We start from the raw sequence: 72,089 nt of genomic DNA on the forward strand, positions 1-72,089 counted from the left end.
TCGATTATCCGAAGGACGTTCGTGACAAACAAGCCCATGTAAGGACGTTTGACGGATGATCTTGACGGTGAAACAAGGGCATTCAAGGGGGTAGGATAGATTGGATGCATTAATCTTTCATATCTTGATGAGGTTGAGAAGTAATGAATTTCTATGTTGATTTTTCGAGGGGCGCATGTGACAGGCAAACCCGTGTAAGGACAACATAGGAATCATTCCAAATTGATTACAAAAGGGTATAGATATCAGTCCTAGGTCGTTTGTCTATTGCAAGAGAGAACCGACAATTTTTTACAAATTATGGACAATTGAGGAATACGATTTGGTAGATCACTTACATTGAATAACATTACAAAGAAATCGAAACTCCTAGAACATCCTTTATCATAGCCCTTATTCTTGTTTCTATTCTTTTGTCTCTATTCTTTACTTTTCATAGTTGTGTTAGTTTTCATAAATCAATTGATTAGTTGTTTAGCTAATTCGTGTTGAGATATCTTTAGTGCTTATACCAGTCCCTGTGGATGCGATATCTTTCTTTATTACTGACGACGTATCCGTATACTTACGAATCATTAACACCAATGACCTGGAAGCCAATCCTTGAAATAGATATTTAATCAACTTTTGTAATATGGTTTAACTTCTGAAGAATAGATGAGTTGAACTTGGATTAATAATGTTAAGTTTCGTTTGCAATCCAAGTTTAACTTCTAAAGATCACATGGGATAAACTTGGATTAATAATGTTAAGTTTCATTTGCAATCCATGTTTAACTTATGAAAAGCACATGGGTTGCTAGGAAAAGTTCTGTGTTTGTACAAATTTTTGTACAGGAGAAACAGAACGGAATTCCGAGTAGCACCCAACACACAGGTAGTTTGTTATACCTAACTGCAAGCCGACCTGACATACTATTTACAATTAGTATGTGTGCTAGATATCAAACATGTGCTAAGGAGTCCCATCTCAAATTTGTTAAATAGATTTTCAGATATCTAAAGGGTACACAAAACATAGGAATGTTGTACCCTAGGACAACTAATTTTGACCTTTTAGGATATTCTGACTTAGACTATGCTAGCTCTAAATTAGATTAAAAAAGTATAAGTGGTGGATGTCAATTACTTGGACCATCACTTGTCATCTGGTTTAGTAGAAAATAACATTGTATTGCTTTATCTATAACTGAGGCATAATATATAGCTATGGGTGAATGTGTAGCACAATTATTATGGATGATCACACATTTCAAGACTTTAATTTAAATTATAAAAATACAAAAATACTTATTGATAACATAAGTTCAATAAACTTAACTAAAAATCTGGTGCATCATTCAAGAACCAAACATATAAAGGTTAAACATCATTTTGTAAGAGATCATGTAGTCAAAGGTGATATTGAACTCAACTATGTTGAGTCAAAATCGAATTTGGCTGACATATTTACTAAACCATTATCAGAACTCGAATTTAGCAATTTACAATAAAAATTAGAAATGTGTACGATAGATTAGGACTGTTATTTTCAAAATAATTTTCAAATGATTTGCAAATTCTATGAAAAATTCTTTACTTATATTTTCTAAAAATTCCCATTTTCTTAGTATTTCAAAATTAATTTTAGCCTTAGACCAGATCAAATCCTGAGAAAGCATGTTCATATAGATCTAGGTATCGAGCATCTATAAACACACTAGGTCTACCTTGATTGTGTATTCAAGAACTAAGGATGATGTGAGATGCATAGGCCTATTGTCTAGACTTCAGATGCTTATATCAGTGCATCAACACAAATCTGAATAAAAAAAATACTAAAATTATAGTGATCAAGTTAAGCAATCCATTTTAGTCAAACACTAACTGAATACATTCACTTAACTTCACAAACCAAATAAACATTATTATCTTCTAATAGTTAGCTAGTAATTAATGGTCATAAAGCTACTCACAAGCTATCCACAGCCTACACAACTAGAACATACACAACCACGTAATTCTATATATAGCCCATACGGCTGGAATAAAAAGAACATAACCACGCAGTTGTATAATAAACAATCCACACGACTATACTAAAAATACAGTGGAAGATAAAAACCAAACATAAAAACAACACAACATAATAAACTGATTGTATGTCATCATGACTTATACCATAATAAAACCTAAACAGAATAAAAGTTGTTACAAGGCTCAAAACCATAAACAAGACTACATAACACGATACTAAATCCAAATACAAAGTACCAATAGCGTAATACAAAATAGCATGGAAAGCTGATCTAAGATGTGACGTGGGACTGTCAACTAGGATCCTCCAAGTAACTCCTCCATCATCTACCTGTTACTTGGAGAAAGAAAAATCAGTACAAGGGTGGTGAGTGCGGATCACTAAGCTGGTAATAAGAACATGGTAGTGAATGGACAAAAGTGTAAGGCGATCAAAGATATACAGTCTCAGTAGGAAAATAAGAACATGATCATATATGACATGATAAACATACATACTCGTACCGGTCTAGCACATAGGGTATAATGATCAGTAAATCACTAGGGATCAGCAATAGATCTACTCGTAACACCTATCCAATATATGTGATAGTATAATCATGTATAAAAAATTAGTAATAAATCATCAAATGTGAGAGCATCACTCCACCTCAAGAATACGTCATATGTGGGAGCAACCCTCCACCACAAGCAATCCATTGTATGTGGGGGCAACGCTCCATGACCAACAATACACAGTATGTGAGAGCAACACTCCATCACAAACAATCCATAGTATGTGGGAGCAACGCTCTACCACAAAAAATACGTAATATATGAGAGAAACACTCCACCACAAATAATCCATAATATGTGGGAGCAACACTCCATCTCAAACAATCTACAAGTGACCAAGACATCTAGTTGTCTAGCTAGGGACAGCGCAAGATCACTTTACCATAAATCATTGTGAGTAGTCCGGAATGTCAAGGTCCCTATTTGTACGAGATCATTTTACCACAAATCACTGTGGGCAGATAGGAATAAGTTCTCTAGCTACGGGTTGTGCAAGATAACTCTACCATAGATCATTATGGGCAGCCCAAGATATAATAGCCCAAGGATAAAACCACAAGCAAACTATCATATATGAGAGCTTTACTCCACCACTAGAAATACAAGAAACCAAGATATCTAGCTATCTAGCTAAGGACTACGTGAGATCACTCTACCACAGATCATTGTGGGCAGTTCAAAATGTTAAGGTCCCTATCTGGTGAGATCACTCTGCCACAGATCACTGTGGGCAGATAGGAAGTAGCTATCTAGCTATGGGCTGCGTGAGGTCACTCTACTATAGATCACTATGGCCAGGATACAACACTCACTGTTGACTAGCTCTAACCTCAATCTATAATGAGAGGGAGCCTTGGTCAATAGGAGACATGCAGATCCAAATGTATAACAATCACTGTCAACTGACTCTGACTATAAGAGAGTAATGATCGTCAAACTAGCTCATACCACATGGGAGCAATGGTCGTCAAACTAACTCATACCATAACGGAGCAACGATCATCAAACTAGCTCATTCTGTAAGGGAGCAATAGTCGTCAAACTAGCTCATACCACATGGGAGTGTTGGTTAGTCCTAGGAAAATTGTACCGATTTCACTATACAAAAATTTTGTACAAGTGTCGAACCTTTCCTTAAATAACCTATTGTGTTCTTTAGAAGTTAAATTAGGAATCACAAACGGAACTTAACATCATTGATTCCAAATTTAACTTATATCTGTTCTTGATGGTTTAGATTTGAATCGCAAGCGGAACTTAACACTATTGATTCAAATCCACCTATGTTATTAATTCCATTAAATATTAATTTCCAAAATTGGCTTCCAGGACTACATGGCGAGGCACATGGCCTTCTTGGATATGGGAGCAACTACCACCGCCTAGACAAAGCCTTTTAAGGAAAGCTAATATTTAATTTCCTTAAATAACTCTAGGTTTAACCAAAAAGAACAATCGAATCACAAATTCTAAAAATAAAATAAAAGAAACAGAACTTCGAAACAAATCTAAAAACTCTAGAATCTAATGCCTCTTGTGTTTAGAATTCATACAAAAGAAATACAACTAGTATGATGCGGAAATTAATTACTAATTATACCTTCCTTTGTATGCAACGACCTCTTGATCTTCTACCGTATTCCTCTTCTTATCCCGGACGTTGTGTGGGAAACGATCTACCGAGATGAGAACCACTAAAACTCCTTCTTCTTTCTTCTAGGTTTCGACCACCAAGAGCTCCTCCAAAGATGAAGAGGTTCGGCCACCACCAATGCTCCAAGGGATGCTAGAAACAAGGCTTCCTTTCTCTCCTTCTTCTCCTTGCTTGATCCAGCCACCAAAGAAACTCCACCAATGAATAGGTTTCGGCCACAAGAAGGAGAAGAGAGAAAGAGGAGGGGCCGGCCACACCCAAGGAGAAAAAGAGAGGAGAAAATAGAATAGAGGTTATTAGCCATGAAGGCACCTCTACTCCCTCTTTTATATTCCTTAGTCTTGGAAAATAAGGAAATTTTAATAAAAACTTCCTTAATTCCTTTTCCATGAAAAAGAAATTTTAATTGATTAAAAACAATTTTCTTTTCTTAATTATAATGGTCGGCCACTTTTAATCCCCAATCAAGGAAAGTTTAATTCACACAAGAATTAAAACTTCCTAATTTATTTCCGGAAATTTATAAAAAAATTCTATAATAATTTTTCCTTTCATGGTGGTTTGTAAAAAGGAAATTTTATAAATTAAAATCTTTCTTTTAAACATGTGGAAGATTTCCAAAAAGGAAAGTTATCTCTAAAAATTAAAATCTCCTTTCAATCTACAAATAAGGAAAGATATCAAATCTTTTCTTAATCTTTTGTAGAAACTAATAAAAGAGAATATTTAATTTTTAAACTCTCTTTTAAATCATGAACATGGTTAAAAAAGGAAAGTTTTCTCAAAATTAAAATCTACCTTTCAATCTACAAATAAGGAAAGATTTCAAATCTTTTCTTAATCTTTTGTAGAAAGCTATAAAAGAAGAGATTTAAATTTTAAACTCTCTTTTAAAACCATGGAATCCACATAAGAAAAATTTTAAAAATTAAAATTCCTTTTTATTTTAATAGGGTCGGCCACCTAAGCTTGGGTTCAAGCTAGGGCCGACCACCTCATGAACCCATGAACCATGCCTTTTGCCAGCCCTAGCTTGGACTCCAAGCTAGCTTGACCTGTAACACCCACGAAATCTAGTAGTTATATATATGTGAGTATCCTTTTTTTTGTAGAATAAAAAGGGAGATAGAACCAAAAAGATATAAAAAGAAAAGAGGTGAGGTCAAGGATTGAACCTTGAACCTTTTAATTAAATGGCAAACTTTAGGAGTTATGGAATGACCAATAGGCCATCATGAATTATTGTTGAAAGAGGGATGGAAATTTTAGATAAAGTAAGAGTATGGTTAAGAGAAGGAAACAAGAAAATATCAAGTAGCTTTCTTCTTCCTTCTCTTGATTAAGAAAAGAACAAGCAAAAGACAAATTGTCTTTCCCTTCTTTCTTCCTTTCATTTTCGTGAGGATGAAGGAGGAGATGGGATTAGAAGAATTAAGGGGATGAATGGGACATGTTTCTCATTAGGGAAAAATATAAATGAGTTAAGGAGAAAGGGAAGGCAAAGTTCATCTTTGCTTCTTCCTCCCACTTAGCATAAGGAGGAAAGAAAGAAAGGGATTTCATTTTTCTTCTTTCTTTTCCTCTTCCTCACCATTGCCGAAACCTAAAGCTCTCCCTCCCCTAATTCCAAAATCCACCTAAGGTTTTTCTTCCTAAGAATACTAATCCACAAGAAGGAGCCTTCAAGATCTACCCCTTCCAAGCAAGAGAAGAAAAAGGGAGTGCTAGAAGGAGAAGCACTCTTCTTCCTCCTCACAAGGGTACCATTTTCTTTTGGAACCACAAGCGAAAGGATGTGAGTATTTTCTCACCTGTGGTACAAGTAGCTCATGGTTTTCCATAAATTTAAATGGCTTAAAAACTTAGGAAGGTTCTTGCAACTTTCGGCCATGCCAAGTTTAAAAGCCTAGGAAAGTTTAAACTCAAATCTAACATGTTTATGATCTTTCTTATGACATGATATGAATATTTCCTTGGTGTTTCATGCTTGTATGTTACTTAGAATTAGATGAACCCCACCTTAGGGTTTCGGCCATGAGGAGACTAAATGCCTAGGAAAGCTTAAACTCAAATCTAACATGTTTATGATCTTGCTTATGACATGATATGAATATTTCCTTGGTGTTTCATGCTTGTATGTTACTTAGAATTAGATGAACCCCACCTTAGGGTTTTGGCCATGAGGAGACTAAATGCCTAGGAAAGCTTAAAACTCAAATCTAATATGTTTATGATCTTTCTTATGACATGATATGAATATTTCCTTGGTGTTTCATGCTTGTATGTTACTTAGAATTAGATGAACCTCACCTTAGGGTTTCGGCCATGAGGAGACTAAATGCCTAGGAAAGCTTAAACTCAAATCTAACATGTTTATGATCTTTCTTATGACATGATATGAACATTTCCTTGGTGTTTCATGCTTGTATGTTACTTAGAATTAGATGAACCCCACCTTAGGGTTTCGGCCATGAGGAGACTAAATGCCTAGGAAAACTTAAACACAAATCCAACTTACTTATGATCTTCCTCATGATATGGTATGAAGATAACTTGATGTACTTATGATTTCATGTTGGTTAGAACTAGGTACTAATGCTTTGAACTTTCAGCCAAGATAGGATTAAAAAGGGCTACGCAAGCTTAAACTCAACCTTAACATGCTCATGTTTTTCCCTATGATATGATATGAAGTTAACATGATATTCTTATGCTTGTCTTTGGTTTAGAACTTAGTTTCACACTTCATGACTTTCGGCCATATCATGATTTGTAGGCCTAGGAAGCTTAGAACCTAAACTAAATATGCTCATGATATTTCTTATGATAAATGATATGAAATTGGTTTAGGGTTCACATGTTTATATGCTATTTGTAACCTAGGTTTAGGCTTTGCATGTTTCAGCCACAACATGATTTGTAGACCTAGGAAGCTTAGAACCTAAACTAAATATGCTCATGATGTTCCTTATGATAAATGATATGAAATTGGTTTAGGGTTCACATGTTTATATGCTATTTGTAACCTAGGTTTAGGTTTTGCATGTTTCGGCTACAACATGATTTGTAGACCTAGGAAGCTTAGAACCTAAACTAAATATGCTCATAATGTTCCTTATGATAAATGTCATGAAATTGGTTTAGGGTTCATATGCTTGTATGTTACTTTCAACCTAGGCGATCCCTTGCATGTTTCGGCCACCTAAGATAGGTTGATGATTGAGACCCAATTTTGACTCTTTATGTGCTTCACATGCCATGATATAAATTAGGAGATGTTAACTTATGTTCCATGCATGATTATGTTCCCATGATATGATATATGCTCATTTATGTATGCTTATGAATCATGCATTTAAAATGTCTCCTATGATGTGCTATATGCTCAAGTATGTATGCTTATGAAATGACAAGTAAAGGTCTAAGAGTTGCTTCCCTATTTGTTGGGACTAAGAGCACTCTTTATGATATGCTAAGTGAAAGGCCTAAGAGTTGCTTCCCTATTTGTTGGGACTAAGAGCACTCTTTATGATATGCTAAGTGAAAGGCCTAAGAGTTGTTTCCCTATTAAGTGGGACTAAGAGCACTCTTCATGCTAAGTTAAGTTATGAATGACATGAACATGATGAATTATGAATGACATGAACATTATATGCTATGAATGACATGAACATGATATACTATGATTATACGACATGTTATTTTACTTTGTATGGCTTGTACCAAGGGTGGGCTCTATAAGCGCCCCTAGGCTGACGGACTATGAACGGGTCTAGTAAAAAGGGATTGGCTCCTTAGTATGCCCCTAGGTCGACGGTCGTAGTACGGACCTAGTTCCCTAGTAGATTCGGGGCTAGCTATCCTGTCCTAGGGATTGTATGTTAGAGTGTATACTGAAAGCCTAAGCTTTTGTAAACATTTATTTTGAATAAAGAATCACATTTGGTCAAAATGTCTACATTTAGTTGTAGTTTTTCAATTAATTTATATTGTAGATAACATAGTATGTGGTACCACATACAGAAGATGATGTTATCAGTACCTTATAAATTATAAACAGTAGCTCACGACCAAAATGGAAAGGAACAAACCATTGGAAGGTCGTAGTGTAATTATGAATTAGTTTATCTTAACTATATAATTACACTAGTACACTTAGAGTGTATTGAGTAGGACCATTTGAGGTCGTTTCTTTTATACTGACTTTATAAAGGAACAAAGACCTCAGTTATTATGGAAGTGTGTGCTCTTAATCCTAATATAATAACAAACACATATATTTGATATTTATTTCTTTAATTTATCAATGGGTGAGATTTAGTTCGATGAATCAATAAGCCCGATAAATTGGGAAATGATATCACTTATAGTGTGTGTTGTTGATTATAGAAGGAAACTGTGTCCTAGTAATTTAGGTTGATAATGTCCCCAAGATGAGCTCATAAGAATTGTCATGTTAAACCCTGCAGGTGAACTTAGTCCGACATGACAATAAGGTTGAGTGGTACTATTCTTGGATTAAGATATTAATTAAATGAGTTGTCAGTAACTCACTTAATTAGTGGACATTCGACATCTTAAACACAGGGAGACTAACACACTCATAATAAGAAGGAGCCCAAAAATGTAATATGGGATTGGTGTGGTAGTTCAATAATAGTTCTCTAGTGGAATGAATTATTATTGATAAAATTAAGTTGTGTGTTCGGGGCGAACACGGGATGCTTAATTTTATAGGGAGACCAAAACCAATTCCTCCTCTCGGTCCCTATCGTAGCCTCTTATTTATAGAGTACTATACCCACCTATACCCACCTTCATACCCATAATGTAGGGGCCGGCCAAACTAGCTTGTGGTTCAAGCTAGGGCCGGCCAAGCCTTGGTTCATGGGTGGCCGGCCCTAGCTTGAACCCAAGCTTAGGTGGCCGACCCCCATTAAATTAAAAATAATTTTAACTTTAAATTTTTCTTATGTGAAAGATATAATTTGTTGGAAAGATTAAAAATTAAAATATCTCTTTTAAAAGGATCTACAAAAGATTAAAGAAAGAGATTATATATCTTTCCTTATTTGTAGATTGGAAAGATGTTTTATTTTTCTTCTTTATAAATTATTCACATGTAGAAAAATTAAAATTATAGAAATTTCTTTTTATCAACCATGAAGGGATTTTAAAGGAAATTTTATTTTTTTAAAATTTTCAAAGACAAATAAGGAATTTTAATTGTTGATTGAAATTATCTTGTTTGCTCTTATTAAGGTGGCCGGCCATGACATGATAAGTTAGGAAATTTTGTTTTATTTTTCTTAATTAATTCATGTCAAGGAAAGTTAAGGAAATTTTATTGTAATTAAATTTCCTTATTTACCAAAGCTAAGGAATATAAAAGAGGGGGTTGGGGTGCCTTCATGAGAGACAACCTCTATTATTCTCTCCCTCTTTTCCTTGGTGTTGTGGCCGGCCATCCTCTCTCCCAACCCTCCTTTGCTTGGAGCTCTTGTGGTGGCCGGATACTACTTGGAGAAGAAGAAGAAGGAGAGAAAGCTTGCATCCCTTGGAGCTTGGTTGGTGGAAAAAGTTCTTCATCATTGGATTTTTGGTGCTTGGCCGAAACTTGAAGGAAGAAGAAGAAGGTGCTAGGTGGTCCTCATCTTGGAAGATCGTTGCCCACACAACGTTCGAGGTTAGAAGAGGAATACGGTAGAAGATCAAGAGGTCTTTCTAAAAGGTATATCTAGTATTTTTCCTTTCCGCATCATACTAGTTATTTTTGGAAATAATACCAAATACAAGAGACATGCGATTCTAGAATTTCGAATTCGTTTTCGATGTTGTGTTCTTTGTTTTTTTTTCTTGTGATTTGATTGTTCCTTTCGGTTAACCTAAAGTTATTTAAGGAAATTAAATATTAACTTTCCTTAAAAGGCTTTGTCTAGTCGGTGGTGGTTGTTCCCATATCCAAGAAGGCCATGTGCCTCGCCACGTCAGTACTGTGAGCCAATTTTGGAAACTAATATTTAATGGAATTAATAACCTAGGTGATTTGGATCAAACGTGTTAAGTTCCGCAGGAGATCCAAGTCAAAACCTAAAAGAACAAATAGATTAAACTTTGGATCAAACGTGTTAAGTTCCGCAGGCGATCCAAGTTTAATTTAAAAGAACACATGGCAGCTAGGAAAAGGTTCAAACCTTTGTACAAAATTTTTATACAGTGGAACCATTAGGTTTTTCGAGTAGCAACCAACAATTGGTATCAGAGCTAGGGTTTTGTCTCAGTGTATTTGGTATTAATTTAATTATGCACATGTCATACATAATTTAGGCAGGTTAATAGTAGGATGTGCTAATTTGTGGATGTAGGATCCAACTATTATGGCTTATAGTTTTTTTTTATGTGTGTGATTGGACCCTTGGACATGTCAAGGGCAATTTTATGTGTGTGCATGATTGTATTATAAAATATAGAAGGAGCTGTATTTAGTTTTATTAGAATTTTATTTTTAATCTAGGTACATGTACATTCCTTTTATGGAATATAGGATCGATGGATGTAAATTTTTATTTTATGTTCGATCTAGTTTACATGTACATTTCTTCGAGGAATATAGGATCGAAAAATGTAAAATTCTATTTATGTCGCGGATCGAATCTTGTAAGGCGTGGAACCTTTTTGAGGACCAGAGGCATAGCGGAACAAGGAGCAAGATGGATGCGACAGCAAGACCCGGTGGCGGTGGCCAAAGATGGCAGCAGCTAGGGTTGGCGACACACGGAGGACAACAATAGATAAAAGCCATAATAGTTGAAAATTAGATTTTCTATTTATTGCTTTTATATTGTGCTGTGTGTGCATGTTAGTATACATGTTTAGTAGGCTAGCATAGTTAAAATTTCTCATTTATAAATAACTAAGTGGGTGAGAGATTTTAAATAAATTCCACGGTCTCCATTACTGGTTTGTAAGTGATGCAAACAAGCTTGCGTGTTGGCTCTGAGTGCCTTCCTCCATATCGGATGAGCTTGTTTGTGGATCACTAGAACAAATTTCTATTTTGGATGACTATAGGAAGTTAATTAAGAGTGTGTGATCTTCCCCATCGGAAGGGGCACAATCTTATTAATGAACTTAGTGTCAAGTAGTGGTATACACTTAGGCACGTTTAATAGTATCCTCCCCATCGTAGTCACTGCTATTATTCGTGTGACCAAAGGATACCAACTATTAATTTTTATTGTCAAAAAGTTAGGTTGACAAGATAATAAAATTAATGGGATAAACCCTCCTTTTACGAATGCTGAATTTGTATACGTCCACACTATCGTGGCATACAATATTCGCGGTGTTTTGAGGTGTTGGTTAATTTAAAATAGTATTGTTTGAGGAATCAATATTATTCTAAATTTAGAGTTCTAACCAAAAGTTATTTGTGATTCTTAGGATGACTTTCAACCCACTGTCCATCATACTACAACAGAATAGACTTACTGGTCCTAACTACATAGATTGGAAAAGGAACCTGGACATTGTTCTTACTGCTGAAAGCTATAAGTTTGTACTGATTGAGCCTTGTCCTGATGCACCCACTGGTGAATCTATCCAAGAGGAGATTGAATATCATAAGAAATGGGTAAAGGCGGATGAGATGGCGTGGTGTTACATTTTGGCTTCAATGTCAAATGTATTACAACATCAGTATCAAGATTTACCAACAGCTTATGATATTATGAACAATCTCAAGGAACTCTTTGGTCATCAGGATCGGACTTCTAGACAAGAAGCCATGAGAAAGATAATGACAGCCACCATGCAAGAAGGTACTCCTGTGAGGGATCATATCCTAAAGATGATGGCTTATCTGAACGAAATACAGATCCTTGGAGGAGAAATTGATGGGGAAACCCAGATCGATATGATCCTCTAAACACTACCTAGAAGTTTTGAGTAATTTCGCCTGAATTACAATATGAACAAAAGGGTATATTCATTGGCGGAACTAGTGACAGAACTTCAGGCAGCAGAAGGATTGTTTCGTCACAATTCTCATATTCACTATACTGAAAATGGTTCTACTTCTAAACCGAAAGGAAAGAAGAAGAAGAAATAAGTTGGTTCAGCAAAAAAAGTGAATAAATCTCAGAGTACAGGACCTAAAGCTGGAATGAAGAAGTCGAAGGGCAAGTGCCTGCAAGCAGTCAGGGCATTGGAAGGCGGACTGTCCTCGTAGGAATCAGAACAACAAAGGTATATCTCATGCTCTAGTTGTTGAAACATGTTTAGCGGTGTTATCTACCAGCACCTGGTGTGTAGATACGGGAGCCACTGATCATTTCTGTAATTCCTTGCAGGGGTTCCAGGAAACCCGACGACTAACTGAAGGAGAGATTACCGTCTACATGGGCAATGCTACTAAGGTGGCGGCTGTTGCAGTGGGAGACGTCTACTTATCTTTTAATAGAAATAGAAATTTAGTTTTAAGAAATTGTCTTTATGTACCCAGTTTTAGAAAGAATTTAATTTCAGTTTCTAAACTATTTTTGGATGGATATTCAGTTTCTTTTAGTAATGATGTAATTATTAAGAGAAATAAAGTGATTATCTGTTCTGGTGCATTAGTTGGCAATTTGTATACTTTAAATCCAATTTCTCCCACAAAGAAAAACATGAAAATTTATAACTCATCTTCTAACTCTAATAAGAGAAAAGAACCTTCAGAAATGAACCAAGCATATCTTTGGCATCTAAGGCTTGGTCATATTAACTTAAGTAGGATTCAGAGGCTTATGGCCGATGGACTTTTGGGTTCATTAGAGTTGAAAAATTTTCCAACTTGTGAATCTTGCTTAGAAGGTAAAATGACCAAGAGGCCTTTTAAGGCCAAGGGGTATAGAGCCAAAGAAGTGTTAGAATTGGTTCACTCTGATTTGTGTGATCCTATGTCTGTCCAGGCAAGAGGTGGTTTTGAATATTTTGTCTCTTTTATAGACGATTATTCAAGATATGGATACATTTACCTAATGCGCCGCAAGTCCGAGTGCTTTGATAAGTTCAAAGAGTACAAAGCTGATGTGGAGAAACGACTAGGTAAAAGTATCAAGACACTACGGTCTGATCGTGGTGGCGAATATCTCTTAGGAGAGTTTAGGAATTACTTATTAGAGGCCGGGATTCAATCCCAACTGTCCGCACCTGGTACACCCCAACAGAATGGTGTGGCAGAACGAAGGAATAGAATTCTTATGGAAATGGTTAGATCGATGATGAGTTATTCAGAATTACCAAATTCGTTTTGGGGATACGCTCTGGAAACAGTAGTGTACATTCTGAACTTAGTACCTTCTAAATCAGTTTCTTCTACTCCCACAGAATTGTGGAATGGGCGAAAGCCCAGTCTAAGACATATTCGGATTTGGGGTAGTCCAGCACATGTGGTGAAACCAGATGCTGATAAGTTAGAATCTCGTACAGAAGTTCGCGTGTTTGTGGGGTATCCCAGAGGAACGAAAGGTGGTTTATTTTATAGTCCTAAAGACCAGAAGGTCATTGTTAGCACCAATGCCCAGTTTTTAGAAGAGGACTATATAATGGATCACAAGCCCAGTAGCAAAGTTGTTTTAGAAGAACTAAGATTGGACACGTCTACCTTAGTACCAACAGTACAAGATGAAGTACCACAAGAGACTGCAACACGTGTCACACATGATAAACAACCACAGACTACCACAAGATGAAGTACCTCGTCGTAGTGGGAGGGTTGTTAGGCAGCCTGATAGATTCATGTTTTTGGGAGAGTCTTCGGACTTGATCCCGAGTAAACATGAACCTGATCCCCGAACATATGACGAAGCACTCCAAGATATAGATGCAGCATCTTGGCAAAAGGCAATGAATTCTGAAATAGAGTCTATGTACTCTAATAAGGTCTGGGAGCTCGTAGAACCACCTGATGGTGTAAAAGTCGTTGGATGCAAGTGGATCTACAAAAGGAAAAGAGGGACAGACGGGAAGGTAGAAACCTTCAAAGCTAGGCTTGTTGCGAAAGGGTACACTCAGAAAGAGGGAATCGATTATGAGGAGACCTTTTCACCAGTAGCCATGCTTAAGTCTATCCGGATACTCTTATCCATTGCTGCTCATATGGATTATGAGATTTGGCAAATGGATGTCAAGACAGCTTTCCTTAATGGAAGTCTTGAAGAGAACATCCATATGAAGCAACCAGAAGGGTTTATTGAAAAAGGCAAAGAGCATCTAGTGTGCAAGCTCAATCGGTACATTTATGGACTGAAGCAAGCTTCAAGGTCTTGGAACATCCGGTTTAATGAAGTAATCCAGTCATATGGATTTATTCAGTGTCCGGATGAGTCTTGTGTATACAAGAAGTGTAACGGAAATGTGGTGGTATTTCTTGTACTATACGTAGATGATATTTTGTTAATTGGCAACAATGTCAAGGTATTATCGAACGTAAGGGTATGGTTGTCCAAACAATTTGATATGAAGGACTTAGGAGATTGTGCACACATTCTTGAGATCAAAGTTATAAGGGATCGCAAGAAAAGAATGTTGTGTTTGTCCCAAACTTCATATATAGATACAATCCTTGCTCATTTTAGCATGCAGGATTCCAAGAAAGGTTTCTTACCTTTTAGGCATGGAGTAGCTCTATCTAAAGAGATGTCTCCGAAGACATCAAAGGAGATAGAGGACATGAAAGCAATTCCTTATGCTTCGAGTGTAGGAAGCCTAATGTATGCAATGCTTTGTACGAGACCTGATATCTGTTTTTCCGTGGACATGGTTAGCAGATATCAGAGTAACCTTGGACAAGGACATTGGACTACGGTAAAGCATATATTAAAGTACCTAAGAAGGACTAGAGATTATATGCTAGTTTACCAAGCAGACGATTTGCTCCCTGTGGGTTACACGGATTCAAATTTCCAATCAGATAGGGACAACAGTAAGTCTACATCAGGCTATGTGTTTACTTTAGGAGGTGGAGCCATTGCATGGAGGAGTGTTAAGCAGAAATGCGTTTCAGACTCAACCATGGAAGCAGAGTATGTAGCAGCCTCTGAGGCGGCTAAAGAAGCAGTATGGCTCAGGAACTTTCTAATGGACTTAGATGTGATTCCTGGTTTGCCCAAAATCATCACAATTTATTGTGATAATAGCGGTACAGTTGTAAACTCGAAGGAACCACGAGCCCATAAGGCAAGTAAACATATAGAGCGCAAGTACTACCTGATACGAGATATCGTGAAGCGAGGAGAAGTTGTCATCGTCAAGATTGCATCAGCAAATAACCTGGCAGATCCTTTCACTAAGGCCCTTCCGGCAAAAGTTTTCGATCGACATGTGAAAGGAATGGGAATCAGATGTATGGCAGAAGATATGGCAGCTTAGTCATTAGTATAAGTGGGAGATTGTTAGAGTGTATACTGAAAGCCTAAGCATTTGTAAACATTTATTTTGAATAAAGAATCACATTTGGTCAAATTGTCTACATTTAGTTGTAGTTGTTCAATTAATTTAAATTGTACATAACATAGTATGTGGTGCCACATACAGAAGATGATGTTATTAGTACCTTATAAATTATAAACAGTAGCTCACGACCAAAATCGAAAGGAACAAACCATTTGAAGGTCGTAGTGTAATTATGAATTAGTTTATCTTAACTATATAATTCCACTAGTACACTTAGAGTATATTGAGTAGGACCATTTGAGGTCGTTTCTTTTATACTGACTTTATAAAGGAACAAAGACCTCAGTTATTATGGAAGTGTGTGCTCTTAATCCTAATATAATAACAAACACATATATTTGATATTTATTTCTTTAATTTATCAATGGGTGAGATTTAGTTCGATGAATCAATAAGCCCGATAAATTGGGAAATGATATCACTTATAGTGTGTGTTGTTGATTATAGAAGGAAACTGTGTCCTAGTAATCTAGGTTGATAATGTCCCCAAGATGAGCTCATAAGGATTGTCATGTTAAACCCTGCAAGTGGACTTAGTCCGACATGACGATAAGGTTGAGTGGTACTATTCTTGGATTAAGATATTAATTAAATGAGTTGTCAGTAACTCACTTAATTAGTGGACATTCGACATCTTAAACACAGGGAGACTAACACACTCATAATAAGAAGGAGCCCAAAAATATAATTTGGGATTAGTGCGGTAGTTCAATAATAGTTCTCTAGTGGAATGAATTGTTATTGATAAAATTAAGTTGTGTTCGGGGCGAACACGGGATGCTTAATTTTATTGGGAGACCAAAACCAATTCCTCCTCTCGGTCCCTATCATAGTCCCTTATTTATAGAGTACTATACCCACCTATACCCACCTTCGTACCCATGATGTAGGGGTCGGCCAAGCTAGCTTATGGTTCAAGCTAGGGCCGGCCAAGCCTTGGTTCATGGGTGGCCGGCCCTAGCTTGAACTCAAGCTTAGGTGGCCGGCCCCCATTAAATTAAAAAGAATTTTAATTTTAAAATTTTCTTATGTGAAAGATATAATTTATTGGAAAGATTAAAAATTAAAATATCTCTTTTAAAAGGATCTACAAAAGATTAAAGAAAGAGATTAGATATCTTTCCTTATTTGTAGATTGGAAAGATGTTTTATTTTTCTTCTTTATAAATTATTCACATGTAGAAAAATTAAAATTATAGAAATTTCTTTTTATCAACCATGAAGGGATTTTAAAGGAAATTTTATTTTTTTTTAATTTCTGAAGACAAATAAGGAATTTTAATTGTTGATTGAAATTGCCTTGTTTGCTCTTATTAAGGTGGCCGGCCATGACATGATAAGTTAGGAAATTTTGTTTTATTTTTCTTAATTAATTCATGTCAAGGAAAGTTAAGGAAATTTTATTGTAATTAAATTTCCATATTTACCAAAGCTAAGGAATATAAAAGAGGGGGTTGGAGTGCCTTCATGAGAGACAACCTCTATTATTCTCTCCCTCTTTTCCTTGGTGTTGTGGCCGGCCATCCTCTCTCCCTCTCTTCCTCTTTGTGGTGGCCGAAACCCTCCTTTGCTTGGAGCTCTTGTGGTGGCCGGATACTACTTGGAGAAGAAGAAGAAGAAGGAGAGAAAGCTTGCATCCCTTGGAGCTTGGTTGGTGGAAAAAGTTCTTCATCCTTGGATTTTTGTGCTTGGCCGAAACTTGAAGAAAGAAGAAGAAGGTGCTAGGTGGTCCTCATCTTGGAAGATCGTTGCCCACACAACATCCGAGGTTAGAAGAGGAATACGGTAGAAGATCAAGAGGTCTTTCTAAAAGGTATAACTAGTATTTTCCCTTTCCGCATTATACTAGTTATTTTTGGAAATAATACCAAATACAAGAGGCATACGATTCTAGTATTTCAAATTTGTTTTCGATGTTGTGTTCTTTGTTTTTTTTTCTTGTGATTTGATTGTTCCTTTCGGTTAACCTAAAGTTATTTAAGGAAATTAAATATTAACTTTCCTTAAAAGGCTTTGTCTAGTCGGTGGTGGTTGTTCCCATATCCAAGAAGGTCATGTGCCTCGCCACGTCAGTACTAGGAGCCAATTTTGGAAACTAATATTTAATGAAATTAATAACCTAGGTGATTTGGATCAAACGTGTTAAGCTCCGCAGGAGATCCAAGTCAAAACCTAAAATAACAAATAGATTAAACTTTGGATCAAACGTGTTAAGTTCCGCAGGCGATCCAAGTTTAATTTAAAAGAACACATGGTAGCTAGGAAAAGGTTCGGACCTTTGTACAAAATTTTTGTACAGTTGAACCATTAGGTTTTCCGAGTAGCAACCAACACTGCACGCATTTATGTATGTATGTGGTACAAGCCGGGCCTCATGATGATATTATGTTCAAGTATTATATGATATGTTTTTTTAAAAGCATCTTGCACATGATATTACCCATGTTTTAAAGGACATCTTGCTTATATGTTTATGATATGATATGATGTTTCTCCTTATGCTATGATATGATGTTCTTTATGCTATGATATGATATGTCATGATGATTACTTTTACGTTATGATATGATATGACATGATGCTTTCAATTATGTTATGATATGATATGACATGATGTTTCTTTTATGTTATGATTTGATATGACATGATGTTCTTTTATGCTATGATATGGTATGATATGATGTTCTCTTTTATGCTATGTTAAAATGTTATATGATACTCTTGCATGATATGTTGTTTAGATGTTTTATGTGTCCATGCTATATGTTGTATGGTTTTGCTATGACATATGTTTTTTTTTTGTGAGTAGGAAAGAATCTCGCTAAGCCTTGTGTGCTTATAGTTACTTTCCTTGTACCACAGATAAAGGTAAAGGATGGATAAACTAAAGGAGCAGCAGGAGGGGCAGGAGATGTGTGTGGTGGTGGCTTGGCTAAGAAAGAAAGACCTGCTTACGTTGATTTAGGATTGATATGAACTATGCTTAATTTATGTTGATGACTTGCATGATCACTTTACTTATGCTTATGTTAGAAATGGATATTATGACTCTTTAAGTTCATAACTATGCTAAGCATGCTCGTATGAAAAATGATTACTTCCGCTGTTTTTGAAATTCATGTACGTATGTTATGTAGAAAGTAACCCCACCTCCACTAGCAGGAGGGGCGGGCGTTACAGGTTGGTATCAGAGCAAGGTTAGCCTTCCCACTACACACACACCAAGCCTCCATCCTGTCGCTCCAAGTAAGACTTTCTGTACTTACTATGATAAGAAATGTTTTAGTGTCCATAAACCTAAGTATGACTAATATGGATTTCCTTTATGTATGATAAGCGACATTTAATATGCACGAATATAAGTAGGGATGACTCTAGACTTATGTTAGCCTTATTGCTATTTATGAAAATAGATATGGCTAGAAGACGCGGTAACAGGGCCGATGAGACAGTGACTCCACCAGATCTGACCTAGGTAGTCACAGATCTCCAGCGTCAGATCACGGAACAACAACAAGTAATCACTGCTCTAATGAATCAGCAAGGAAATCAGAATGCAGTGCCCGTCATACCAATAGCTGCACTAGTACCCCCAGTAGCCCCTGCCCCAGTGGTCCGACAGGAGACCTACTTAATACAGTGGCTAAGGTTGAAGCCGGAGAACTTCTCGGGTACTTGTAAGCCATGGGATGCCCAGGCCTGGTTCAAGACTGTGGAAAGTATAGTGGAATTGCTGGACTGGCCCATATCGGAAAAGATCAAATGCGTGTCATTCTGTTTTTCCGGAGATGCAAGAATGTGGTGGGAAAGAGTTAAGGCTAAAAGACAAATTAATCTGATGAAATGGACGGACTTCGAGACAGAGTTCTTCGAAGAATTCTTCCATATACAAGTGACGAACTGGCATTACGACGAGTTCACCGAATTCCGGCAATGTGACTTATCAATAACCGAAGCAGTGAAGCGCTTTAATCGTCTTGCACGCCTCTGCCTAGAGTTAGTCAGCACGGAAAGAGAAAGGGTTAGACTGATGCTGAAGATGCTCCGACCCGAGATAGCACTGAATGTGGCCGGCGGAATTAATAGATCGCAAACTACAGAAGAACTGGTCAGCAGTGCCTTGATCACCGAGCATTATCAGAAGGTGATGAATGAGAATAAGAATCAGGCACAGACGGAATGACAGAAATCTCAGGGTACCAAAACGAGCTGTAAAGGAAACTCTAATGGAAAAAGGAAACAATGTAACAGCACTAAAGGAGGACCAGCAAATAAGCAACCTAAGTACCCTCAGTGTACCATTTGTGGGAAGCAGCATTCCGGAGTATGCCACAAGGGTACGAGAAAGTGTTACAACTGCGGACGGGAAGGACATATGGCCAGAGACTGCCCCACCCAGTCCCAGACACCATCTCAGCAGAATAACCAGAGTAGGAGTACCCCCTCACAGCTACACCTGATGCAGGCTGCCATTGAAGGAACTCCGATTAGCCAAGGGAGATTGGAAGCCCCGCCAGCTACGATGAACGCCAGGGTTTTCTCTCTTACCAAAGATGATGTGGTGAGTGCCTCTACAGTTGTCACAGGTCAACTGCCTGTGTTTTCAGTAAATATGCTAATGTGTTATTTGATACTGGGGTGACACACTCGTTTGTCTCTACACCCTTTATGAAGAAGTTAGAGATACCACCACAAGCTTTAAATGGCAAATTCTTAACAACCCTACCCTTGGGAAAAGTAATGCCATCTACTCATATGTTGCGAGCCGCACCCATCAGAATCGCAGACAGAGAACTCTACTGTAATCTGATAGTGCTTGACATGCAAGATTATGATAGTATACTAGGCATGGATTTCCTGAGCAAGTACGGCGCTTCAATCGAGTGCCGTAAAAGAAAAGTAGTCTTCCAGCCTGAAGCCGAAATGATGTTCAAATTTATTGGAGAACCAAGGAAAGAAATTGAGGGATTATTATCAGCCATAAAGGCACAGAAGATGTTAGATAAAGGATGTACTGGCTTTATAGCACACATGGTGGGCACAAGTCAAACCGAGAACCAGAAGCTAGAAGATGTCCGGGTGGTATGGAACTATCCAGAGGTATTTCCCGATGAACTACCAGGATTAGCCCTTGATAGAGAAATAGAATTCGAGATCGAATTGATTCCTGGTACTAAACCGATCTCTAAAGCACCCTATCGTATGGCGTCGGCTGAGTTGAAGGAACTTCAGGGACAGCTATCAGAGTTACTCGATAAGGGACTTATTCGTCCTAGTAACTCTCCATGGGGAGCTCCGGTACTGTTCGTGAAAAAGAAGGATGGGTCTATGCGAATGTGTATAGACTACCGAGCGCTAAATAACGTGACAATCAAGAATCGGTACCCTCTGCCACGGATCGACGACCTGTTCGAGCAACTAAAGGTGTAACCATTTTCTCAAATATTGACCTAAGGTCCGGCTATCATCAAGTGAAAGTGAAACAGGGAGATATTCCGAAGACGACATTTCAAACAAGATACGGACACTATGAGTTTATAGTTATGCCCTTTGGAGTAACCAATGCTCCTGCTACATTTATGGATCTGATGAATCGGGTATTTACGGTATATCTCGACAAATTTGTGATTGTCTTCATTGACGATATTCTCATCTATTCAAGAACCCAAGAAGAGCATGCCGAACACCTGAACACAGTACTGTAGATCCTTCAAGAGAAACAACTATATGCAAAGTTTTTCAAATGCGAGTTCTGACTCGATCGAATCTCATTCTTGGGTCATGTTATCTCCAAGGACGGAGTAATGGTAGATCCGAGCAAGATCGAAGCTGTAAGTAACTGGAACAGGCCAAAGAATGCCAGTGAAGTCAGAAGTTTTCTCGGGCTAGCAAGCTGTTACAAGAAATTTGTAGAAGACTTTTCCAAAATTGCAGCCCCTATGACAGTTCTCACCAAGATGAACAAAAAGTATGAATGGACAGATGACTGCGAGAAGAGTTTCATAGAATTGAAAAGGAGACTGACTAGTGCTCCGATCCTTACTCTTCCAGAAAGTGACAAAGGCTTCGATATGTACAGCGATGCCTCCATATTAGGACTGGGAGCTGTACTCATGCAAGACGGCAAGGTCATTGCCTACGCCTCTAGACAACTTAAAGAGCATGAAAAGAATTACCCCACTCATGACCTAGAACTAGCAGTCGTGGTCTTTGCTCTCAAAACATGGAGACATTATTTATATGGAGCTCAGTGTAAGATTTATACCGACCACCAGATTCTGAAATATTTCTTCACACAGAAAGACCTGAATATAAGACAACGTAGATGGCTCGAGCTAGTCAAAGACTATGACTGCGAGATCTTTTATCATCCGGGAAAGGCGAACAAAGTGGCTGATGCACTCAGCAGGAAGTCCTGTGCCACCTGATGTCGCTATTTTAAGTTCGAGGATGAACTTTCTATGAGGTATGGGGTACTGTAACACCCACGAAATCTAGTAGTTATATATATGTGAGTATCCTTTTTTTTGTAGAATAAAAAGGGAGATAGAACCAAAAAGATATAAAAAGAAAAGAGGTGAGGTCAAGGATTGAACCTTGAACCTTTTAATTAAATGGCAAACTTTAGGAGTTATGGAATAACCAATAGGCCATAATGAATTATAGTTGAAAGGGGGATGGAAATTTTAGATAAAGTAAGAGTATGGTTAAGAGAAGGAAATAAGAAAATATAAAGTAGCTTTCTTCCTCCTTCTCTTGATTAAGAAAAGAACAAGCAAAAGACAAATTGTCTTTCCCTTCTTTCTTCCTTTCATTTTCGTGAGGATGAAGGAGGAGATGGGATTAGAAGAATTAAGGGGATGAATGGAACATGTTTCTCATTAGGGAAAAATAAAAATGAGTTAAGGAGAAAGGGAAGGCAAAGTTCATCTTTGCTTCTTCCTCCCACTTAGCATAAGGAGGAAAGAAAGAAAGGGATTTCATTTTTCTTCCTTCTTTTCCTCTTCCTCACCATTGCCAAAACCTAAAGCTCTCCCTCCCCTAATTCCGAAATCCACCTAAGGTTTTTCTTCCTAAGAATACTAATCCACAAGAAGGAGCCTTCAAGATCTACCCCTTCCAAACAAGAGAAGAAAAAGGGAGTGCTAGAAGGAGAAGCACTCTTCTTCCTCCTCACAAGGGTACAATTTTCTTTAGGAACCACAAGCGAAAGGATGTGAGTATTCCCACACTTGTGGTACAAGTAGCTCATGGTTTTCCATAAATTTAAATGGCTTAAAAACCTAGGAAGGTTCTTGCAACTTTCGGCCATGCCAAGTTTAAAAGCCTAGGAAAGTTTAAACTCAAATCTAATATGTTTATGATCTTTCTTATGACATGATATGAATATTTTCTTGGTGTTTCATGCTTGTATGTTACTTAGAATTAGATGAACCCCACCTTAGGGTTTCGGCCATGAGGACACTAAATGCCTACGAAAGTTTAAACTCAAATCTAACATGTTTATGATCTTTCTTATGACATGATATGAATATTTCCTTGGTGTTTCATGCTTGTATGTTACTTAGAATTAGATGAACCCCACCTTAGGGTTTCGGCCATGAGGAGACTAAATGCCTAGGAAAGCTTAAACTCAAATCTAACATGTTTATGATCTTTCTTATGACATGATATAAATATTTCCTTGGTGTTTCATGCTTGTATGTTACTTAGAATTAGATGAACCCCACCTTAGGGTTTCAGCCATGAGGAGATTAAATGCCTAGGAAAGCTTAAACTCAAATCTAACATGTTTATGATCTTTCTTATGACATGATATGAATGTTTCCTTGGTGTTTCATGCTTGTATGTTACTTAGAATTAGATGAACCCCACCTTAGGGTTTCGGCCATGACAAGTTTAAAAGCCTAGGAAAACTTAAACACAAATCCAACTTACTTATGATCTTTCTCATGATATGGTATGAAGATAACTTGATGTACTTATGATTTCATGTTGGTTAGAACTAGGTACTCATGCTTTGAACTTTCGGCCAAGATAGGATTAAAAAGGGCTAGGCAAGCTTAAACTCAACCCTAACATGCTCATGTTTTTCCCTATGATATGATATGAAGTTAACATGATATTCTTATGCTTGTCTTTGGTTTAGAACTTAGTTTCACACTTCATGACTTTCGGCCACATCATGATTTGTAGACCTAGGAAGCTTAGAACCTAAACTAAATATGCTCATGATGTTCTTTATGATAAATGATATGAAATTAGTTAAGGGTTCACATGTTTATATGCTATTTGTAACCTAGGTTTAGGCTTTGCATGTTTTGGCCACAATATGATTTGTAGACCTAGGAAGCTTAGAACCTAAATTAAATATGCTCATGATGTTCCTTATGATAAATGATATGAAATTGGTTTAGGGTTCACATGTTTATATGCTATTTGTAACCTAGGTTTAGGCTTTGCATGTTTCGGCTACAACATGATTTGTAGACCTAGGAAGCTTAGAACCTAAACTAAATATGCTCATAATGTTCCTTATGATAAATGTCATGAAATTGGTTTAGTGTTCATATGCTTGTATGTTACTTTCAACAAAGGTGATCCCTTGCATGTTTCGGCTACCTATGATAGGTTGATGATTGAGACCCAATTATGACTCTTTATGTGCTTCACATGCCATGATATGAATTAGGAGATGTTAACTTATGTTCCATGCATGATTATGTTCCCATGATATGATATATGCTCATTTATGTATGCTTATGAATCATGCATTTAAAATGTCTCCTATGATGTGCTATATTCTCAAGTATGTATGCTTATGAAATGACAAGTAAAGGCCTAAGAGTTGCTTCCCTATTTGTTGGGACTAAGAGCACTCTTTATGATATGCTAAGTGAAAGGCCTAAGAGTTGCTTCCCTATTTGTTGGGACTAAGAGCACTCTTTATGACATGCTAAGTGAAAGGCCTAAGAGTTGCTTCCCTATCAAGTGGGACTAAGAGCACTTTTCATGCTAAGTTAAGTTATGAATGACATGAACATGATGAATTTTGAATGACATGAACATTATATGCTATGAATGACATGAACATGATATACTATGATTATACGACATGTTATTTTACTTTGTATGGCTTGTATCAAGGGTGGGCTCCATAAGTGCCCCTAGGCCGATGGACTATGAATGGGTCTAGTAAAAAGGGATGGGCTCCTTAGTACGCCCCTAGGTCAACAGTCGTAGTACGGACCTAATTCCCTAGTAGTTCGGGGCTAGCTACCCTATCCTAGTTATTGCGCGCATTTATGTATGTATGTGGTACAAGCCGAGCCCTCATGATGATATTATGTTCAAGTATTATATGATATGTTTTTTTTAAAAGCATCTTGCACATGATATTACCCATGTTTTAAAGGACATCTTGCATATATGTTTATGATATGATATGATGTTTCTCCTTATGCTATGATATGATGTTCTTTATGCTATGATATGATATGTCATGATTCTTACTTTTACATTATGATATGATATGACATGATGCTTTCAATTATGTTATGATATGATATGACATGATGTTTCTTTTATGTTATGATATGATATGACATGATGTTCTTTTATTCTATGATATGGTATGATATGATGTTCTCTTTTATGCTATGTTAAAATGTGATATGATACTCTTGCATGATATGTTGTTTAGATGTTTTATGTGTCCATGCTATATGTTGTATGATTTTGCTATGACATGTGTTTTTTTTGTGAGTAGGAAAGAATCTCACTAAGCCTTGTGTGCTTATAGTTACTTTCCTTGTACCACAGATAAAGGTAAAGGATGGATAAACTAAAGGAGCAGTAGGAGGGGCAGGAGATGTGTGTGGTGGTAGCTTGGCTAAGAAAGAAAGACCTGCTTACGTTGATTTAGGATTGATATGAACTATGCTTAATTTATGTTGATGACTTGCATGATCACTTTACTTATGCTTATGTTAGAAATGGATATTATGACTCTTTAAGTTCATAACTATGCTAAGCATGCTCGTATGAAAAATGATTACTTCCGCTATTTTTGAAATTCATGTACATATGTTATGTAGAAAGTAACCCCGCCTCCACTAGCAAGAGGGGCGAGCGTTACACGGCCCCTATAGGATGAGTAAGAAGGTGGGTATAGGTGGGTATAGTACTCTATAATTAAGAGATTACGATAGGGACCGAGAGGAGGAATTGATTTTGGTCTCCCAATGAAATTAAGCATCCCGTGTTCGCCCCGAACACATAGCTTAATTTCATCAATAATAATTCATTCCACTAAAGAACTATTATTGAACTACCGCACCAATCCCAAATTACATTTTGGGCTCCTTCTTATTATGAGTGTGTTAATCTCCCTGTGTTTAAGATATCAGATGTCCATTAATTAAATGAGTTACTGACAACTCACTTAATTAATATCTAGTTCCAAGAGTAGTACCACTCAATCTTATCGTCATGTCGGACTAAGTCCACCTGCAGGGTTTAACATGACAATCCTTATGAGCTCCTCTTGGGGGCATTATCAACCTAGATTACTAGGACACAATTTCCTTCTATAATCAACAAGTCACACTATAAGTAACGCCATTTCCCAACATATCGGGCATTTTGATTTATCGAGCTAAAACTCACCCTTTGATAAGTCAAAGAAATAAATGCTAAATATATGTGCTTGTTATTATATTAGGATTAAGAGCACACACTTCCATAATAACTAAGGTCTAGTTCTTTTATTAAGTCAGTATAAAAAGAACTTACCTAAAATGGTCCTGCTCAATACACTTAGAGTGTACTAGTGTAACCTATTAGTCAAGATAAACTAATACCTAATTACACTATAACTATTCCAATGGTTTGTTCCTTTCCATCTTAGTCGTGAGCTACTATTTATAATTTATAAAGAATCGATAACACGATCTTCTGTGTGTGATACCACACACTATGTTATCTACAATATAAATTAATTAAACATCTACATTTGGTATAAATGTAGACACTTGACCAATGTGATTCTTTTATTTCTAAATAAATGTTTATGCAAAATCTAGGCTTTTAGTTATACTCCAATAGGGAGCAAAGGTTGTCAAGCTAGATCATATCGAAATGGAACAATGGTCGTCAAATTAGCTCATACCACTAAGGAGCAATGGTCGTTAGCATGCATATAGTGCAATGATGAACATGATGTAAATAACCATGATACTGATATGATGATCATCAATACAACAACTCCCTCAACATAGGTATAATATAATCAACATGATCCTCCAATAGTACACACTAGACACGTGTGCACACACTATACGGGTATAATAAACATGATACCTCCAATAATACACACCCGACATGTGTGGACACTCAACGTAAGTATAATCAACTAGATACCTCCAATAGTACAGATTAAACACATGTACCACAACACAGGTATAATCGATAGGATACCTCCAATAATACTCACCTAACATGTATCCACACACAACACATGATAGATCCAAAATCATGATCCATCAATCACATACACCTATATGCATGAAAAGATCCAACATGTGTCTATCAACAATATCTCAATACGTAGCAACACCTATACACGTGTGCACACTAATAATGCATAATCCGCATGATAACTCCTATAGTACACACCATACACATGTGTACACTATAGAGTAAGAATAACTAAAGATGAGACTATATAGATAATAAACAAATCATCACAAATATCAAACATATAAGTATCAAACGCAGATAAAATACGAGTGGAGTCAAGATAAAGCAAACTAATCCATAAGATAATTCATACACTAAGTTCAAAGAACTATAGAGGCCGAGAAAGAAGTATCTGCCTTTATTGTAAGTCACATTGAATATCTTCAAGTCTAATAGTCTGCTTTAAATCGAATCAAAACTCTGCAACATAAAATATAAATCAATCCAATCTACTATAATTCGAATAACCAAACTCAATCCCAATTAGGATTTGGAAACCCTAATTGAATTAACCTAATCAGTCCACATACTCATGAAATCCATGGTGGCTAATGGTGGCTAACAACCAGAGGGGTTTTATGGCCAAAAGATGATGGTCGAAGCTCTGTACCGTCGGCGAACAGTATCACTAGAGCTGCAATGACAATCCAGAGAAAACCTCACACCCTAGCTCTCAAAATGAAGCCAAGGGGAGAAATGGTAAAGTCACATATACTACTTTAGAGGTGATGGGTGGATGCCAAATATCCTAGCAATAGTTCGTCGAAATCCCACACGTGGTTAGAATAGCAAACTTCATAGGGGAAGGGTCGGCTGATGATGGTGAACAACATGGCTAGCAGAGCCACGATCATGGTGCCTCTCGCACTGAGGAGGGAAAGCCGAAAGCTGGCCATCTAGTCGTGGTTGTCATAGGATCGGCCACATCTACGACTGACGGTGTTGACTGTGAACCAGCACCAACGACATCATCATCGAGGCGATGGCGACGGTGGCATAAGAGGAAATCAGTGATTCCCACAATGGTCGGCGATAGTCTTGTGGCACCGACACCATCGGGCGAGGGTGGATCGGACACAGCAAGCGTTGTCCAATCAATCCAGCAGTAGCTGCCATGGCAGCAAATGGAGGTGGAGCACTAGTGTGGATGCGTTAGCGATCGACGATCGGTGACAACACGAGAGCGAGTGATGGTGGAAATCAGAATCTAGGGAACAGCTGAAAAAGGAGCTCATGTCTTTGGCTTCTGGTGAGTGTTTGCAGCCAGGAACGAAAGGATGACGATCGAATCAAGCCTTGGGCAACCGGTGCCAGTGTAAAGAGGTGGAGGTTAGGGCACGGGTGAAGAAGATGAGGAGGGGGATCGGGTAAGGAGGTGTGCGGCAGTGAGGGAGTAGAAAAAGAAAAGAATCAGGAATTTGCACAGTAACCCTACTTATAAACTTAGGTTTAAATTCATTAAAGCCTAAGTTAACTCCTCAATCAACCCTCACTTAATGGTTATTCTAAACCGGCATTCTCCTAGCCTAATTGATTCATCCTCTTAAATGTGTTATATGGACTCCATTTAAATTCCAAAAAAATTCTAAAAATTTCTAGAAAATTCTATAAGGTTATTCCTCCAATAACACATATTATTTAATTGTCATATCTTACATTCTCCCCTATTAATAAAAATTTGGTCCCAAAATTTACTACTCAAATTTAGGGATTCTCCTCTATGGGTAACAACGAAACAACATACCCATATACTACTCCATCCTAGTATCATAACAAATCTCCAACCATAAGGGATTAAGGTTCCCTTATGAAACCACTAATGATCTACCTTCCATGTAAATAGTGATAACTCTATGGGTTTTGAGCTCACCATGCTTCTGCTACTCCCACATTGCTGCCTAGCCAACAATGGGTAAATCAATTACCTCTCGAAATCCATAACACACACTATCAACAGATCTCCTAACGTCTATATAGTGCGCTTAGACTGTCGATCTATCTGAAGGTAAAAAGTTGTACTAAAACAGAACTCTATGCTCATGGTCTGCTATAAACTCTGCCAGAACCGTGTTATGACTCACGGATCTTTATTCGGTATAATACTAAGAGGTACACCACGAAGTCTAGTGATCTCTCTGTAGTACAACTCTGCTAATTGATCCTAAGAATCCATCCTATAGATCGATATAAAATGAGAAGATTTGGTTAACCGATCCACGGTTACCCAAATTGCATCATGTCCTCTCCATGTCCTGGATAATCCCACAACACAATCCACAGGGTCACTTAACCTCTTAACTGAGAGTCTACCATTAAGAGGGTATCTCCATAACTCTCATTATCGTGTCTGTAAATGTCCTCCAAAAAATATCAACAAAAGGTCAAACACTCTGCTCTAACATATAGACTTCAAGATCTTACATAAATGATCATGTGGTCAAGATTTTGAGCTACTTGATGGAGACAATGCTAGTTGAGTCAACTAACCATTGCCTTGTAATCCATCATACTACAATTGCTCTACTTAAGGTTTGGGCTCTAGCCATGAGCAATAGAAAAGGAGGCAACAAAATATTAGCTCCACTTAACATCTCAAAATCAACACAAAATGATGCTTTGCCTCTCAAAGATCATATTCTATACCTTATCACTAAGCAATGTCATAATCTTGCAAGTGATAAGTAAATAACTTCGTCTTCTCCACATCATTATGGGTCATTTATCTCAATACACCATCGAGGTTATCTAACCATATCTGATAGGTTCATGAATCAGGATCTCTCATGAAATAACATTAGACGAGTCAACTACTCATCACCTTGTTAACCATTATGCCTCGATTCCTCCTTTTCAGCTTCAAGAACACCTGATGATGCTATATAGAAAGATATAGAGAAATACTATCTCTCTAGAGCATCTCAAAATCATCAACAAGTAATGTTTTGTTTTCCCGAAAGTCATCCTCTACATTTTCCACCACATAATGGTTTAATCCCATAGATGGTATGCAGCTAAATCGACCTTTCCTACATTTGTAAAAGTCATTTACTCAAATATGCCTTCTAGGTTATCTAACCATATACAAGGAATCCAAGGATCGAAATCTCTATGAAATAGAGTAAGTCGATCCTCTACTGATCGAACCAACAAGAGTAAGTCGATTTTATACTAACAAAACTATTATGAGTAAATCGGTCCTCTACTGACTGAACTATCATGAGTAAATTGATCCTTTATTACTCAAGTCAACAAGGCTAGATCGATCCTCTACTGGCTGAGCCAACGAGGGTATACATGTCCTATCTTCCACCTAGAAGGTAATAGTTGGGGTTGGTATAACTGGTGGTATCCCTTGAGACTGTAAACTTTAATCTCCAATAAGTTGTTGACGGACCCAACCCCTGTTTCCTAACTCGGTATCAGTTGGTGCCATAGAAAATTCTACATTCTCTGTATCATGTTCAAGTCTAAAGTGTCAACTAGTTGCGTCGTGGTTATCCTCGACCATGACTATAAATAAAGTTGACTCACTAAGTGTCACCATGCTAACACCAAGTCAATGAATACCTAGCATACAAGTATAGAAATACCTATACAATCCAACATAAATAAACAAGGTAATGAACCTAAGTAAGTATGATAACCACTAAACATACCTTATTTTCCTATAGCTTGAAGATGTCCTACAGCTTCCTGATTCCAAAACCCGAAAAAGTCATATCGAAAAAACAAATCATGAAATTTGAAACATAAAAAATAGGTCTCATAAACCTGTGGCTCTGATACCAATAAATTGTCACACTCTGAGGGTAAGGTTGTCCAACAAAAATTGGATAGGACCTTCAACAAGCTATCCATAGCCCACACTGCTGGAACATACACAATCACACAGTTATATACGCAGCCCACATGGTTGGAACAAAAAGAACATAATCACACAATTGTATAATAAACATCCTACACGGCTGTACCAAAAATACAGCGGAAGATAAAAACAAAACATAAAAATAACACAACATAATAAACTTACTACATGCCGGCATGACTTACACCGCAATAAAACCCAAATCGAATAAAAGTTGCCACAAGGCTCAAAACCATAAACAAGACTACATAACACAATACCAAATCCAAATAAAAAGTACCAATAGATTAATATGAAATAGCATGGAAAGTTGATCTCAGATGTGACATGGGATTGATAGCTAGGATCCTCCAAGCAATTCCTCCATCATCCACCTATTACTTGGCGAAAAAAAATCAGTACAAAGGGTGGTGAGTGTGGATCACTCAGTGAGTAATAAGAATATGATAGTGCATGGATAAAAGTGTAAGATGATCAAAGATATACAGTCTCAGTAGGGAAATAAGAACATGATCATATATGACATGATAAACATACATATTCGTACCGATCTAGCACATAGGGTATAACGATCAGTAAATCACTAGGGATCAGTAATAAACCTACTCGTAACACCTAGGCAATATATGTGATAGTATAATCATGTATAATAAAACAGTAATAGATCATCAAATGTGAGTGCATCGCTCCATCTCAAGAATACATCATATACAGGAGCAACCCTCCACCACAAGCAATCCATCCTATATGCGAGCAACGCTCCGCCACCAATAATTCACAGTATGTGAGAGTAATGCTCCACCAAGAACAATCCACAGTATGTGGGAGCAACGCTCCACCACAAACAATCCACAGTATGTAGAAGCAATGCTCCACCACAAACAATCCACAATATGTGAGGAGCAACGCTCCACTACAAATAATCCGCAAGTAACCAAGACATCTAACTATTTTAGCTAGGGACTGCGTGAGATCACTCTACCACAGATCACTATGGGCAGTCCAAAATATCAGGGTCCCTGTCTGCGTGAGATCACTTTACCATAGAGCAATATGGGTAGACAGGAAATAGCTATCTAGCTATGAGCTACATGAGATCACTCTACCATAGATCACTGTGGGCAGCCCAGGGTATAAAAACTCAAGGATAAAATCACAAGCAAACCATCATATCTAGGAGCTATGCTCCACCACAAGAAATACAAGTGACCAAGACATCTAGCTATATAGTTAGGGACTACGTGAGATCACTATACCACAAATCACTCTGGACAGTCTGAAATGTCATGGTCCCTATCTACGCAAGATCATTCTGCCACAGATCATTATGGGTAAACAGGAAGTATCTAGCTATGGGTTGCATTGTTAGAACTTTCAAGCCACAAAAACCACTTATTGCGTTGCGGAAACCCTGAAGTTCTTAGCCACTAGATCTGTGCGAAGATAAAATTTTCATGTACTTGGTTTTCTACTCTAGATCTACTTTAGATCTACATGTTAAGGAGTATACCTTTGAAACGAAGCCCTTCGCAAATCCCGCTCGTCCTAGGTTCTTCGGATCTCAAGTGTGTTCAAGTGGACACACCTCTAGAAGTATCCACACGAACAAGAGATGGAGAGGAAATCTTAAAGTGTGCTAGCACCCCAAGGAGTCTCGGCAAGGATGAGAGAGAGAGGAAAGAAGAGAGGAGGAAGAAGATGACCTCTTGAATTGAGCAAACAATTGCATTCAATCACATCTAAAGTGGTCGACCACTAAAGGAGAGGTTTTAAACCTCCATGGAATACCAAGAGTCATGGCTCTTGGTTTTCCTCATGAGGTGGCACACCATGAAGTGGCCTTGATGATGTGGCACATCATCATTGGCCGCCCCTATGCCAGCTCACAAATGAGGTGGCTTTGGTCAAGTCAAGGTCAAGTCAAACTTGACCCTTCATCTTCCCTCTCATGTCAAGTCAAACTTGACTTAAATTCCCCATGGTTGATCAAATCTAACCATTGATTCAAGTCAATTGATTTAATGAATCTCTATTCATTAAATTAAATTAATTCAATGAGTCATAATCTAAATTAGACTCATTCAACACATGAATCAAATTGAGTCCAACTCAATTAGTCTAATTTGGATTACTCTTAATCCAATTTGGTTCATCACATGAACCTAATCCTCTTGGTCCATCATATGAACCTAATCTCCATCTAATTTCCCTTTGTGTGTGACCCTATAGGTTCTTGTAACGTTGGCAATGTTCCTAAATACATTTAGAAACATAAGTAATGAGCGGTATCTAGCAACACATCATTACTATCCAAGTTACAAGAATGTTGAGATCCAACATCACCTTGTGACTACTAATTGTGACTCTCACAATATATAACAATGTCCTTCTATCCTTGACATCTAGATTGATCAATTGAGGTATAGACCGTGTCATCCTCTAATCAATCTATATCTTGAACTCCAAGTAGACTCACTCTAATCAAATGAGCTCAATATCTCATATTGACTCACTTGGGCATGGCCATGCACTTAGTGGTCTCACTCTATCAAGAATCATGATGTCACTCCCGTCATATGAGAGGGATAGATCTCATCTACATCACTCACAACCCTCCGCATAATTTATTACATACCCAGTAATCGCCTTTATAGTGTTGGAAATAGGGATAGTGGGGATGTGGGAACATGGCCCATGTTCCCCACTACTCATAATGGAAAAGTTCATTATGCCCCTGGTTTATTTTCCTAAATAAAGGGGGTGCGTCCAAGGATCAGGGGTGTGTGAAATTGCAAGGGTGTATTGGAGACGAGAGTAAGAGGTAAATATCCAAGGCGGTGGGATTTGGTTTGTGGAATTGAGGAGGGCTTTCCGATCCTGTGATCGCTCTTCCGACAACGAGTTTTTGCCATTGCCGATTACGGATCTGCGGGAGATAGCTGTAAGTTTTTACCACTTTTATTTTAATTCACCTTTAATGCATTTAGAATTTTCTATATTGGTATTAAAGCGCGTAGTTGTTTCTAAATGCATGATTAATCCTAAAACCTTACCTCTTCATTGAATCAAAATTATGGCTTGGTTCTGTTCATTTTTGTTGGGCGAAATCATGACTGAGTCGTGATCAACGATTATTGTCGCTGCCCTGAATGGAGTTTGTCTCCATCTAGTTTTGTCGTAGCTGAGTGAAATCGTGACACCATATTCCTTGAGGAACATCCACGGATTTTGTCTCCGATGGTGGATGGCCGGCGGAGTGCTCATGGACACCTCTGCAATTCGTGTTCGTCGCGGATAAGGTGGCATGCACATTGTGCATGACGTACGCAGCGTGCGTACAGAAGATCGAGGTGGCATCTTGCAATTTCTGCCCAGTGTTTTTCGCTGTGAGGCTTGCTACAGCGGCATGGTCGGTGTGCAATCTGCAGCATACAGCATGCAACGTGGAATCGTACAACAAAGAAAAAACAGAAAAGATAAAATATCAAAGTTTCTATTTTGACTTTTTCAAATTAAAAAATGAACTGTGATATGTTCACAGAATGAGGTGGAAGGAAATAGGATTAAATTGCATTAAATAATTTAAAATTTCACATTAGTTCATGTATGGTTTAAATGCGTACATGCATGTTTAGTTACTTTTATTTAATGCAATTAATTTTATTTGCATGAGTTAATTAATTGAAAATTGCTTTCAATTAATTCACCAATTATGATTAATGATCTAATTTTAATTAATTAGATGGGTTTAAAATGATTGGTCCAATTAGACCCATTTTAGATTAAACCATTGGGTTTAATCAAACCAATTTGATCCAACCCTAAATCAATTTGGGTTAATTTGATTGGTTTTGGACCAAATATGATCAAATGACCAAATGGGTCAGATTTGATCAAAACAATTAGATTTGTTCTAATTGGTCGGACTTAAACCAATGGGCATTGGTTTGATCAAACGGACCTAAGTTTGATCAATAAGTCTGAAATTGATCGAAATGGACTTAGATTAAAAAGTAACAGAACATAGGTATAAAAATCCCTGTCCAATTGGATTAGTTCTAATTAAGGACAATGGACCGAGCTTAGGATATGGATTCCTAATCAACCGATCCAATGGGTCTGACCAATTAGATTAGTTATAATTGTCGACTTAAACTCCTGAAAATCGAGAAGATTTGTTTTTCTTGATTTATTATGTTGGTACTATGCATGTATAAATTGAAATAAGTCGGTTTTGTACTGGCTAGTCGGTTTTGTACTGACTTATTTTATTTTTAATTTTCCAGATGGCTAGTCGTGATTTACGACAACATGAGCTTTGGGAGGAGATTAAGGAGCTTGATTTCGACCCTGTTCAAGGACTCGGATGGCTTATTAGTCGGCTCGATCGGTTGTTCTGGAAACTCGAACGAGAAGAATTTCTAGTCCAAGACACACACAGAAGATTTGCTCTAGTCTATTTACTGCCGGAAAACCTTAGGTAGATAGCATTCCAACTTTGGGATGATTATAATGGACACATCTCGTATTCAGAGATGTGTAGACAGTTGCCTCATCTCTATTGGAGTCCTGAAGACCCAGAAGAGGATCCAGATGAATCTGAAGAGGATTCAGAAGATCCTGAAAATCCTCCAGAGGAGGATCTAGAAGAATCTGAAGAGCATTCAGAAGATCTTGAAGATCAGGAGGAAGATCCAGATGAATCTGAAGAGAATCTGGGAGAGTGTGTGTGGGATCCAATTGAAAATCTTGAAGTTGTCCTGCCTGTGATTACCCCAAATAAATCTTGGTTGAGAGGGATTATTTTGGCTACTGCACTAGTGTCTGTCCTAGTGGGAGTGGTAGTTGTCTATCTAGTTTATTAGATTTCTGTTATTTTTATTATCATTTTGTATGAACAATAGTTAGTCCATTTCATTCATGTCAGTTAGTTATATGTTAACAATATGCAGCATAAGTTTATATTAATGATATGTTCATTTATTTATGCTGTTTGCTTGACATGATGCATGATTGGTTCATGATGTATTAAATGATTAGTTCATTTAATTAAAAAAAACATGATCTATTAAATGATTAGTTCATTTAATTAAAGAATTGATGATATATTAAATGATTAGTTCATTTAATTAAAAGAATTCATGATATTATAAATGATTAGTTCATTTGTTGGGATGTATGTAATAGAATTGATTAATATTAATTTGATTGTTCATACGGATGATAAGTGAAAACATAGTTGTCACTTGATTTAGTAAACCAACTCAAAGTAATATTAAGTCAATCATAAATTGCATACATATGATATACACTGAATACTAAATAATGTGTTTATTTATGATAGATTATGGCAACCAAAAACATATATAATAGTTGAACTCAACAAAGGTGAAAAACTTAATGGGGATAACTACAAGATCTGACACCTCAGGATACAATATGTACTTGAGGAACAAGAAGTTCTAGAGGCTGTAAATCAGGTTATGGAAGTACTTGTAGATTGTCCCACTACACAACACAAACGAGATCTTGATGCCTATAAGGCATGGAAGAAAAAAGACTCCACTGCAAAGGGTATATTGATTAGTTCAATGGTAGACGACCTAGCTTTTGAGTATGAGTCATATCTTACGGCTCATGCAGTCTAGGTAGCCCTTAAAGAAAAATATAGTGGAGTAAGTCTGGGCAAGCTTCGCCAGTTGACAATCAAGTTTGATAGCTTCAAAAAGTGTCCGAATGTATCAATGGCTCAACACCTCAGGGAGATGTCGAACATGATTCGGGAGCTTAAAACTGTTGGGTTTTTCGGGCTGCGAAAATCATTTTTTCGCGTCGAGGAAACCCCGAAACTCCCTAGCCAACGGATCCGTGCGAAGAGTATAGAACAAAATTTTATATGTACGAGTTTACTAACTAGATCTACTCTTAGATCTATATGTTTAGAAAATTACCCTTGATGCGTGCCCTTTTCGAATCCCGCTCATCCAAGGAAGTGCCGGATCTCAAGATTGTCAACGTAGGCAATCCTTTAGAAGTATCCACACGAACAAGATGTGTTCTCTAACACACAAGGATGGAGAAGAGAACACCACAAGTGTGCTAGCACTTCTTGATGCTCTTGGATGGGATTGGAAGAAGAAGAAAAGAAAAAACGAGAACACACTCCTCTAAAAAATCTCTATGTGACTTTCACTAACCTTTCTTCTTGGACTAGACTCACTCTCCTTCCTTCTCCCTTGCTTGAAACCCACGACCAAGAGAAGAGAAGGAGAAAAAAGAGAGCTTGATGAAGAAGATGATGTGAATGTGAGTGAATGAAAAATTCATTCTCATTCAAAACCAAAAAGGTAACCCCCATTCTCATTAAATGTGGCCATTAAAGAGAATAGATTTGTAACCCCCATGAGGTGGCACACTTTGATGATGTGGCACATCATCATTAGTCCTCCTAATGCCAAATCACTAATGATGTGGCAAATAGTCAAGTCAAACTTGACTCTTCCTCTTCCTCTCAAGTCAAGTCAAACTTGACTTAATCTCTCTCATGGTTGATCTAATCCAACCATTTAATTCAATCCAATTTAATATAATGAATCTAATTCATTTAATTAAATTGATTCAATGAGTCATAATTTAAATTAGACTCATTGAACACATGAATCAACTTGAGTCCAACTCAATTAGCCCAATTAGGATTACTCTTAATCCTATTTGATTCATCACATGAATCTAATCCTCTTGGTTCATCATATGAACCTAATCTCCATCCACTTGTTCTTCGCTGACCCAATAGATTCTCAGAACGTAGGCAATGCAAACCCATTTAGACCATAAGTACGAGCATTCAGCAACACATCATTATTACCCAGTTACAAGAATGTTGAGATCCAACACCTTGTGACTACTTACGACCTCCATGACAAGTGTCCTTCTATCCCAGACATCTAGATTGATTAATGTGAGGCATCGTCCTCTAATCAATCTAAATCTTGAACCCAGTAGACTCACTCACTCAATATCTCATATCGACTCATTTGGGTCACGGGTCTCACTCTATCATATCGATGTCACCCCACCGGAGGATAGATCCCATCTACATCCTTCAATTCGTTACATACCAGTAATCTCCTTTATAGTCCACCCAGCTACGAGTGACGTTTGACGAAACCAAAGTCATAACTCCTTATGTAAGGATCCATGGTGACTTCAGTCCGCGACTAGTAGTCATACTAATACCATATGAGTATACGACACCATAACGATCCATGATTTTCTCACGGCGGTCATTCGATACATTCTCACGCTGTCAACGATATCTCTATATCCATGACTTATGAGATCAGTCATCGAGTTGACCTACATGCCAGTCTTATTGCATTAACATCGTCCTTGAATGATTAAGAGTAGTGTTCCTATATCATCTCACCATCGGTTCAACTAATCGATTGATATAGGTAAGAACCTTCTACTCAGGACATTATTATACTTAGTTTATTTGGCACCAATACAAGTAAGTATAATAACCAAAACCAAATGCCTTTATTTATATAGAATATGATACAACAAGTCCATAATACAATCATTAAACGATTAGCTCCAAGGCCTAGCTAACAATCTCCCACCAGCAATAGTGCCTAACGCCAGTGTGATCATGCTTGCTCGTCAAGGATGCCGTGATGTTAGCCTCGGGTGCTCTCTTCTCTCGATAATCTCGACCACGGAAGCGCCGAGTGGTGCGAGAGAGGTTCGTTATAGCTCCATTGTTGTCACAACAGCTCATAGGGTCAAGCTAGAACCACCCCCAATGATTAACTTGCGAATCAACGCCTCCTTATCGCCTCGATGAATATACCGCCATGAATCACCATCAGAACCGCCGGTCTTTCCAATCACACCATTTATGCAAAACACCGATCGCGATCAATCATCCTAGTCGGTGCCCGAAGCTAGCATCAATGTAACCCTTTACAGCTACCCCCATATATCAAGAAATATTCTTTAGTCCTTCTTAAGTACTTAAGAATTTTCAATCGCTATCCGCGACTCACCTAGATCCGATCGCATCGCCGTCATGCTCAGCATACGAGACATCGGTCAGTACATAGACGGCGATGACAGATCCCACGGCTAGCATAGGGATCGATCCACGCGGTCCTCTCTCCTGTAGGCTCGAGTCTTCGAAGACCACGCCACGACATCGCAAAAATCCCTTCTTGAGTTCCGACGGCAACCGAAGGAGTACCTTGTCAATGTATGACTTAGGCCCAGCAATCTCTTAGATCTATCTCTATAGACCGATCCCTGAACGCGGATGCTTCACCTAAGTCTCTTCATCGAATCTGTCCCAGCAAGTCTCGACAGATCGTAGCAGGGATGTCTTCCCAGCAAGATGTCATCCACACAATACGAGGAAGACAACTATGTCCCCTACAACCTACAAGGTTCATCTTCATTCTCGATGAAACCAAACTATTTGATTGCATCATCGAATCGAAGATTCCAGCTCCAACTTGGTTTAGTCCATAAATGGTCCTACGCACAGATACCGCCAAGATGTCGGATCTCAAAACCCTCAGTTATGTCATGCACATCCATCCATCCGCCGATCTCATGCCGCACAGCAAGCATGATCCGAATGGATTTAAACAGCTACTCGAGAAAGGTTTCATCATAGTCAATACCATGAATCCGCTTGAAACCTTTACCAACAACCCTTATAGATATGTCCATCCATGTCGGCCTTTCTCTTAAAGACCCACTTACACCCTTCAGTGGATCAACCAAAGTCCATACTTGGTTAGTGTACATGGATTCCATCTCGGATCTCAAGGCCTCTAGCTAATCTTGTCTCATCATAGCTTCTGATAGAGGTAGGCTCATCCTCAGCACAACATCATCATAAGAGTATCTCTCAGCTGACGACGTACCCTATCAGATCTGCGAAGAGGTAGGTCTACTTGAACTGGTTGTGGTTCCTCAACTCTTTGTGGAACAACATCATCCACAATACTTTGTGGTTCCAATTCAACTTCCATTGAGGCTTCTGTGCTATGGTCCATATCTTGAACTTCTTCAAGATCGAACGTACTCCCACTAGTCTTTCTAGAAATAAAATCCATTTCTAGAAATACCCCAGTCTTAGCCACAACTATCTTGTGTTGACTGGGAATGTAGAAGTAATATCCCTTCGTTTCCTTGGGATATCCAATAAAATAGCCCTTCTACAAGATCAGAGGGTATACCTTTGATGCGTTACCCTTCGCTTAATCCCGCTCGTCCAAAGTTCGCCGGATCTCGAGAGTGTCAAAGTAGACAAGGAAACGAAGGGATATTACTTCTACATTCCCAGTCAACACAAGATAGTTGTGGCTAAGACTGGGGTATTTCTAGAAATGGATTTTGTTTCTAGAAAGACTAGTGGGAGTACGTTCGATCTTGAAGAAGTTCAAGATATGGACCATAGCACAGAAGCATCAATGGAAGTTGAATTGGAACCACAAAGTATTGTGGATGATGTTGTTCCACAAAGAGTTGAGGAACCACAACCAGTTCAAGTAGACCTACCTCTTCGCAGATCTGATAGGGTACGTCGTCAGCCTGAGAGATACTCATTTCTCTTGTCTTACCATGATGATGTTGTGCTTATTGAGGATGAGCCTACCTCCTATCAAGAAGCTATGATGAGACAAGATTCTAAGAAATGGCTAGAGGCCTTGAGATCCGAGATGGAATCCATGTACACTAACCAAGTATGGACTTTGGTTGATCCACCTGAAGGGGTCAAAACCATTGGGTGTAAGTGGGTCTTTAAGAGAAAGACTGACATGGATAGACATATCTATAAGGGTTGCTTGGTAGCTAAAGGTTTCAAGCAGATTCATGGTATTGACTATGATGAAACCTTTTCTCCAGTAGCGATGTTTAAATCCATTCGGATCATGCTTGCTATTGCAGCGTACCACGATTATGAGATCTGACAGATGGATGTCAAAACCGCTTTCGAATGGAAATCGAGGATGTGTACATGACATAACCTGAGGGTTTTGTAGATCCACAGCATACTGGCAGAGTATGCAAGCTGCATAGGTCCATTTATGGACTAAACCAAGCTTCTCGGAGCTGGAATCTTCGATTCGATGATGCAATCAAACAGTTTGGTTTCATCAAGAATGAAGATGAACCTTGTGTCTACAAGAAGGTTGTAGGGAACACAATTGTCTTCCTTATATTGTATGTGGAAGACATACTACTCATTGGGAAAGACATCCCTTTGCTATAGTCTATCAAGACTTGGCTAGGGACTTGTTTCTCAATAAAGGACTTAGGTGAAGCATCTCGCATTCTAGACATACAGATCTATAGAGATAGATCTAAGAAATTGTTTGGCATAAGTCAGAGTGCATACATTAACAAGGTACTACTTCGGTTTACCATGTAGAACTCCAAGAAGGGATTTCTGCCGATGTCACATGGCATGAGTCTTTCGAAGACTCAAAGTCCCTCTTCTAGAGAGGAGAGAGACCGCATGGATCAGATCCCTTATGCTTCAGCCATAGGATCTATCATGTACGCTATGACTGCCCCGATGTCTCGTACGCTTGAGTACGATGAGCAATACTACCGATCCGTGAAAGTCATCGGATAGCGCAAAAATATTCTTAAATACTGAGAAGGAATAAAAATATTTTTGATTTATGGAGACGATGGCTAACTAGTCAGAAGGGTTACAGATGCCACCTTCCGCATCGACTGTGATGATTATCGATCGCAATGTGGTTCGTGTTTTGCATAAATAGTGGTGCTATGAGATGGAAGAGTTCAGGACACAGCGCTGATTCTACAACAGAGGCCGAGTATATCACTGCATCAAGGAGGCAGTTTGGATCCGCAAGTTCATTACTGAGCTTGGGGTGGTTCCTAGCATAGCTGATCCCACAGAGCTCTATTATGACAACAATGGAGCAATAGCACAGGCTAAGGAACCTCGCTCACACCAGCGGACCAAACACATACTATGGCGCTTCAATCTCATTCGAGAGATTATCGAGAGAGGAGATGTGAAGATTTGCAGAGTGCCCACAGAGGCTAACATCGCAGATCCCTTGACCAAGGCTTTGGCACAGAGAAAGCATGATGGTCACACTAGGTCATTGGGGCTTAAAGCCCACATTGATTGGCACTAGTGCTAGTGAGAGATTGTTAGTCAAAGCCCTAGAGCCAATCATATGATGATTGTTGTATGGACTCGTTGTATCATATTCTTGTATATAAATAAAGGTATTTTTTTTTGTTATTATACTTGTATTGGTGCCAAATAACTAAATATAATAGCGTCCTTAAGTAGAAGGTTCTTACCTATATCAATCGATCGGTTGAATCGATGGTGAGATGATATAGGGAACACTACTCTTAATCATTCCTAGTCGAGTATTAACATTCAGGAACAATGTTAGTGCGACGAGACTAGCATGTAGGTCAACTCGATGACTTGATCTCACAAGTCATGGATATAGAGATATCAAGTTGACACATGGGTATGCATTAGAGAATGTATACTGAATGATCCGCCATGAGAAAGTATCATGGATCGTTATACGAGTGTCATATACTTTCTCATGTGGCTATTAGTATGATTACTAGTCCTTGGACCTGAAGTCACCATGGTTCCCTGCATAAGGAGTTACGATTGATTTCACAAACGCCACCCGAATCGTGGACTATAAAGGAGATTACTGGGTATGTAACGAATTATGCAAAGGGATGTGAGTGATGTAGATGGGATCTATCCCTCCTATATGACGGGAGTGACATCGATATTCTTGATAGAGTGAGACCAATAAGTGCATGGCCATACCCAAATGAGTCAATATGAGATATTGAGCTCTTTTAATTGAGTGAGTTTACTTGGAGTTCAAGATTTAGATTGATTAGATGATGACACGGTCTATGCCTCACATTGATTAATCTAGATGTCTAGGATAGAAGGACATTGTCATATATTATGAGGAGTCACAATTAGTAGTCACAAGATGATATTGGATCTCAACATTCTTGTAACTTGGGTAGTAATGATGTGTTGCTAGATACCGCTCATTACTTATACTTCTAAATGGGTATAGGAGCATTGCCAATATTATAAGAACCTATAGGGTCACACACAAAGGGCAATTAGATGGACATTAGGTTCATTTGATGAATCTAAAGGATTAGGTTCATGTGATGAACCAAATTGGATTAAGAGTAATCCAAATTAAGCTAATTGAGTTGGACCCAATTTGGTTCATGTGTTAAGTGAGTCTAATTTGGACTTAAACTCATTTAATTAATTTAATTCAATGAATAGAGATTCATTAAATTAAAATTGACTTGAACCAATGGCTAGATTAGATCAACCAAGGGAGAGAAGTGGTCAAGTTTGGTTTGACTTGAGAGGATGATGAAGGGTCAAGAGATAAAGGATTTCGGCCACACAAGAGGAAGAGAGAAAAGGAGAAGGGTTGGCCACACCAAGGAAGAAAAGAGGGAGAAATAGAATAGAGTCGTTCACCATGAAGGCACATCTACCCCCTCTTTTATAATCCTTGGTCTTGGCAAATAAGGAAATTTAAATAAAAACTTCCTTAATTCTTTTGCCATGAAAAGGAAAATTTATTTAATTAAAAATAATTTTCTCTTCTCCAATTTATTTGGTCGGCCACTCTTCTCCCCAAATCAAGGAAAGTTTTAATTAAAACAAGAATTAAAACTTACTAATTTGTTTCCGGAAATTTATACAAATTTCTCCAATAATTTTTATCCCTTCATGATTGGTTAATAAAAAGGAAATTTTATAAATTAAATTATTTCTTTTAAACATATAGATAAAAAGAAAGTTTTCTCTAAAAATTAAAATCTCTTTTAATCTACAAATAAGGAAAGATATCAAATCTTTTCTTAATCTCTTGTAGAAACTTATAAAAGAGAATATTTAATTTTTAAACTCTCTTTTAAATCATGAATATGGTTAAAAAGGAAAGTTTTCTTAAAATTTAAAATTCACCTTTTAATCAACAAATAAGGAAAGATTTCAAATTTTAAACTCTCTTTTAAACATGTAGATGATTTTACAAATAAGGAAAGTTTTTACCAAAAAATTAAAACCATCCTTTTAATCTACAAATAAGGAAAGAGATTAATCTCTTCTCTTAATCTTTTGTAGAAAACTATAAAAGAAAATTTTTAATTTTTAAACTCTCTTTTAAAATCATGATATACACATAAGAAATAATATTAATAAAAATCCTTTTTAATATTCTAGTGATCGGCCACCTAAACTTGGGACCCAAGCTTTGGCCGGCCACCAACTTGGCTCATCCACTTGGTCTTGGCCGGCCCTAGCTTGGGTTCCAAGCTAGCTTGGCCGGCCCCATTGAATGGGTAAGAAGGTGGGTATGTGGTGGGTATAAATCTCTATATACAAGAGGCTACGATAGGGACCGAGAGAAGGAATTTGTTTTGGTCTCCCGATAAAATAAGCATCCCGTGTTCGCCCCGAACACACAACTTAATTTTATCAATAATAATTCAATCCACTAGAGAACTATTATTGAACTACCGCACCAATCCCAAATTACATTTTGGGCTCCTTCTTATTATGAGTGTATTAGTCTCCCTGTGTTTAAGATGTCGAATGTCCACTAATTAAGTGAGTTACTGACAACTCATTTAATTAATATCTTAGTCCAAGAGTAGTACCACTCAACCTTATCATCATGTCGGACTAAGTCCACCTGCAGGGTTTAACATGACAATCCTTATGAGCTCCTCTTTGGGACATTCTCAACCTAGATTTCTAGGACACAGTTTCCTTCTATAATCAACAACACACACTATAAGTGATATCATTTCCCAACTTATCGGGCTTATTGATTTATCGAACTAAATCTCACCCATTGATAAATTAAAGAAATAAATATCAAATATATGTGCTTGTTATTATATTAGGATTAAGAGCACACACTTCCATAATAACTGAGGTCTTTGTTCCTTTATAAAATCAGTATAAAAGAAACGACCTCTAATGGTCCTACTCAAAACACTCTAAGTGTACTAGTGTAATTATATAGTTAAGATAAACTAATACTTAATTACACTACGACCTTCCAATGGTTTGTTCCTTTCCATCTTGGTCGTGAGCTACTGTTTATAATTTATAAGATACTGATAACATGATCCTCTGTGTGTGACACCACACACCATGTTATCTATAATATAAATTAATTGAGCAACTACATTTATCATAAATGTAGACATTTGACCAATGTGATTCTTATTTCTAGATAAATGTTTATACCAAAAGCTAGGCTTTTAGTATACATCCTAACAATCTCCCACTTATACTAAAAGACTAAGCTGCCATATCTGCTGTCATACATCTGAATCCCAACCCTTCAGCATGCCCGTCAAAAGCTCTTGCCTTAAGGGCCTTAGTGAAAAGATCTATAGGTCATCATCTGATGCAATCTAGGCAGCAACAACTTCTCCTCGTTTATACGATTTCTCGTATTGGGTGGTACTTGCGGTCTATTGTGTTTACTTGCCTTATAGACTCATGGTTTCTTTGAGTTTGCTACTGCACCACTATTATTACAATAAATTGTAATAATCTTTGGACAAACTAGAAATCATATCTAAATCTCTCTTGAGGTTATTGAGTCATTCAGCTTTTATGGCTACCTCAGAGGCTTGTCATATTCTCAGCTTCTATGGTGGAGTCCAGAAAAACACATATGCTTATCACTCTTCCATAGTTATGATTTTACCTCCTAAAGTAAACACAAACCCCCGAGGTTGACTTATTATTGTCCCTATCTGATTGGAAGTCAAAATCCGTGCAACCCACAGAGACCAAATTAACTGCCTTGTAAGCTAACATATAATCTCTAGTGCCTCTAAGGTACTTCAATATATGCTTTACTGCAGTCCAATATCCTTGTCTAGGGTTACTTTGATATCTGCTAACTATGCCCTTGGCAAAATAGATTTTTGATCTCGTGCATAGCATACATTATGCTTCCAACAGCCGAAGCATAAAGAACTGCCTTCATTTCCTCTATCTATTTTGATGTCTACGGAGACATCTCTTTAGATAAAGTTACTCCATGCTAAAAAGGTAAGAAACATTTCTTAGAGTTTTGCATGCTTAAAACGAGCAAGGATTTTTTCGATATATGAAGCTTGGGATAAGTAAAATATTCTTTTCTTACGATCCCTTATTACTTTGATCCCAAGAATATATACATTCTCCCAAGTCCTTTATATCGAATTGTTTGGACAACCATACCCTTACTTCTGACAACACTTTGATATTGTTTCCAACTACCAAAATGTTATCTACGTATAGTACAAGAAATACCACCACGTTTCCATCACACTTTTTGTATACACAAGACTTATCCGATTACCAAATAAAACCATAGGTCTGGATTATTTTGATAAATCGGATATTTCAAGACCTTGAAGCTTTGCCTCAGTCCATAGACTGATTGAGCTTGCACACAAGATGTTCTTTGCCCTTTGCAATGAACCCTTCTGGTTGCTTTATATGGATGCTTTCTTCAAAACTTCCATTAAGGAATGTTGTCTTGACATCCACTTGCCAAATAGATAAAAGAATCCAGATAGACTTAAGCATGGCTACCAATGAAAAAGTTTCCTTTTCATCAAGCCTTGCTTTGAAAGTTTCCACCTTCCTGTCTATCCATCTTTTCCTATTGTAGATCTATTTTCACCCAATGGCTTTTACACCATCTAGTGGTTCTACAAGCTTCCAGATTTAATTAGAATACATATATTCTAATTCTGTATTCATTGGTCTTTGCCAAGATGCTGCATCTTTGTCTTGGAGTGCTTCATCATATGTCCGGGATTAGGCTCATGTTCATTTGGGATCAAGTCCAAAGATTTTTCCAAAACATGAATCTTTTAGGTTGTTTGACAACCCTCCCACTACGATGATGCACTATCTATAATTGTTTATCAATTGTGATACATGTTACAGTTTCTTGTGATATTTCATCTTGTATAGTTGGTACTAGATTAGACGTGTCTTTTATTAAAAAATTTACTTATGGGCTTGTGGTTCATTATATAGTCTTCTTCTAAAAATCAGTCATTGATGCTAACAATGACCTTCTGATTTTTAAGACTATAAACCTACTTTCGTTTCTCTAGGATAACCCACAAACAAGTGAATTCCTATCCAACTTATCATTGTCTCTCTTCAGCATATGTGCTAGACTACCCGAATCCGAATATGCTTCAAAATAGGCTTACGCCTATTCAGCAATTCTATATGAGTAGAGAGTTCTGACTTTGGAAGGTACTATGTTCACTTTCTTTTTCAGAGTATATCCTTAAAACGAACTTGGTAATTTTCTGAATAACTCATCATCAATCTAATTATTTCCATAAGAGTCATATACCTTCTTTCTACTACACCATTCTGTTGGGGTGTACCAGGTGCAGTTAGTTGGGATTGAATCCCTACTTTTGATAAGTAACTCCTAAATTATCCCAAGAAGTACTTGCCACTACGATCTTACCATAGTGACTTGATATTTTTACTTTAACGTTTCTCCGCATCAGCCTTGTACTCTTTGAACTAATCAAAGCACTTAGTCTTGCGGCACATCAAGTAAATGTATTTGTATCTTAATAGTTGTCTATAAAATAGACGAAATATTCGATACTACCTCTTGTCTGGATAGTCATAGGATCACACAAATCAGAATAAACGAATTCCAACATATCTTTGGCTTCATACCCCTTAGACTTAAAAGCTTCTTGGTTATTTTTCCTTCTAAGTAAGACTCACAGGTTGGAAAGATTTCCACTACTAATGAACCCAAAAGTTCATCAGCTACCAATGAATCCTACTCAAGTTAATATAACCTAGCCTTAGATGTCAAAGATATAATTAGTTCATTTCCGAAGGTTGCTTTCTCTTAAAGTTAGAAGATGTGTTACTAATTTCCATTTGTTGCATCGTGGGAGTTATTGGATTTATAAATTGTTAACCAACGTATCAGAACAGATAACTTTCCCCTTTTTCTTAATAATAACTTTATTATTAAAAGAGACAGAATATCAAGTTCTTTGAATAGTTTAGAATCTGAAAACTAGTTCTTTCTAAACTTGGTACGTAAAGACAATTACTTAAAATCCATATTTTATTCTTATCAAAGGATAAACATCTCCCACTACAACAGCTGCCACTTTTACAGTAGTGCCCATGTGGACGGTGTTTTTATTTTCATTTAGTTGTCGAGTTTCTTGGAACCCTGCAATGAATTGCGGACAGGATTAATGACATCTGTATCTACACTCCAGGTTCTGGTAGATAACACCACTAAACATGTTTCAACTAATGAATTAAATACACATATATTGTTCTTAGTTTTAAGAAGTCAGTCTACCTTAATGTCCAAGTCCTATTTCCAATCATTACAATTGGGACTACTAAGTCTTTTCTATAGTATAACAACTAGGGAATTGACAAACATTTTAAATCCTAAGAATCACAAGAATATTTGGTCAAGATTAATTCCTTAAAATCCCCATGAATTTTGTATACCACGATAGTGTGGATGTATACAAAATCAAAGAGGAGATTTTATCCATTAATTTTATTATCTCGTCAACTTTGCTTTATGACGAATAAAATTAATAGTTGATCTGTCTTTGATCAAATATTTGGTCAAAACTTTTGAATTTAAAATAACATTGATTCCTCAAACAATATTATTTAAATTCACCAACACCTCAAATACCGTGAATTTTGCATGCCACGATAGTGTGGACGTATACAAAATTTAAACATTTGTAAGAGGAGGGTTTTACCCATTAATTATCTTGTCAATAAATCTTTATGACAAAATAAAATTACCTCAAACACCGTGAATTTTGTATGCCACGATAGTGTAGACGTATACAAAATCAAACATTTGTAAGAGGAATTTTTAATTTTATTATCTTATCAACCTATTTATTTGACAAATTAATAGTTAGTTTTCTTCGGTCACACAAATAATAGCAGTGACTCCGATGGGGAGGATACTATTAGACGTGCCTAAGTGTATACCATTACTTGACACTAAGTCCATTAATAAGATTGTGCCCCTTCCGATGGGGAAGATCACACGCTCTTAATTAACTTCCTATAGTCATCCAAAATGGAACTTTAAGCTAGTGATCCGCAAACAAGCTCATCTGATATGGAGGAAGGCACTCAGAGCCAACGCGCAAGCTTGTTGCATCACTTATAAACCAGTAATGGAGACCGTAGAATTTATTTAAAAATAAATTCCTCTCCCACTTAGTTATTTAAAGTGAGGAATTTTGACTATGCTAACCTACTTAGCATGCATACTAACAAGCACACACAACACAGCATAAAAAGTAATAAATAGAAAAACTAATTTTCAACTATTATGGCTTTTATCTATTGTTGTTCTCCGTGTATTGCCAACCCTAGCTGCTGCCATCTTTGGCCACCACCATCGGGTCTAGTTGTCGCATCCATCTTGCTCCTTGTTCCGCTGCGCCTCTGATCCTCAAAAGGTTCCACGCCTTGCAAGATTCGATCCGCGACATAAATAAAATTTTACTTTTTTCGATCCTATATTCCTCGAAGGAATGTTCATGTATCTAGATCAAAAAATAAAATCCTAATAAAACTAAATACAGCTCCTGCTGTATTTTATAATACAATCATGCATACACAATAAAATGTCCTTGACATGTCCAAGGGTCCAATCACACACACAATATCTATAAGCCATAATAGTTGGATCCTGCATCCACAAAGTTAGCACATCCTATTATTATCCTGTCTAAATTATGTATGACATTTGCATAATTAAACTAATACCAAATACACAGAGGCAAAACCCTAGCTCTGATACCAATTGTTGGTTGCTACTCGAAAATCCTAACGGTTCCACTGTAAAAAAAATTTTGTACAAAGGTCTGAACCTTTCCTAGCTACCATGTGTTCTTTTAAATTAAACTTGGATCGCCTGCGGAACTTAACACGTTTGATCCAAAGTTTAATTTATTTGTTCTTTTAGGTTTAGACTTGGATCTCCTGCGGAACTTAACACGTTCGATCCAAATCACCTAGGTTATTAATTCCATTAAACATTAATTTTCAAAATTGGCTTCCAGGACTACATGGCGAGGCACATGGCCTTCTTGGATATGGGAACAACCACCACCGCCTAGACAAAGCCTTTTAAGGAAAGCTAATATTTAATTTCCTTAAATAACTTTAGGTCAACCGAAAAGAACAATCAAATCACAAGGAAAAGAAAAATAAAAGAACACAACATCGAAAACAAATTTGAAATACTAGAATCGCATGCCTCTTGTATTTGGTATTTTTACATGAAGATAAAACTAGTATGATGCGGAAATTAAATACTAGTATACCTTTTCTTTTGCAAACAAAAAACCTCTAGGTCTTCTACCGTATTCCTCTTCTAATCCCGGACGTTGTGTGGGCAACGATCTTCCGAGACGAGAACCACCAAAGCACCTTCTTCTTCCTTCCTTCAAATTTCGGCCAAGCATATCTTCTAAAGGATGAAGAATTCTTTTCACCAACCAAGCTCCAAGGGATGCAAGCTTTCTCTCCTTCTTCCTCAAGCTAGATCCGGCCACCTCCTCAAAGCTCCAAGAGATAAAGGATTTCGGCCACACAAGAGGAAGAGAGAAAAGGAGAAGGGCCGGCCACACCAAGGAAGAAAAGAGGGAGAAAATAGAATAGAGTCGTTCACCATGAAGGCACCTCTACCCCCTCTTTTATAATCCTTGGTCTTGGCAAATAAGGAAATTTAAATAAAAACTTCCTTAATTCTTTTGCCATGAAAAGAAAAATTTATTTAATTAAAAATAATTTTCTCTTCTCCAATTTATTTGGCCGGCCACCCTTCTCCCCAAATCAAGGAAAGTTTTAATTAAAACAAGAATTAAAACTTCCTAATTTGTTTCCGGAAATTTATAAAAATTTCTCCAATAATTTTTATCCCTTCATGATTGGTTAATAAAAAGGAAATTTTATAAATAAAAATATTCCTTTTAAACATGTGAATAAAAAGAAAGTTATCACTAAAAATTAAAATCTATTTTAATCTACAAATAAGGAAAGATATCAAATCTTTTCTTAATCTCTTGTAGAAACTTATAAAAGAGAATATTTAATTTTTAAACTCTCTTTTAAATCATTAACATGGTTAAAAATAAAAGTTTTCTTAAAATTTAAAATCCACCTTTTAATCAACAAATAAGTAAAGATTTCAAATTTTAAACTCTCTTTTAAACATGTAGATGATTTTACAAATAAGGAAAGTTTTTACCAAAAAATTAAAACCATCCTTTTAATCTACAAATAAGGAAAGAGATTAATCTTTTCTCTTAATCTTTTGTAGAAAGCTATAAAAGGAAATTTTTAATTTTTAAACTCTCTTTTAAAATCATGATATCCACATAAGAAATAATTTTAATAAAAATCCTTCTTAATATTCTAGTGGTCGGCCACCTAAGCTTGGGACCCAAGCTTTGGCCGGCCACCAACTTGGCTCATCCACTTGGTCTTGGCTGGCCCTAGCTTGGGTTCCAAGCTAGCTTGGCCGGCCCCATTGGATGGGTAAGAAGGTGGGTATGTGGTGGGTATAAATCTCTATATACAAGAGGCTACGATAGGGACCGAGAGAAGGAATTTGTTTTGGTCTCCCGATAAAATTAAGCATCCCGTGTTCGCCCCGAACACACAACTTAATTTTATCAATAATAATTCATTCCACTAGAGAACTATTATTGAACTACCACACCAATCCCAAATTACATTTTGGGCTCCTTCTTATTATGAGTGTGTTAGTCTTCCTGTGTTTAAGATGTCGAATGTCCACTAATTAAGTGAGTTACTGACAACTCATTTAATTAATATCTTAGTCTAAGAGTAGTATCACTCAACCTCATCATCATGTCGGACTAAGTCCACCTGCAGGGTTTAACATGATAATCCTTATGAGCTTCTCTTGGGGACATTCTCAACCTAGATTACTAGGATACAGTTTCCTTCTATAATCAACAACACACACTATAAGTGATATCATTTCCCAACTTATCGGGCTTATTGATTTATCGAACTAAATCTCACCCATTGATAAATTAAAGAAATAAATATCAAATATATGTGCTTGTTATTATATTAAGATTAAGAGCACACACTTCTATAATAACTGAGGTCTTTATTCATTTATAAAGTCAGTATAAAAGAAACGACCTCTAATGGTCCTACTCAATATACTCTAAGTGTACTAGTGTAATTATATAGTTAAGATAAACTAATACCTAATTACACTACGACCTTCCAATGGTTTATTCCTTTCCATCTTGGTCGTGAGCTACTGCTTATAATTTATAAGGTATTGATAACATGATCCTCTGTGTGTGACACCACACACCATGTTATCTATAATATAAATTAATTGAGCAACTACATTTATCATAAATGTAGACATTTGACCAATGTGATTCTTATTTCTAGAAAAATGTTTATACCAAAAGGTAGGCTTTTAGTATACATCCTAACAGTTAGCACATCCTACTATTATCCTGTCGAAGCTTTCCTTAATAACCTATTGTGTTCTTTAGAAGTTAAATTAGGAATCGCAGACGGAACTTAACATCATTGATTCCAAATTTAACTAATCTTTTCTTAATGGTTTAGATTTGAATCGCAAGCGAAACTTAACACTATTGATTCAAATCCACCTATGTTATTAATTTCATTAAATATTAATTTCTAAAATTGACTTCCAGGACTGCAGGCGAGGCACATGGCCTTCTTGGATATGGGAGCAACCACCACCGCCTAGACAAAGCCTTTTAAGGAAAGCTTATATTTAATTTCCTTAAATAACTCTAGGTTAACCAAAAAAAACAATCGAATCACAAATTCGAAAAACAAAACAAAAGAAACACATCTTCGAAACAAATCTAAAAATCTAGAATCTAATGCCTCTTGTGTTTAGAATTCATACAAAAGAAATACAACTAGTATGATGCGGAAATTAATTACTAATTATACCTTCCTTTTGTATACAACGACCTCTTGATCTTCTACCGTATTCCTCTTCTTATCCAGACGTTGTGTGGGCAACGATCTACCGAGATGAGAATCCACCTAAGCCACCTTCTTCTCCAAGTATGATTCGGCCACCACAAATATTCCATGAATAGATATGGTTCGGCCACCACCACCAAGCTCCAAGGGATGCTTCCTTTCTCTCCTTCTTCTCCATGCTAAAATTCGGCCATTTTCAAGCTCTATGAGATTACAAGGTCCGGCCAATGAAGAAGAAAGAAAAGGAAGAAGGAAAAATAATAGGGTCGGCCACCATCAAGGAAGAAAAGAGAGAAAGAAAAATAATAGAGTTGTTTTTCATCAAGGCACCTTAACCTCCTCTTTTATATTCCTTGGTCTTGGCAAATAAGGAAATTTAATTTAAAACTTCCTTAATTCTTTTTCCATGAAAAAGAAAAATTTATTTAATTAAAAACAATTTTCTTTTAAATTATTACATGGTCGGCCACTTATTTCCCCAAAACAAGGAGAGTTTTAATTAAAACAAAAATTAAAATTTCCTAATTTGTTTCCGGAAATTTATAAAAAATTTCTCCAATAATTTTTCCTTTAATGGTGGCTTATAAAAAGGAAATTTTATAAATTAAAATCTTTCTTTTAAACATATGGATAATTTCCAAAAAGGAAAGTTATCTCTAAAAATTAAAATCTCTTTTCAATTTACAAATAAGGAAAGATATCAAATCTTTTCTTAATCTTTGTAGAAAATAATAAAAGAGAATATTTAATTTTTAAAACTCTCTTTTAAATTATGGTCATGGACATAGTACTTCACGACCACCATTCTATGAAGGCAGCAATTTTGCTTATTGGAAGAGCCGCATGGAACACTATCTCATGACCAAAATTGATATGTGGTTCTCAATCACAGAGGGTTTCATGGCGCTAACTGAAAATGAAAAAATGCTTGAGTCATCAAGGTGGACTATTGAACAAAAAATAAAGGCTCAAGCAAATGCAAAGACAATTGTGACTCTTCAATGTGGATTAAGCTCAAAACAACTCAACAAAATTGGACCTTTTAAAAGTTCCAAGGATTTGTGGGATAAGCTTATTGAACTAAATGAAGGCACCAAGGATTCACGAATTGCAAAGAGAGATTTGTTAATAAATTAACTTCAAAACTTCACCATGAAGGATGGAGAAACGGTAAGCTCACTACATGGGAGATTCAAGGAACTCCTAAATGGTCTTCATTCAGTTGGAGAGAGTGTGGAGAACCGAGATCTCATAAGGTATGCTTTAAAATCTTTCCCAAGAAACTCTTTATGATCATCCATGGTGGATGCTTATAAGGTTTCAAGGGATTTGTCAATAGTGAAATTAGATGAATTATTTTGTGAACTTGAATTGCATGAGCAAGCTAACACAAGCCATAAGGAGAAAGGTATAGCCTTGGTTGCAGGTGAAAAGAGCAAAAAGAAGTACAAGGAAAAGAAAAAGGAGAAGAAGGAGTCATCTTCAGAATCCGAACAAGATAGTGATAGTGATAGTGATAGTGATGAAGAGCTATCATCAAGTGAAATGGCAAACTTCGTTCGACGAATGATGAGACGTTCAAGGAAGTTTGACAAGAAGGATGTTAAGAAAATCTTCAATGATGAGAAGAGAAAAGGTAAATCTCTTGTGGATTCTAAGAATAAGACTGATGTAATTTGCTATGAATGCAAGAAAAAGGGGCACTACAAAACGGAGTGTCCAAAGTTGAAGAAGCAAGAAGAAAAGATCAAGAAAAAGAAGAAGGCGTTGAAAGCCACATGGGATGACTCATCATCAAGCTCATCGGAAGAAGATGAAAGGAAGAGCTCAAAGCACATGGCTCTCATGGCCTTAAGCCATGTAGAAGATAGTGAAGATGAAGATAGTCATGGAGAAGATGTGGAGTCTTCAAGTGAGTCATCATCTAGTGATGATGAGGTAATTTCTCCCAAGCTTGATAAGATGTATGCCACCATTGCATGCTTAACCAATGCACTAGCTAAATCAAAAGGAAAGGTTAAAAGATTGCAAAATGAATTGAAATCACTCAAAAATGAAATTGTGCCATGTGAAAGTTGCATGCTTCATGAAAATGACAAAAATGATGTTGATGATTTTGAAAAAGAAAATGCATCGTTGAAATTACAAATAGATGATCTTAGAGGTGCCCTAGTAAAATTTACTTCAAGCTCAAAATACTTAGACATGATTCTAGGAGCTCAAAGAGGCGTGTACAACAAAGCGGGACTAGGTTTTAAATCACAAGATAAGGAAGTTAAATTCATGTCTCTAATTAGTAGAAACCATGCTTCAAGGGTTAAGGTTGTTCAAGCTTGGGTACCCAAGCAATTTGTTATTGATGCTACCGGACCCAAAGTGTGGGTACCAAAACATTTGGTTCATCGTGTTTAAACAGGCATGCGCAAAGGGGGAGCATCCAACAACATGGTTCGTAGATAGTGGATGCTCTAAGCATATGACGGGGGACTCATCAAAATTTTCATCATTTAGACACAAAAGTAAAGGTACCGTTTCTTTTGGTAATAGTGGTGAGTTAAAAGTTATAGGAATAGGAGATATTAGAATTTTCGAAAAATTTGTAATAAAAAATGTGTTACTAGTAAAAGGCATGGCTTTTAATCTTTTGAGTGTTAGTCAACTATGTGACTCGGGGTATAGAGTTGAGTTCAACTCATCTCAATGCCTAGTCAATCATAGTGAACTAAACACCAATGTTCTCATAGGCCATAGAAAAGAAAATATTTATCAAGTTGAAATATTTGGTGCTACTAATGTGTTTGCTAAGTGTCTCATGTCCAAAGAAGAGGAGACGTGGCTTTGGCACCGGAGACTCGCTCACACCAACATGAAGAATATCAAAAATCTTTCAAGGAAGGAGTTGGTGCACGAATTGCCAAAGTTGAAGTTTCAAAAAGACAAAATATGTGATGCATGTCAAATGGGTAAGCAAACCAAAGCTACTCATAAATGGGTAAGTACCTCAAATGCTTTAGAGCTCATTCACATGGATTTATTTGATAGTAGTAAATATATTTCTTTAAATGGTAGTAGATATTGCTTTGTAATTGTGGATGATTACACTAGATATACATGGGTATTTTTCTTGAAACATAAGGATCAAACTCTAGATACCTTGATTGCTTTTTGTAATAGAGTAGAAAATGAAAAAACTCATAAGATAAACAAAATAAGAAGTGATCATGGAGGTGAGTTTGAAAATGATAGATTCACAAGCTTTTGTATGGAAAAAGACTACAAACATGAGTTTTCAACCCCTAGAACACCTCAACAAAATGGAGTTGTTGAGAGGAAAAATAGGGTGTTGCAAGAGGCCGCTAGGAGCATGTTAAATGAATATTCACTACATAGTTTCCTATGGGCCGAAGCAATTAATACGGCTTGTTATGTCCAAAATCGGACTTTAATACATAGGTTTCTAGGAAAAACACCTCATGAATTGTGGTTTGGTAAACAACCTATAATTAAGCATCTTAGAATATTTGGGTGTAAGGTCTATATTCTAAACACCAAGGATCACTTGGGAAAGTTTTCCGCTAAGGCGAATGAGGGAATTCTTGTAGGTTACTCAAGTCATAGCAAGGCATACCGAATTTACAACAAAAGATCAAAACTAGTTGAAGAATCACCAAATGTTGTATTTGAAGAAAATCCTTCTTTAAACTCTATAAGAACAAACGATGAAGAATTACAATTTGAGTTAGAGAAACTAACACTAAATGAGGTAAATCATCAAGGAGAAGAAAATCTAGAAAGTGATGGTGAGAAAAATGAACCTTTGCCACTTGAACCCGAATTTATAACAAATCAAGACTCAAGACCTACTAGAATTCATGTAAATCATCCCTTAGATCAAGTAGTAGGAGACATTACTCAAGGAGTGAGAACTCGATCTTACTTTAGAAATGAAGGAAGTCAAGTTGCCTTAATATCTCAAATAGAACCAAAAACCATTGATGATGTCTTGTTTGATCCGGATTAGATTTTAGCTATGCAAGATGAATTATCTCAATTTGAGAGAAGTCAAGTTTGGGATTTAGTTCCTAGGCCTGCCAACAAATCAATTATTGATACAAAATAGGTCTTTAGGAACAAACTTGATGATAAAGGGATAGTGGTGAGAAACAAAGCTAGATTGGTCGCTAGGGGTTTCAATCAAGTAGAAGGGTTGGACTATGATGAAACTTATGCACCCGTAGCAAGATTGGAGTCAATTAGAATGATGTTAGCCTTTGCCGCCCACAAGGGGTTCAAATTGTACCAAATGGATGTAAAATCAGCATTTTTAAATGGTGTTATAAAAGAAGAAGTCTATGTTGAGCAACCACCGGGATTTGAAAATTTGGAGTGTCCAAACCATGTATATAAGCTTAAAAAGGCCTTATATGGGCTAAAACAAGCTCCCCGGGCTTGGTATGAACGGTTGTCAACCTTTCTAGTATCGAAAGGGTTTCATAGAGGAAAAATTGATCCCAATTTATTCTTGAAAAATAGTGGTAATGATATATTTGTTGCCCAAGTATATGTAGATGACATCATTTGTGGTTCCACAAATAAAGATTTTCTAAATGAGTTCATTAATCACATGGAGAGTGAATTTGAAATGAGTTTGGTTGGTGAGTTGACATTTTTCCTAGGATTACAAATTAAGCAAACAAAAGAGGGCATTTACATTCATCAATCTAAATATGTCAAAGAGCTATTTAAGAAATTTGGAATGGAAAATGCAAAGGAAATATCTACTCCCATGGCCACAAATACTAAGTTGGATAAAGATATTGAGGGGAAAGAGGTTGACTCCAAGGTGTATCGTAGTGCTATAGGAAGTCTTCTCTATCTTACGGCTAGTAGACCCGATATACTTTTTGTCGTAGGTATATGTGCAAGGTATCAATCGTGTGCCAAGGAGTCACATTTGAGTGTCATTAAGCGAATTCTTCGTTATCTCAAGGGGACTCAAAATGTTGGCCTTTGGTATCCTAGAACCGAAACTTTTGACCTAGTGGGCTATACCGATTCCAATTATGCCGGATGCAAATTGAATCGCAAAAGTACTAGTGGTAGTTGTCAATTTCTAGGATCTTCTCTAGTAAGTTGGTCAAGTAGAAAACAACATTGTGTAGCTCTCTCCACAACCGAAACGGAATATATTGTCATGGGAGAGTGTGTATCACAATTATTATGGATGACTCATACTCTAGAAGACTATAAACTTACCTATAACAATGTTCAAGTTCTTTGTGATAATGTGAGTACAATCAACTTAATCAAAAATCTCGTTCATCATTCAAGAACGAAACACATAGAGGTTAAACATCATTTTATTCGTGATCATGTAACTCGAGGTGATATCATTTTAAATTATGTTGGATCAAAATCAAACTTAGCCGATATCTTCACCAAACCTCTTCCCGAAGTTGAATTTAGCTTTCTTAGAAGAGAATTGAGAATGTGTTGTATTGATTAAATCAAATCCTCCATGGTCACTTTATAGGTAAAGCTTTTAGGGTCTTCACCTTAATTTTTGCCTCTCACAAACACATAGGGTTGTCCTCTTTGTGTGATTTAGATGAGGGTGAGAGGTTAGGAACATTTATCTTGGTCATAATGCTTGTTATGATACATTAAGTTAGTCAAGAAAAATGATTTTCACATGAAACATTCATTTGTCCAATCATAGGGAAAGCAAGTGTACAACTCATGTGCTCGTTGCCCTACGATTATGATTGAAAATTTTCAATTTACCATATAACAACTCACTTCTGAAACATTGGTTGAAGTATGTTATTGGATGGGGATTATTATGAAACAGGTAGATACAAACTTCCTCATATCTTTGAAGTTTTCAATAATTTGGGTTTTGTGTAAGTTTTCACTAAGGCGAGTTCATTTTTATTAAACTTTATTTTTCTTTGATAATTTGGGACATACATATAGTGTCTATGCAAAATTTCGTAATTTTTGGAGTAGTGTACAATTAGTTGTGCTCTTCCAAATCTTGGTTCTGAAAGTTTTTCAGACATGCAGAAATATCAGGCTTCCCAATCGATTGGTCAATCGATTGGGAGGCTCGCACTTGGCCACAGAAGGCATCTGAATCGATCAATGGATCGATTCAGAGCACCTCGATCGATCAATGGATCGATTGAGACGCCCTTTCGATTTTCCACAGAAGACATCTGAATCGATCAATGGATCGATTCAGAGTACCTCGATCGATCAATGGATCGATTGAGACGCCCTTTTGGTTTTCCACAGAAGGCGTCTGAATCGATCCTTGGATCGATTCAGCCGTTTGTTCGATTCTCACAGAAGCCTCATGAATCGATCCACCGATCAATTCACTTGTTCTCAATCGATCAGTCGATCGATTGAGAATTTCGAACCCATATTAAAACCCTAAATCAAATGGTCCTCGAATCGATTCACTTACTCTCATCTCCTCCTTTTCTCTCTCTTGACCCCAGGCGATTTTCCAGGCGATTCTTCCGCCTGTCTCGCTCGTTCCCTCCGACGAGTTTCTCCGGCGAAGGGAGCTCTTCCACCTGTCTTCCGGTTCTGCTCCTTCTCTCTCGGCAAGCGGGCAGTGTTCTCTCGTGTCTCCGTGACGCAGACTACAATGAGGACTCAAAACCCTAACCCTAAGTAACGTTCTTAACACTTTTTCTAAGTGTTTTTCTTTGTTTATTGCTCTTATATTTGACCTAATCCATGTGTGTCTTGTGTGTTTTTGTTTTCTCCTCATGCATTGCATTACGTATTCTGTTCTTGCATTTGTCTTGCCCTCTTTGTTCCGCTGCAAAACCCTTGTTATCTCTTGTTCTTTTGTATTTCTTTCTCAATAGAAAGAAACGAAAAGTGCGTGAATCGGGCGAAGGATCGTCTGTTCCTCCATCCCGTCCTCAACCTCCCACTGATCCTAGGTTTCCTAATGTTGCATTGCAGCAAAACTTTAGCAAAAATACTTTCAAACTAATCACCCCTAGGTCTGTTGATCTCCAGTACTATAGGGTTTCTTGTTTTGATACATACAGCCGGTTCAAGCACTACAAGCTTGACTCTTTGTTAACCTATGAAAGCAGTATCAACGTCGCTCTTGTCTCCGAATTCTATAATAATTTGCACACTTCTGATGGTGTAAATTATCGAACTCGTGTTGCAAAACGGAGCTTGGACTTCTCTTATGAGATTCTTCAGTCTTTTCTAGGTTGTCTACCATCCGATAATGACTTTGTGTTTTATCCTACTCTTCCTGATGAGTTGCCACCACCTTTTGAGCATATCAGCATTGCCTCCATGCATCAGTTCTTTTATGGTCGTCCACGTCCGGATGGACCGGATGCTCAAGTTCAAAAATTCTCCTCTCTTGAATTATCAGCTGAGAACGCCGCTTTGTTCAAAGTCATAGTTAACTGCCTCTTTCCCATTGTCTCCCATGCCTTGGCCGTCCTTCGACCTACTCACATGTTTGCCCTATATGCCATCTGTCATTCCCTGGACATCAACATTGCCTTGAACATCTTTCATTGCATTATTCATTTCACTCAGCCAGTGAAAGAGACGATTCACATGCCTTTTGGGCACATCATCACAGACTGGCTAGAGTTTATGAAGATCGATGTCTCTCGAGGATGGCTGGATCCCATGACTGTGGCCTACTCACGGATCTCCTCCCGTTCGTTCACGAAGTCAGGCTTGGTGGGTGGTCCTGGGGGAGTTCGGTGGCGTGATGGCCGTGCTTTTGGCGAGGGGCCTAAGGCTCGTCGCAGGGGGGATGCACAAGCAGTGGCTCCTGCGGAGGATGAGGCTGAGGAGGAGTTCCACGGGCCAGCTTCTCCGACTTTTGAGGAGACGGTTTCCACTCGCCTTGAGGAGCTGACCCTGGAGGTAGCCAGCCTGCTACCACGTTGGATACTGTGGTCCAGCAGCAGACTTCGATGCAGGCGACTATGGATACCGTGGTCCAGCAGCAGACTTCGATGCAGGCGACTCTGGATACACTAGTGGACTTAGTGGGCTCGTGGGTGACGGTTCACCCGTCTCAGTCTGGTCCATCCACCACCCCTGTTCCCCCTGCTGAGGATGCCCCTGCTCCTGACTCTGCGGCGATTCCTGCTCCGGCTACTACATCCGCTCCAGCTGTTGATCCTGATCCCACTCCTCCGGGAGACGAGCTTATCGAGTTTTATGTTCCTATGTGATATGTTTTTATTTGTTGTATGGATGGTTGTTCTGGAGTCACGTTTGTGAACTCTCTTTCATTTTGAATGTATGATATACTTTTATGATAAGCTCTCCTTTTGGTTCTACATTTCAGTGTTGTTTTGTTCTGTTGATATATGTGTGTTTTAGGGGGAGCACTCCTCGGATTTATCGTATTTGCTTTGTGCACTTATTGAGGGGGAGTTATTTGCTTTTGATTTTTGACAAAGGGGGAGATCTATGTTGAAGTTCATGCTTATTGCTTATGCTTATCTCAGTAGCTTATTGCTTATGCTTATCTCAGTAAATTAAAATCAAGCTTACTGCAATTATGCAATTATTATTTCAGCAAGCTACAATCATTATTTATCATTGTTTTGGAAACTAGCCTAAACTTAAATAGATTGTCAAACATCAAAAAGGGGGAGATTATTGGTGCAATCATGCCCTGAAAGTTTCAATGTGTTGACAATTATTTAAGTTTAGGTTAATACGGTGGAACTAACATGCATTGTGAGTTTGCATGAGGAGTTTCTTGCAAGTCAGAAGACCAGATGCAAGAGAAGTCCAAGAAGGTCGAGGACTGGATTCTTGGCAAAAAGAGTTCTTGCGGTTCAGAAGACCAGATGCAAGGCAAGAGAAGTCCAAGAAGGTCGGGGACCGGATTCTTGGCAAGAGAAGCTCCTGCAAGTCACAAGATTATGTGTGTGTTAGGCTCACTGTCAGAGATCGACTGGTAAATCGATTCAGACATGGTTGTGCGGCAGATTGCCTCTGAATCGATCAGTCGATCGATTGAAGGTAAGTCAATCGATTGGTAAGGTTCTGCGCAACACAGAATGCGTCTGGATCGATCAGCCGATCGATTCAAAGTACTGAATCGATCGGCCGATCGATCCGTGAACATTCTGTGCGAAGCACAGAATCGTTCTGAATCGATCAGCCGATCGATTCAAGGTATTGAATCGATCGGCCGATCGATTCACAAAGCTGCGATTTCACGAGCAGGTGTCTGGATTGATTAAAAATCTGCTCCAATCGATCCAAGCTCAATGAAAGAATCTGCACCGTTGATCTTGACGCGATAACTTCCAACGGATACTTGTGAATCGATTGGGATATAATCTCAATCGATCTACGGCGACGGCGGCGTGTGAAACGGCTAGTTTTTCTCAACGTTTAAAGCACGGGAAGAAACTAGAAAACAAAGAGAACGAAAAATATACTGTTCCATTGCTCTCTAAGTCTTTTGAAAGCTCTCAAGTGATCAAGATTCAAGAAAAGGTGTTCAAGCTCCTCTCCACTACTTACTGAAGTCTCACCTGCAAAGAAGAAGCCGGTTAAAGCTTGTAATCCTTCTCTTCTTCTTTGTAGTGTCTGTGATATTTACTTTGGAGAGAAGGGAGAGTTGTATTTCTGTTAAGGTTTCTCCACCTTCGGTGTGATTCCGAGAAGGAGGGTTTTTGATAGTGAAAGAATGTGAGTGGTGTGGATCCTTAGACTAGTCACCTCCTTGAGGAGGTGGATACCAAGTAAATACCGGAGTTAGCATTGCCTTCAGATTTTCGCTGTGCAAAACAAAGTTGGTCAGAAAAGAAGTGAGTCATTCACCCCCCCCTCTAGCTCAACCGATCCTAACAAATGAGATATTTTAATGCGTTCCATTCCTTGGATTAACAACCTCCCCAGTTATAACCAAGTAAACATCTTGTACCTCTACTTTCTGTTTTAATTTACTGCTTTTATATTTTGCAAGTGTTAGTTTAAGAAAAGTCGAGAAGGGTTTCTTGTTATTATTTTTGCAGGCTATTCAACCCCCTTCTAGCCGGTCGCCGCGGTCCAACAATAAATACCTAGGTTTATTCTTCCTAACCTTAAGTTAATTAAGTTAATCAACTCCCAATCTAACTGAGTATCATATACTTCCCTCGAAGTTAATAGTTTTATCCCCTTGAAATATGTCGTATAAGTTCAATTAAAATTCTAAAAAATTTCTAAAATTAGTAGAGTATTTTATAAATTAATTCTTTAATTAGCGCTTGTGTGACCTTAGACATTTTCGTAAATAAATTCCTTAATTTCGCTCGTGGGGCCTTACAATTCTCCCCCCTTATAAAAAATTTCGTCCTCGAAATTTGACTTATCAAATAATTTGGGATAGCAGTTACACATTTCTAGTTTGGTTTCTCAAGTAACTTCCTCCATCAGTTGATTCCCCAAAAGACCTCTACCATTTTGATCTCCTTGATCCTCAGCTTTTGGACTTAGCGATCAAGGATTTGTTTGGCACCTCCTCAGAAGACAAATCTGGCGTCCACTGCATGGACTCATGACCAATCACATGCATGAGAAGGGTTAGAAATATACCTCCAAATGTAGAACACGTTATGAACTCCCAATAGGCTCGGTGGTAGAATAACTCAGTATGCTTGTGTTCCAATCCGGTCCAATACTCAAAAGTCCCAATATACCTTGGATTAAGTTTCCCCTCCTTCCCGAATCTCAGTACCCCTTTATTAATGACACCTTAAGGAATACTTGGTCTCCCACTACTATATTCCAATCTTCCTTTTCACCCCATCATCCCACGGCTGAACAGTTAGGGTGAGAATCAATCAAATCTCTCCCAACTCCTAATTTCACTTAGTCGCATTCCCTTAAGAATTAAACAAAAGATTATTGTGACGGTATGGGTATTAAGTTTGTTTTGCCAGAGGGTGCGATGCTGAAACATCTCTACATAGATAGGGGTAGAAACTAAATGGGTTCCTACTTTTATCAAGATATAGAAGTGCATTTTTTTTAGACCTCAATAACAATTCTTGATGCTTAAGTTCTAGGGACTCAAGAAAGGACCCTCTACAGCCAAATTTAACCATCCTTACAGACCCAAGATTGAACTCACCCACCTTTATCCAATTACCTTTACTTGGAAAAATCCACAGGACCTATCTATCACCTTTTATTTCTGTCACCATTCGTACTTATCTCCCATATTCTTCTAAACACAACAATTACAACAATAGCAAATACCAATAATGTGTTGCAATCTCAGCAGTTGTATAGGGTAATAAGTTGGGAGCAAACTTTATTTTTAAATAAACATCTATCATAAAAAAAAATAGTACATTATACTTAACAAATGCTTATCAGGTTCTTACCGTTAAAGAACACAACTCATAACTGCCATAATCAGAATAACACAAAAAGAAGAAGAATAGAGATTATGAACATTCTCTCAGAATTCTAGATCTAAATATTGGATCCTAAATGGAGATAAATGGAGCCACTTTAACAATTTCAAAATGAAGTAGAATAATCTAACCATCACAACATGATGCCCATATACCAAATTCTATGTGTCAGATTCAACAAGGCATGAACTACTTCCAAAATTTTATGTAACCACTGTAAACAAACTCAAATAATTATTCAAACATCACAATCCAAATTTCCGATCAAACATCCTTAGATTATATGGAACAACAACATGATTCTCCATTAAATCCCAACACATTCTATATTATGTTCATACTAAGCAAACTAGAACCTAAAGTTTAAGTATTTATTGAAATAACTAAACCTAAGTTACACAGGCGCAAAGCAAATGTAGTATACTCTAAAGATAAGCATATACATTAGGTATAGAAACAGATTTTCCACTTACTACTTCCCATGAGCTAATCACTTGAAACATAATCCTAACAAGCTAATTCCAAATGAATATCATGCATCTTTCCAGCAAACCGAGAACAACAGAAACCTTACCCATTCTCTACAAAATAGGAATATGAAATTGAATTTAAACTAATCTTGAATACACTAACTTGTTCATTGTATATATAGCTTATCATTGAGCAAGAGTCACCTCTTGAGCCAGCATAGTTCACTAGGCAACATTATGCAGGCAATCATAAAAAAAATTAATTTTGCCATAATTTTATGGATCACAACTTAAATTTCCTAAATCAGTCCGATAGCATTTTGGTTGTAGCCAATCAAGTCACCTTTTTCCCTTCTAGTAGTCATAAACATGTATGTCCCAACATACTTGCATCATTTACCTCACATATACTTATTTATATGTTGATATCATGGTAGATTACATAATCAAACTCATGATTATAACCTTTAAAGGTAAACCTTACAAACTTACTGAAGTATCCGAGTTTTTGACGAGATGGCATGCACACGCTGTCCTTTAGGAGTGTCGCTCTGATAACAATTGAAACATCCCTAGAATAACCCTCACGTTTTTTTTTTAAATAAGAACAAACCTCTCGACATCTGCTATATATATAACTAATGTACAATTTCCTTCGAAATGAGCTAACTTATCCAATGTAAATGACAGCATCTTAAACAAGGGTTTAACAAAAGAGACAATGAATCCTCGAATATAGCACTAAACAATGAAGAACCTCTCATGATAGATCGGTATACTCTGCACTTCTAAAATACCCGGACAGTGCCATGCGTCCATCCCGTCTCCTCGTCTACTCCGTCCGTAAGTCCTCCGTCATATCCGAGGAGGCATCCTCACCTGTAATGTAGACATCATGAGTCTACAAACCCAGCAAGTACAATTCGATATGAATATAAGACATCCATAAAGTAGCAGGAATGGAAACTAGAAGACATAATCATAACACAATAGAGCACAGCGAGGAAAAATACGGTATGCAAAAGAGTCTACGTAGCTAATAAGGGTGAATATGTCACATATCCGGTAACCACTAATAGAGCCAGTCAAACAGTCCCATGACCCTAGAGCCGTCCCTCCTAGAGAACATGTAGTTATATAGCCAAAGCAAACATAGATAAATTATCAGTCAAGTTTGGAAGGACCCTCCCCGGGGCTCATCCTGAGGCACCCATCCCGTACTGTCACCACATATGCACATACTCATCCAATTAGCCATATAGGATTCATATAACCATAATAAATTCCAGTCATTCATTCCTTAGTATATTCCAGTCTTTCCTTCCATATTCATTTCTGTAACACTAGCATACTTCATTTAGTTCGTAGGCATATCAATTTACAAGAATCTTTCCAAAGTCAAATTCATGCATAACATAAGAAAACTACTGAGTAAGAACCCAACTCATGCATAATAAAATAGTGAATAGTACACAACAATTAAAACCAGCATGGAACGGTCATGTATAACGTAGTGTATCAATGATCATGAACTATGCATACGGAATAGCAGACAATTCACCTAACTAGAAGCATGGAAACAAGAATTCGAGGAACAATTTCGGAACTAAATAAGAGTACCAATCCCTACAACGATCACAGTTTAACTCACCCGCTTGTATCAAATTCTAGGTATATAAGGAGAAAGAAAACATCAATCATCGAATCACCGAACAACTAAGAAAACAAAGAATTTAATCAAGGAGTCTTCGGCAGAACTAAGAAAGCTTAGCATCATCAAAAACTTGATTCCACACTACTTCCACAACAACTCAGTGAAACAGAAACTCACAAACCAAATGAATCTACCAATCAGTCCAGCAATTTCACATGACATGGAGAACAACAACATTTAGATTTGAAACAGAACTTCAACGAATCGAACGAACCTTATAAATCAGACTAGAAATTTCCATTTGACAAGGGAAAACAATTCAACAATTATCAAGGCGTAAGCAACCCCAAAATCAACTCATGAACCCAAATCTGTCAACGAATCAAAACAACATCGTGATGTAGAAACAGTTCATTAAAGTTCACAGAAAGCGACAGAAAAGTTAAAATCAACCAATCCATCAAGATATTGGTCCCAACCTCAAACTGTAAAGGAAAATCGAAGAAACGTAGCTCGTTAATAATCGGAAAGCGCAAAGGTATCATTGATCAAGACTTGAGTTTCACCATTCTATCCACACAATCAGAACAACATCAAAACAAATGTCTCCGGCCAGAACCCAAATGGTCCACAGCTAAACACAAACTTTCCGATGCAATAGAAAACAAACAGCACCATCCCATGCCTAAATCCCAACCAGAAACTGTTTAGAACACAAATCCACGAGAGGAAACGAAGCAACATCGGATTCGAACACTGACTCTAGAAACAAAAGCACCATCACTAAAAATCCAAACAAGGAACCCCGATTCAGCATACCTGCCCAGATCCGTTTTGTGGAAATCGGAAGGAAAAACACGCGACGAAGCCAGAACTCTACGAAAAACACAAATCACCTCTCATTCAAACAATCGGGCATCACAAACAAGCAAGAATATTACGGAAAACTCAATTCACGATTCAATCCACCAATCACAGAATCACAGTCAATCCTTTCAATTGCAACGACAAACTCTATGAATGATTTAGCATAGAACCTCATGAAATCAAACATAAACAACACTGAAAATCCAGATCCGCAGCAACCTAACAACATCGATCAAGCGTCGAACTCAATCAAAAGCCCAGATCCACACGAAACTCTGATTAAAGCCATTATCTGTCGAGAACATCGTGAAAATCCCAAATCCAAAACAAAACCCTCAAAGAGAAAACCGTAGCAAAACCTGATTCAATTCACAAAGCCCTAATCCATCATAGCAACCGAGAACAGTTCTCCAATTAAACAAGAACAGCGCAAAAGAATCAAAATCTCAATTCATTCAGTCATTCGGCCATCCTAAGCAAACATATCATCCTCTCCTAGGTTTCTATCCTTACCTCACAGATCTCGCAATTAACATAGGGATTGAACTTGCCTTTCCCTTCTCGTTCCCGGCCTCGTTCTACTGCCGGAAGCCCTCATCCAGCCGTTTCGTGTCGCCGGTGAAAGGATCAAAGACCTTCGCGTCCGATTGCGACACCCCCTAGAGGACTCATCGGCGTGGGGTGGCGGCTGACTGGCCCAAAGGGTGGTGGTGATTCCCGTTCGGCGTTGCGGAGATCGAGAGGAGAGGAGAGGAGAGTCGACGTTTTTAGGGGAAATCAGGCGAGAGGTATAGATATAAATGTTGGAACCCCAAGGTTGTTTTGGTATGATCAACAAGTTAACTTAGATCCTGTTGATTTTTAACCTTGTGTCTAAGTGTGCAGGAGCTTAGGAGCACAGGGAGTCGAGCAGAAGACGCAGCTAGCATGAAGGATGGCACGCGGTGCATCCGAGGGACGAGGCGCTGCGGAAGAGTATACCAGCGGACGAGAAGGAAGCGTGCGGTGGTTCCGAGGAACGAGAAGCCGGAGCGAAAGACTGCTCGAGGAGCAAGAGACATAGCTAGCGAGAAGGTCGGCATGGGGTGTGATCGAGGGACGAAGACTGTGGATGAGTACGTTAGCGAACGAGAAGGAAGCACGTGACGATTCCGAGGGACGAGAAGCCGGAGCGGAAGCCTGCTCGAGAAGACCGAAAGTTGGGTTCGGGTGAGCCCTATTCCGGATAGCAGAGATCACCCAAGCGAGCGGAAGACTCGGACTGAGGCGAACGGAGCCGGAGCAGAAGACCTGGGCTAAAAATGTCAATGGGGTTAACTTTCCCACCCGGGGCGCCCGGAACAGTCCGGGGCGCCCGGTACAATCCGGGGCGCCCGGTACAGTCCGGGGCGCCCGGTACAGTCCGGGGCACCCGGAACTGTCCGGGGCGCATGGACCAGTCCGGGGCGCCCAGACCGAAAGTTTATCTAGATCTCGGTCAAACCGAGATCTATGCATTGGGGATAAAGTTTTATCCCCCCTAGGGCGCCGGGAACACTTCGGGGCACCCCGGCCAAGGCTATAAATACAACCTTGGTCCAGAAGTTTCACAACAACTCAAGAATTGTAATTCCAATACTTGTGTGCTTCTTTTAGAATTTATCTTCTTTCTTTTTGCGCTTTCATTTCTATAAGAGGCTTCTCCACCTGAAGGAGATATTCTAGTGCGTTCCATTCCTTGGATTAATAACCTCCCCGGTTATCATAGAATCACAGTCAATCCTTTCAATTACAATGACAAACTCTCTGAACGATTTAGCACAAAACCTCACGAAATCAAACATAAACAACACTGAAAATCCAGATCCACAGCAACCCAACAACACTGATCATGAAACCAGTAGAGTCGAACTCAATCAAAAGACCAGATCCACGCGGAACTCCGATTAAAGCCACCATCCGTCAAGAACATTGCGAAAATCCCAAATCCAAAACAAAACCCTCACCCTAGCAAAACCCAATTCAATTCACAAAGCCCTAATCCATCGTAGGAACCGAGAACAGTTCTCTGATAGAACAAGAACAGCGCAAAAGAATCAAAATATCAATTCATTCAGTCATTCGGCCATCCTAAACAAACATATCATCCTCTCCTAGGTTTCTATCCTTACCTCACAGATCTCGCAATTAACATAGGGATTGAACTTGCCTTTCCCTTCTCGTTCCCGTCCTCGTTCTACCGCCGGAAGCCCTCATCCAGTCGTTTCGTGTCACCGGTGAAAGGATCAAATACCTCCGCGTCCGATTACGACACCCCCAGAGGACTCGCCGGCGTGGGGTGGTGGCTGACCGGCCCAAAGGGCGGTGGTGATTCCTGTTCGGCGCGGCGGAGACCGAGAGGAGAGGAGAGTCGGTGGTTTTAGGGGAAATCGGGCGAGAGGTATAGATATAAATACCTAGGTTTATTCTTCCTAACCTTAAGTTAATTAAGTTAATTAACTCCCAATCTAACTGAGTATCATATGCTTCCCTCGAAGTTAATAGTTCTATCCCCTTGAAATATGTCATATAAGTTCAATAAAAATTCTGAAAAATTTCTAAAATTAGTAGAGAATTTTATAAATTAATCCTTTAATTAGCGCTTGTGTGAGCTTAGATATTTTCATAAATAAATTCCTTAATTTTGCTCGTGGGTCCTTACATGGACACTCAACGTAGGTATAATCAACTAGATACCTTCAATAGTACAGACTAAACATATGTACACACACCACAATATAAGTATAATCAACAGGATACCTCCAACAATACTCACCTGACAGGTATGCACACACAACACACGATAGATCTAGAATCATGATCCATCAATCACATACACCTATATGCATGAAAAGATCCAACATGTGTCTACCAACAATATCTACAATACGTAGCAACACCTATATACGCATGCACACTAATAATGCTTAATCAGCATGATAACTCCTGCAGTACACACTATACATGTGTGTACACTACAGAGTAAGAATAACCAAAGATGAGACTATATAGATAATAAACAGATCATCTCAAAAATCAAGCATATAAGTATCAAACGCAGATAAAATATGAGTGGAGTTAAGATAGAGTAACCTAATCCATAAGATAATTCATGCACTAAGTTCAAAGAACTATAGAGTCCAAGAAAGAAGTACTTGCCTTTATTGTAAGTCGCGCTGAATATCTTCAAGTCCAATAGTCTGCTTCAAATTGAATCAAAACTTTGCAACATAGAATACAAATCAATCCAATCTACTATAATTTGAATAACCAAACTCAATCCTAATTAGGGTTACAAAACCCTAATTGAATTAACCAAATGAGTCCACATACTCACCAAATGCATGGTGGCTAATGGTGGCTCACAACTGGAGGGGTTTCACAGTTGGAAGATGATGGTCGAAGCTCTGGATCGTCGGCAAATAGTATCACCGAAGCTACAATGACAATCCAAAGAAAACCTCACAACCTAGCTCTCAAAATGAAGTTAAGGGGAGAAATGGTAAAGCAACATATACCGCTGTATAGGTGATGGGTGGATATCAAATATCCCAATGATGGTTCGCCAGAATCCCATGCGTGGCTAGAATAGTAACCTCTAGAGGAGAAGGGTCGGCCAATGATGGTGAACAACCCAGCTGACAAAGCCATGGTCATGGTGCCTCTTGTGCTGAGGAGGGAGAGTCGAAAGTTGGCCATCTAGTCGTGGTTATCATAGCATCAGCCGCATCTATGACTAGCAATGGTGACTACGAACCAGCACCAACAATGTCATCATCGAGGTAATGGTCAACTGTGGCGCAAGAGGAAATCAACGACTCCCACAATGGTTGGCAGTATTTGGGTGGCGCCTAGACCATCGGGCGACGGTGGATCAGACACAGCAGGCATTGTTCGGTCGATCCAGCAGCAGCTACCACGACAGCAAACCGAGGCAGAGCATCGGCGTGGATGGCAATGTCAGTGATCAACGATTGACGGTGGTGCGAGAGCGAGCGATGGTGGAAATCAGAAACTAGAACACAGCTGAAAAGGGAGCTCGTGTGCTTGGCTTCTGACTAGTGTTCACAGCCAGGAACAAAAGGACAATCATTGAATTAAGGCTTGGGCAATCGGCGTCGGTGAGAAGAGGTGGAGGTTAGGGCACAGGTGAAGAAGATGAGGAGGGGGATCGGGTGAGGAGGTGTGCGGCGGTGAGGGAGAAGAAAAGGAAAAGAATTGAGAATTTGCACAATAACCCCACTTATAAACTCAGGTTTAAATTCATTAAAACCTAAGTTAACTCCTCAATAAACTTTCATTTAATGGTTATTCTAAATTGACATTCTCCTAGCCTAATTGATTCATCCCCTTAAATATGTCATACACACT

At 37.9% G+C, this 72,089-nt stretch overlaps 1 long non-coding RNA gene across 1 annotated transcript; it reads right to left on the reverse strand.

Annotated features, from left to right (window-relative positions):
• Positions 1-2,220: 2,220 nt before the first annotated feature.
• On the reverse strand, positions 2,221-31,112 carry LOC122039698. Its single transcript, XR_006128341.1, has 3 exons — positions 31,013-31,112; positions 30,898-30,934; positions 2,221-2,347 (listed from the first exon to the last, which is right to left on the reverse strand). It is a non-coding gene; the product is annotated as an uncharacterized LOC122039698 (long non-coding RNA).
• Positions 31,113-72,089: the final 40,977 nt, after the last annotated feature.

The sequence above is a fragment of the Zingiber officinale genome, chromosome 2A (genome assembly GCF_018446385.1).
Source record: "Zingiber officinale cultivar Zhangliang chromosome 2A, Zo_v1.1, whole genome shotgun sequence".
Taxonomy (NCBI): domain Eukaryota; kingdom Viridiplantae; phylum Streptophyta; class Magnoliopsida; order Zingiberales; family Zingiberaceae; genus Zingiber; species Zingiber officinale.